The sequence below is a fragment of the Pinus tabuliformis genome, chromosome 5_2, assembly GCF_031772625.1.
Source record: "Pinus tabuliformis cultivar Carrire ecotype Pingquan chromosome 5_2, CPIR1, whole genome shotgun sequence".
In the NCBI taxonomy this organism is placed as follows: domain Eukaryota; kingdom Viridiplantae; phylum Streptophyta; class Pinopsida; order Pinales; family Pinaceae; genus Pinus; species Pinus tabuliformis.
Window position 1 is genome coordinate 44,416,276 of NC_142306.1, and position 72,089 is coordinate 44,488,364.

The window sequence follows — 72,089 nt, forward strand, 5'->3', positions numbered from 1 at the left end:
AAATAATTGCACACCCTTATGGAAGAAAATTTCTCTTAGCCAAGGGCTCAAGAAATTTGTATTTCACTCTCAGATTTGAAATCTTTCTTTCTTGGATAATTATGAAAATATTTAACAGTCTAGGGCTTAGAATTTTCATAGGTTAATTATAAAAGTTTAATTAAATTTTTTGAACCTATCTTCTCTAAAATGTTGTGAATTTTCATAGGTGATATTTCATTTTCTGAGGGGGTCGTAAGATTTATCTAAAGGACAAGACTAAGTCTCCTTGGTTTCCATTTGCAAAAAAAATAAAAGTTAAAAAAAATCGTGTATTTCCTTCTCACCTGAGCATAAGGCAACTTGAACATATTCCTTTGAAGCATATTTGAAATCAAGAGAGCAGTCATTGAAAACCATTAATCAAATTTTTGAAGGGGAGATGTCTACATTTCTAAGCTATTTCCTTTTCTGCCACATTCACAAGTGAAATCCCTCCTTTTTCCATGAGCGAAGACCCCTCCTGCAAAGAAAACGAATAAACTTTTATGAGGGAGAATTGATAAAGGTCAGTAATTATATTCCTCATAAAGACTCTTATTTCATATATTCCTCTTTCAATTTATATTATGAACAAATTAAACTTTTGTGATTTGTGTGTGACAAATTTTATTATTTTTATGCCTATGATTATAAAGCTTCAATGTGATTAGCCTATGTATGCAACAATCTAGATATGATATGTTAGGATAGTTTGCAATATGTGACATTTAGAGAAGAATTAAGGACACAAGGCCTTGCAGCCTCACTCCAAGGATTTGTATGCATAGTTAAGTGCTCAAAAGACAATTTTTTACCTTCAAACAATAAATGTAACCCTTCCACTAGACAATGTTGGCCTGCAATCAACCACAATTATCCTATTAACTAAATAAAAATCCTTTCAATGAAGTGTTGGAAAGTTTCCATGTTAAAACAATGATAAACACTTGCAATAATTTTGATTGAGCCTGCAAAAAAAGTGGATTAGCATGAGTATTAAATGCCACAAGTTTGTGAGGCCTCCAAATCCTGTGGCTAAGGCTAGAGGCACCCTCCAAATGATATAGTCCAATACCAAAGAAAGAAACACCTATGATGATGGATGGAGACCTGCGAAAACCACAAAATGAGCTCTTAAAGCACCTACAATAATAGAAAACCCCTCACTTGGTCTGTGACCAAGGAAGAGAGGCTTATTTAGGCCTATGAATAAGTCAAACAAGGTTGTACAAAAGCCTTTAAAGACTTGTGGTTAGGGATCCAATGGATTAGACCCTGCAACTTGGTGCAAGGCTATAAAGAGACAACCTTAAGCTAATGGAAGATGTTAAGTATTACAAAAAAAAGTGTAGATAATCTCAATAACCAAGGATTATAGTACAAAGGGTCTAAGAACAATCTCTTGGAGATTGTTAGCTTCACTTGTGAGTAAGAAGAGAAACGTATTCCTAACCTCAAGTATTTCCTACACACCCCTTTATCCATGTAAGGAGTTTGCAACCATTATCTTAGAGGTCAACCAATAGTCAGAATAGTGAGTAGCATAAATAGGGAAGAAGAGGAAAAATTTAGATTAATTCATTAAAGGGAAAGAATAGTCCAAAACCCCCCTCGACAATTTCCATCCATTATATTAAGTGAAATAAATTGGAATTTAGCAAGCATCTGGCACATTAGTGACATTAGTCTAAAACCCTCCCCAAAAATTTCCATCCATTATATTCAAGTGAAATAAATTGAAATTTAGCAAGCATATGCCAAAGTTTTTTAAAGGGACTCGTATGATTGGCATTATAAATATATGGTTTGAAATCTAGAACCTTTTACATCTTGTGCCACAAAATCTCCATTTGTCCAAAATTCCTGCCCCTTTACATAATATATTTTTAAATTACAATGTAGTACTATTCTGAAAAATGCTTCTCCCATATACCCTCCAAAAAATTCCATTATAAGCTATATATTGGTAGTACATATGTCGATACTAAAATTAGATATAAATATTACGGCTCCTCCTTGGTTGGAGCTACCTGAAGTTCCTCGAATCCCACTACAAGATACTCTTGACTCTCGTCGATGTTGTTCATATTGTCATTGTGACTCTCAATGATATTCCCATTCATTGTGTCCTCCATATCATTGATGAAATCTTGATTGTGCATAGTTCCACCTTCATCCCCTATTATTATGATATGATTAACTCTAAACTCTAGCATATCAACAGCTAATTGCAGATGCTCCATTCTAATCTCTAACGACTCCAACCATCATGAAAGTAGTTCCTTACAGGCATGTTTATCTGCCAATTCCATCTTAGTAGTACTAGATATAAATTCAATCATGAATTCCACCATTCTTGCAAGCCTATGGCATTGAGCTCCTCACTAAATTCCCCCTCATTGTGATCCATTTCCACCTAAATTCTCTGAATTTGCTGGCTCAACACCCATAAAATTTGAATTTCCTTTGTAATCAGTCCTTCGCTACCCTACACTATATATATAATGACAACATTCCCTTCTTGCCCAAATGTCGAAGTCCTGCTACATTGAAAGTTGATGCTTTCACGAGAACCACTTGCATCAAATCCATTAAAATTTCATCTCTAAACCTTTAGTTTTCCAAACACTTCCTACGACTAAACTGATACTCTAGATTAGAAGATATGGGCTTGCACATTTTATACACCTTTCTATTCAATTCACATCTTGTCCATTTGTCCTTTGTTGATTTCATACTTGCGTCGATACTCCAGGTAGCCAAGAGGGCCTGATTCTCTACAATAATGGAATGCCTCCCATGCATGTACCTTATTTAATAAGGTTCTTAACTCAAAGGTGTCTGGCATGATTATTATAATAAAGCACCTATTCCCAATCTTAATAATCCTTGAGGCTTGAGAAATTCCCATCTGACTATTGTACATTATGGTGGAGGTTTGATGATTATATCCTCATTCTTTATCCTTGATTCCCCACACTTTAATTATACACCTTGATTTTCCATAGGATCATCTTGAACATTTAGATTTCATTTTATATGGTAAAAAACTATAATAACAAAATTCTTAATCAACAAATTAATTCGATGTGAGAAGGGAGGAAGCCAAGGATCATCATTCTCAGATATATATTTCTAATGAGGTATTGTGTGCATCAAATGAAGATCGTATGCCAAAGTTATGACCTTAGGAAGTTGATGTACCAATTTACCCAAATGGGGCCCATAGTTTTGGTGCTTCATCTCCTAGGGTTAGGTTTTTGGATGTTTAGGGTTTTCCATTGTTTCTCAATAATAAATACTGTAGGAAAAATTTAAGGGCTAATATTCGTAGGTGGGCTAATTTTCCATGATTTTTCCAAAAAAAAGATTTGCTAATTTCCATTTTTTATAAAAATGATTTGCCCAATTTTTATAGTATAAAATTATTTAACCTTAAAAATCACCAAAATTTTATATCTAGACTATATAAAATTATTATAAATTTGAATATTTTTACAAAACTATTGTCAAACATTTTATAAATTGTAGATGATGGACTACGAGATTTGCCAAGGTTTCTAAACTTCAAGATAAATTTCCATCCTTAAATTTTTCCCTAATAAATAGGCCTTTGAGCCTCATTATAACATAGTTCAGAGGCATGTAGCTGCCACATCTCTTCTCAGAGATAAGCTACCATCACCTAAGCTAGTTTATTTCCATTCTATTTGTAAGCATATTTAAGTACTTTGATATTAATGAAATGAAGTGTTATTTATGTTGTATCCCTGCATTTGTGGTTATATCTGTATTTTTTTTCATTCCTATCTAAGTGTGGATCAGTGGTATCAGAGTGGTCTGCTCTTTCTCTATTTCTCGCTCTTTCTCTATTTTTCTTTGCATATCCCCAACGAGGTCTGGGTATAAGGATTTAAGGATTGAACTGGTTGAACCCTTGCAATACGAACCTTGCAAACCCCAATGATCTCCCATGGTGGAACAAAATGAAGATGAGGGAGCAGGAGATCATTTCAAAATATTGATCGAAGAAGTCCTTGAGTGATAGAGGAACGCGATGATGGACAACTTTCCCCAATTCCTTCAACGACTACCCACATTTAGTGCATCTTCCTTTGAAAGCAACTCTTAGAGTGCCACTCCCTTTAAGTTACAAGTTAAATTTGAAATCCTAGTATTTGAAGGTCAAATAGATGTGTATGCCATAGATAAATGGTTAAATCTAATAGAAGGATATTTCTCAGTTTTGAATTTTCCAACTAGGAAAATATTACTTTTTAATTCCTTAAATTCACCCCCCATGACAAGAACTGGTGGGAAACCTACTACAAGAAGAGGGACAAGAGTGAACCCTTACTAATCTCAGTCACACCCACTTGGAATTATTTCCTAGATACCATCAAGGAGCAGTATTACCCTGTCAGGAGCTATGAAGATGAATACATAAAGTGGACCATGCTATGACAGGGAAGGGGCCATGATGTGTCAGAGTTCACAAATATTTTTCATACCTTTCGCATGAAGTTTGGTATCAAGGATTCTGAGCAGAATTTGGTACTCAAGTTTCATGGCTGTCTACATAAGTACATCTAGGACAAGATTGAAATTCTGGACATATCCTTGCTCGATGTTTCCTATCGATACATTGTCAAGATCGAGTAGAAATTTAAACAGAAGAAGGAAGACTTTGGATCTATGAATCTGAAGCAAGGCAAAGGTGCACCCAAGTGGAAGAACAAAGGAAAAGGATAAGGTGGGGCAACCCAAGACAACCTTCCAAATCTACAAGAAAAGAAAAACACAATGAATACAAAGAAGGACATGGGGAAATGGTGTTAGTACCATAAGCACTCCACTCACAACAAAAATGAGTGTCAGGCCAAGAAATCACTAGTGGCCGAGCTGAAGGCTTCCTAATCAGATGGATGTTCCAACTCTGAGTTATAACCTGACAAGAGGAATGACAAAGGGAAGAAGATTATTGATGCAGAGCTCAGTGCCACTGTTTCCACCACCAAGATCCAAAATAATGAGCCCGAAGATCTAGAGGACGGGGAGCACCTCTTCCACTCCCAGATGTGTATGAAGGGTTCTCCACTGCAGTTCATTTTCAACAATGAGATCCAAAAGAATCTCATTTCAGTAGAGGTCGTGAAGCGACTAGGCATACCAACTAAAACACACCCACAACCATACACCATCGGGTGGCTCCACCAAGGGCAAGATCTCTGCATCATCCAGTAGTGTCGTCTTCCCTACAACATCTATCCATTTGCGAATGAGGTATTGTGATGTTGCTCCTCTTGAATTTTGTGATGTATTATTAAGACAACCATACTTGTGGAAGTGACATGTTGCGTATGTGTCTAGACCCCGCACTGTTATTATTACTTTGGGTAATAAGTTGTACAGGATACCAAAGGTAGCGCCGCCTACCACAATTTCTTTAATCATTGTGAATAAATGTAGTATGATCATTTCCTATACTGGAAAATATTTTTTCCTTATGATTCTCCCTCAAGGTAAGAAGAATATTGTGGCCACAGCCTCCAAACAGGAGCATATGGAAAATTTCGTGGAGGAGTACATGGAAATATTCACCTCACCCATAGGGGTACCTCTATACTAGTAGGTCAAGCACTCCATTGATCTGACCCCAAGTGTGCCTCTACCCAATCCACCAATCTATCGATGCTCTTTTCTGGAGAACAATGAAATCAAGAGGTGGATTCAAGAGTTGTTGTAGAAAGGGAACATCAAACCAAGCTCATTACCTTGTGGGAGCTCAACTGTGTTGGTACAGAAGAAGGATGGGACATGGAGACTTTGTATTGACTATCGAGCATTGAACAAGATCACATTTTGGAACAGGTATCCAATCCCATGGATTGATGACCTTTTGGACCAGCTCAAGGGGGCCAAATATTTCTTCAAGATTGAATTTAAGTCTTAGTATCACATGGTACCAATTGAACCCTCTAATGTGTGGAAGACTACCTTCAAATCCAAGGAGGGCCTTTTGGAATGGATGGTCATGCCTTTCGGGTTGACAAATGCCCCCACAACCTTCATGAGGCTGATGGATGACATCTTGCGACCCTTCACCAGCACATTCATGGTGGTGTATTTGGATGACATCCTGATCTTCACCCAGAGTTGGGAAGAGAACCTACCCCATATTCAACAGGTCCTCCAAACTATACAACAACACAAGTTGTGTGCCAATTTGGAGAAATTCACTTTTGGTATGACCCAAGTTCAATATCTGGAGTACCTCATTGATGAATGGGGTGTGCATGTAGAGCCAACCAAGATATAATTTGTTCGAGATTGGCTAGTCCCAACCACTCTAATGGATCTTTGGAGTTTTCTGGGTCTTACCAATTTCTACTATAGGTTCGTGTTGGGGTTCTCTCATATCACTTTGCCTTTGAGTCAAGTCACCAAGGGTGGAGTGAAATCAACATTCTTATGGTGTGAATCCCAACAAAAGTCATTTTCTGAGTTGAAGCACCACCTCATCCCTGCACCAGTTCTCACATTACCATACCTACAACAACCATTTGAGATTGAGACACATGCCTCTGACTATGCTATTGGTGCAGTTCTTACTCAACAGGGGCATCCAATGGCATATCACAGTTTGAAAGTATCCCACCTATGACAAAGAGATGTATTCCATTGTGCAAGCCTTCTGACAATGGAAGCATTACATTCTGGGGAAGGAAATGGCCATCCACACATACCATTGACCCCCATAGTTCATACAAACACAAGGGAAGTTGCATAATGATCACCATCAGAAATGGCCCACGTACCTACAACATTTCCATTTGAACATTAAGCACAAAGAAGGGAAGAATCAATAATGTTGCAGAATGCCTCAGCCGACCACCGTTCATGATGTTGAGCACTGTGCTCAAATTTTGTGGCCACAAGAATTTGAGGTGGCTGCATCTGTACAAGAGCGATCCAGAATTCGGTAACACATACTAGTCGCTCCTGGAAGGAAATAAAGTTCCAAATTTTACCTCCAGGATACACTGTTATTTCACCGGGGACACCTCTGTGTTCCTTCAAGCGAGTGTGCCAAGATGATTTGGGAGATGCACTACAGTCAGGCCGTGGGACACTTTGGAGTAGAGAAAATAATGGCAGTGTTTCAGAAGTATTTTTATTGGCCGAACCTTTGACAGGATGTTGGGAAGTACATCAGGTCCTGCACTACCTGTGACATTTCTAAACCAACCATCAAGAAGTAAGGGTTATATACTCCTTTTCCTACTACTAGTCGACCTTTGGAATACATCGCCATGGATTACATGTCGGTCCTCCCTTCTACTAAGCATGGTAGTGACTGTGTTTTTGTGGTCGTTGACAGATTCTCTAAGATTGCCATTCTGGTAGCCTACAAGAGTATCACAGCAGAATCCATTGCTAAGCGCTTCTTTGAATGAGTATGGGTACACTTTGGGATACCACAATTCATTATCTCATATCAGGAAAATAGGCTCCTAAGTACATTTTGGTCAAGTCTCTGGTCAATGGTAGATACCAAGCTCACTAAGTCCATGACTTTCCACCCAAAAAATGATGACCAAATGGAGGTTGTCAACACGATGATCGTACACATTCTGTGCATGTACAACATGAAGCATCCATGCACATGGGATGAAAGCCTCACATATGTCCAGCACAACTACAATAGAACTCTCCATATCTCAACTAGACACAACCCCTTTTAGGTGGGGTTGGTATTCTAGCCACTATATCCCATTAATGTGACCATACCATTTGTAGTTACTCAAGAAGCTTTAGCCCATGTCCAGTCTGAAGCTAATAGAGCTAGAAACTTCATTGAGTGCATCTAGCACATCCTCCAGAAGGTCCATGACATATTTGACAAAGCCAAATCTAAGTACAAGCAGTGTCATGATCAACATCGGGTGCCACACAAGTTCCAGGTGGGCGACAAAGTTTGGCTACATTTGTAGAATGAGAACCTCACTAGGCCCCACCGCAAGCTTCACCTACTCTGATATGGGTGTTACATCATTAATAAGGTTTTAGGGGACAATTCTTTTGAGGTCAACATTCCACCATTCATGGGCCTGCACCCAGTGTTCAATGTGGACCATATTCGACAATACTTTCCACCGTTATTGGACACATCATACATTGCAAAATAGCTCAAACCAACAGATTTAAACCCATACTACATGAAACAGACCACAACTGATCAGATCATGGAAACACAGATCAAGAACTCTCACTAGCAGAAGATCCAACTATATCGGGTTTTAAAAGTTGGCCAACTCCTGCACTAAGGCAAGTGGCTCACCAGGGACCAACTTCAGCAAAAGTTTTTCCATCTCATGGAGGCACTCAACACAATGGGGACCATTGCTTCATAAGGGGAGAGGACTTATCTAGGTGGATATTGGTGACCACCCACCTATTCCACTTGCACCCCCACCACTGTTTCTTTTAGTTTTTCAGTTTCCATAATTATAACATAGTTTACTATTTTTGGTAGTTTTTCGGGTCTTGAACTTCCATAGCCATTTTGAGGACTTAAATGACATTTTTTTTGGGAAAAACCTGAGTCTTTGGCTCATGTTTGTAATCAAAAGTAGTAGTCCTCAGATAGATATTTCTAACAAGGTATTGTACGCATCAAGCAGAGATCGTATGCCAAAGTTACGACCCTGGAAAGTTGATGTACCAATTTACCCAAATGGGGCCCACACTTTTGGTGCTTCATCTCCTAGGGTTAGGTTTTTGATGTTTACAATTTTACATTATTTATTAATAATAAATAGCCCTTTCAGCCTCATTGTAACATATTTTAGAGGCATGTAGCTGCCACATCTCTTCTCAGAGATAAGCCACCATCGCCCAAGCTAGTTTATTTCCATTATGTTTGTAAGCATATTTTGATGTTTTGATATTAATTAAATGAAGTGTGATTTCCACTTCATCTCTAAATTTGTGTTTATATTTGTATTTTTTTGCATTCCCTTTTAAGTTTGGATCATCCTAGGGGAAAATGACTTATTTTCCTCTCTAAAATAGTCAACACACCTCTACCCATCCTCTTTATGCAAAACCACCAATTGAATCTTGGAATATCACTTGGAGATGAGACACCCCACATAGAAGAGATGACGTGACATGGTTGTAACTTGTAGGCCTTTTTCATAGTGCTTAAGGCCTAGAAGGTTAATTTTATTCCATAAGGCCCTTGTTTTTATTTTCAACCATGATCAAAGCCTCAAAACCCATTATTATTTCCTAAAACCAATAAATGGTGGCCATATTTCATTTAGAGGCCAAGAATCCCATATAAAGGTCCTATGTGGTGTTTTAATGCATATTTCAAAATGATTCAACTAGGAAGCTTTATTAAATTCCCAAGGTCTTTTTTATCCTTCCTTGATCATTGTTAAGACCAAAAGGCCCATTAGTGTTATTGATAATGTCATAATGTCCCCTAGTAAACCACTCATAATTGAAAGTTACTAAAGGGAGGGAATTTTTTGTGGATTGGATGTGTTTTTAATGGTGATTGAACCTAAGAAGCAACATTTAGGGCATAATTCCCTTAGTGCCTTCCCCTAACCTGGGTTAGAATTTGAGGCCCATTCTTGGAAAAAGTTATCTCATTCATGGCACCCACAGAATTATTGAAGGTGATCGATAACCAACAAAGCTTTAATGAACTTATTCCTTGTTATTTCTAGGGATTCTCCCTTTTTAGATGGGCTCTTCTATTCTCCTTGGACCTTCACATGGCTTCCCATAGGCATCATTAATGATTCTCCACCTCTCCTCCTTGGCTGTAAAAACATAAAACCCTTAGGTGACAGGTCCAAACACAAAATGGTGATGATTTTTATGCCACCTCATGCATTCATCATGATCCACTTAACTTTGGTCTTCATTGTTCCTTCCTGACAACCCATTTGACTGGTTAAAGTCATTAAAATACATGGCTTTTATTTTGGTAGCGCCACCTATTGAAACAAAATGTATTGTGAGGTGTCTGTTTATTTGGTAGTGCTTCTATTTTAATCATGGGTACCATTCAATGCATTTTGATATGGTATAACCCTCTTCTTATATCATTAAAATGAGCGTTTCCAAATTAAAAGGCAGTGTCAACTTCTTATATCATTAAAACAAGTGCTACCAAATTAAAAGGCAATGTTGGCTTAAATTAGCAGAATGTTGTTATTTAAGGAGCCCAATCTTGCTATCAACATGGCAAAAGCTAATTGGAAAGGGTAGTTACATGTGCTAACACCTTTATTAGTTAAATAACAAAGCTAACCACTTCTAATGGACCATCTCATCTCCCATGTAAGTAAAACCTAAAAATTAATAATAAAAAATTAATGTTTTTCCTTGGGTGATTTACCCTACTATATTATGCTTTGTTGATGATCTCTTCACATATTAGCTTGGTATTAGAGCTAATATTCAAGTTTCTATTATTCTGCTGATGATTTCCTCAAACATTAGCTTGGTATTAGAGCCAAGGATCAAATTCCCATTTGAGGCCTTGAAAGCCAAAAACGATATTTCTTAGACACGCTTACTGCTTGAGAAAATCGAGGGGTACAAATGTGTCTCTGAACGATATTTTTGCAAGTTTCAAATCCCCTATTTGCATATATTTATGGGTTTTTAGAAGTATTTTTTTATAGATAGCCACAACAAAATCATCAATTTCGTGGCAGCCATTTCTAGAAAACATTTTAGACAATTTGTGGATTGATTGAGGCGTATTTTGTAACATTTTCTATTGTAATTTTTTCACTCATTGCAGACATTTCCTTGAAACTCACTTGTAACTCATTGTAAATTCCTTGTAACTCACTTGTACTATTATAATGTTCTTGTGGTTTTTTCAAGGCATTTCTCAACATCCCTTATGACACTCATTAACAGTTTTTCCCATTTGATGGAGTGTTATAAGACTTTCAACCAAACAGATATTTGTCAGATCGATCTTCATCGAGTGACAAAAGTTCAAGTAGGATAGAATAATTGACCAAACATATGTTACATCGTCTAGTAGGAAAGGATCAATTAGAGGTGAAAAGATTAGAAGAAATTCCCATAGACAAATGGAATTTTTTCTGACTAAAGGGGGGTCGTGTTCTTATGATAATGAGAGCATAGATGACATGGAGGTTCCATTGAGGTACAAACATCTAGTGAAACAATGGGTAACAAAGTATATTCATGAAATAAACACTAATTTTTATATCAATGAAAGGATATACCACATTTACCCATTGTCATTACATGGTTTGGGGTTATTTCCATGGATGGCGTAAAGGTATGTTACGACAGATCAACTAAATTGATGGAGTATGTTGGACCCTGTTACATCTACAATGATTGGGTATGGATAGTCCAATATAAAAAAAGTATTCGAAGATATGGCCTAGCTACAAATTATATACAACTAAAATCCTATGATCAAAATAAAGGCGCAACTATGTATATTGATGGAACGCCAAAAGCAGTAGGGAATATTACATGGTTTATAAATAGTACACAACATGTGACCACAAATAAGAAACCCAATTACATATTCGAGGGGCGTGAAGGAATTTGCATGTGTCATAAAATCAATAACTGTAGGGGAAGAGTTACTCATTGATTACTATTTAAATCAAATAGATACAAATGTTGTTATTATGGGGACGATATATATTCTATTTTACCCAAATTGTGAGCAATGTATATTATATGTTATCATTTCCATTTACTACAATTTATTGTCACACATCCTGTAGGTTAAGGAAACATTTTAATATGTCATGATCAAAGGGCATCAACCTCACAATAGATAAACATCAATGTAATTGTATATAAAATTATGTAACCACGAGGTTTATTCTAGCGAGAAAGTATTAGCATGTTATCGATTCTAGGGTAAGTCAAATTTTTAGGAATAATATAACTAAATGAAATATCCACTATGCATATGACCAACCTTCCTTACAGGATTATATGAATCCTATTTTACAAAGGTTACTTTAAACATGCATTCTTAATCTTTCACACAATCATCTAATTATTTGTATCCTACAATGAGCTTTCAACTTCACTGAATGCAATCCTCTAACATAATGTTAGATAATATATGGATGAATATTTATGCAAAATGGTCCCCATGATTTTTATTCTTAAAAGATAAGATGATTTCAAGCAACTCAACCAAGTAGAATTTTAAACATGCTATTATCATATGATTCTATCCATGATGCCATAATAAATCAAGATGTTTCATGCTCTTTGGGTCTCTTCTAACCTTTCATCCTTTCTAAGACAACCAGAAACAATTACTATAATTTCGAACCTGAGGTAACCCTATAATTCCATATAAAAATATTTTTTCTTTCTTTGATACAAGTGCCCAAGGTATAACGTGAAGTTTCTGCATAAATTTAGATATATGTCAGTAGTGTTTTTCTTATTAATATAATGATGAATAATTGTGGATGAATTGCTTGATTGTTTTTTAAATGAGTCATAATGAAATTTCAAGATATCATAATATTACAAGCAAGTATTTAACTCGCCAAACATCCCCTCTTATGTAAAAAAATGGAAATTATTATTTATCTAAAAAATTTCATCACATTTAAATCTTTGAATATTTGTAGCTGAGGATGGTGGAACAAAATTACAATTTACACATATTTGATAAATAGGGTGGCAAGGGGAAGGCACCAACCTTAGAGAAGTCCACACATGATCCTAAAGAAGTTCTTAGTGAAGAAGAATATTTTTTTCCACCGATCCAATCCAAACAATAAAGGATCTTCAAATGATTAAACAAGAAACTTAGTTCTTTAATTTTTATTAAGCCACAGACAAAAAAAATAAGAGACCGAATCAAAACTGTGATGGGCCAAATTTGTCACTATGGGGTGAACAAATCATTTAATTATACTATTTATTTATTTATGATTTTAATTGTCTCGTCCTATATAATAATAATAAAAACTCGTTATTTTACAGCGGTTTTTTAGTGAGTACAATAGTCACGTTGTGACTATGGCAGCCGATGTTAGTAGTAGCGTCGATGCTCCGCGTATGAGTGATGCACCAGTCATTGAGATTAATACACTCGCTGAAACACACACACCAAGATCTGCACCCCCTAAACAACACATGCCAAAATTTGCACATGATGTTGTGGATGTAGAGAATGATCCCATCGCACAATTTGAAGTGAGATTTCCTAGATATTCGTATGTTACTAGCACGAGAACACTACCGATTATGTTTTTTGTAGATGATGACCATGTCCCCATGAAATTAGAGAAAAATCTAGGTATTTAAGGAGTGTTTTAAATATTAAGTACAATCTAATTGAAATTAACATATAGTCTTTGATTATTTTCAACTAATAATAATATATTTTTGCAAGAAACGATGTATTCTATATGCGATTATATGACCTAACCTTGGAAACATTTGGGCCCACCATTCGCAGAAACTAGAAATACCAAAGTTCCAAGTTGAAGGGTGAACTTATGAACAGGATGTTTGGCATTTTCAGTGAGCATACCTTCAACAAAATTAGAGTTATCTTGAAGGAAGGATTACATTTAAAACATCTATAGGACCAGTATAGGTGTCATTTGGAAAGGACGAGTTCCTATGAGCACCCTCCAGTATGATGATTTATCATCATTACGACATCTAATTAATTTTTTCAATATTTTCAATATAGGCTCTTGGATACATCCAAAGAAATAAAGGCTAGAATAACTAAACATGAAGGCTAGAATTATTGAAATAACCTAAGGTGAGATTGATTATTTTTTTAAATAATCGAAAAAACTTTTATTTTGTTGAAATATGTAGTTTGGGGGACATGACGACAATGATCCCGATTGGTTTGATGATGATGAGTTGTTCATTTCTCCCAACCTAATCGTAACAGTTAATAAGCTTATGGTTAGAACAAAAAAAGAACTTGTTTGCTTGATTCACATTAGAAATAAAAGTCCTGAGATTAAAGATAGGATCAACATGTTCAACCAAGATCTTCAGAGATATCAGGTAATAACCATATTTTAAAATGATTTTTTTAATATCATAATTTCAATTATGAATGTTTTTTTTTACTTTTACATTATCTAATCGAAAAAGCATTTTCATTCTTATCTAGGATTTTTTGGTAGAGATCACAACATATATATAGACACAATGAGCTAGCTTTGAATGGAAAAGAGTGTCATACATGAGGATCCTATAGCAGAAGAGGAGCACAGGGAAACCATTACAATAGTGTCGACTAGTGCACAAGGTAAAGAAAACTCTAATTCTCTTTTTATAAATGAAATACTTGTAATAATATTAACAAAAAATATCAATTTAACATTTCTTTCGTGTTACAGTCAATGATCCACCCCTCTTATGACAACCTCGACAATGTAATGAGTACACGACTAGGCCATCGGAAATAAAGAAAAAGGAAAAGAAATGATTTTACTAGTTATATCATTAGAAACATCACCTACCATATTATGAAAACATATTTTTTATGATAAAATTTATTGAAATGAAGTATTTTGTGTCTATGATTAATGAATGAATGTTATGTGTTAATGAATAATTGCTATATGTTTCTTTATGTACACAACCTTGTTTCATATTATGTCAACATATTTTTTATGATAAAATTTATTGAGATGAAATATTTTGTGGATCTACGAATGAATGAATGATTGAATGAATGTTTGCTATTTGTTTTTTAATGTATCTTAATTTCTTTAGCTATTTCATATATAGTAGATAGATTGGGTATTAAGGAATTGAGAGTGATGTGGGGGGGGAGGGGGCATGAGAGATTCCACCTTCAAGTGGTTGGCCATGCTTAGTAGAGAATAAATTAGGATTTGGATAATCTTGGAGGAAAAAATCCTTGATGTAACAAAGCAACAACAAAATCAATGTTGATTCCATTGCTACTTCATTAAGTGGAGGGAGGTTTTCTCCAAGATTAAACTAATCCAATAATTTATTATTGAAACCAAGAGGAGCTCATTCAAGTATTCATGCACTCAAGTCCTTTTAATTGTTATTTATTCATGCAATTAAATTTAATATTTGGTCAAATTTAATCCAATTTTTCCTCATTGTTCTCATGAATATGTGTAGGAAAACTAGTATCAATTTAGATGTTGAAGTGGAACAACTATCAAAAGAAAATAGCTAAAAATGGTAACATTACATTTAGCATTCAAGGTAAGTTACTTTCATGTTGATTCTTTTTTTCTTCTACATAATGCACTACACTACTTACTATATTTGTAGTCATATGAGTGGTATATATTTGAGTTGGCTTGACATTTATTCTTTATTTTAAAGGGAGTTGTGTACAACCTGGTAATCCCAATTTACAAATTTCTTCAGATTGGAAATAAACTAGCATTTGCACCAAATGTTGCAAAGGAAATGCCATAAGGCATAAATTGAGGAGCAATGGCAACATAGGAATAGGAAAATCTAAATAAGATGCAGAATTATGCATAAATTGAGGAGCAATAGTGACATAGAAATATGCAAATCTAAATAAGATGTAGAAATGTGCATAAATTAAAGAGCAATGGCGACATAGGGATAGGCAAATCTAAAAAAGATGCAGAAATGTAACAATCAACATCTGTGGACATTTGTCCCCACGTCACACCTCCTTTAATAAAAGCTCTGTCACGATGGTGCACATGCAAGCCTATACAACTTGTACCAAATTTTAGTTTAAGATTGCGTTGACAACAAAGAGCAACCTAGAAAATTTCTTTGGTCTTGTTAAACTGTTTTCATGGTGTACACCCAGTTTGGATACCAACTGTCCAGAAGAGCATGTTTCATTGTATTTTCCTTCATTTCCGGTATAACCAGAATCACCATTGGAATTCACATGGAAAAGCAATTCAGTCTCTATCAACGCCATTAAATGCAATACACATATTAGATATAGGTGCACAGTCTCTATCATCTCATGTTGGCAGAAGCAGTAAAAATGATTTCAACTATTGAGAAGTAAATCAGTCATCTAATCCAATCTAGCACAAAATTAACACTCATGCCATCCATCAACATCATGGATTGGTTAAATTTGCAGGTATGGATCCTCCCATATTTTGCGATTTCTTGCTATTTCATGACCCTTCACAGTTTAAAAAATTGATAGCTTCTGGAAGTTGTAATATTAGAATCCAATCAAATTTGAAATGAATTAATACAATCAAACAGAATATGTAACCCACATTCTATCCAAATACGATTTGCAGGCTCTGGATTCATAAACCAAAGAAATTTGTAGGTCCAAAGGAGGCTCTTTGAAAATGCTTCGATTGACTTTGTAAGAGTGTTGATATTCATTTGTTATTATATTAAAAATGGCTGATTCGAACATGTGAATCCTCACTTTGGGGTCATCATGTGTCTTACATATGCAAATGGCAACTGATCCCGAGGATAAAAGATTTCTAATTCATTGAATAACAGGCAAAAAAATAGCTTCATTGGAAGGGTGTGCTTTCTCAATATTAGTGCAGTGTCAGCCACATCTGTAATGTCAACAACAACACACAAAATCAAAAAATTAGTTATAGAGAGAACCAACCTCAAAAAAAATCTCAGATGCTATCACACTAAAACTTCACCATAATTGAGAAAAGCTCAGTTCTCATACCACTACTTGAGGGAAGATTTTCAGAGCTCCAAGGTTGCAAGCCGTCGGCACAGTAACTATCCATTTGATACCTCACAGCTTCTTTGCTCCACTTTCTCCATATGACTGTAAAAACAGCTTCCTCCATGTTATGAGTATTGTAAGGATGCTTCGAGACAATAATATCAACATTGGGAGTTACAAGGAGATTTTCCAAAATTAACAAAGGATCAAGAACAAGCTGTAGCTTGGCATCCATCCAAATGTTTTAAACACAGTTTGGGAAAAGCCAGTGGGAAAGATACTTGGGAATGAGGCCATTCATTACAGATTCCTTGTATGGCAACTCCCTGACCAAAACAATGTGCCAAATTCCAATTCTATGACACTCATTGGGCTTGATCTAGTATCTGGCAGGAAGTGTGAGAGTTGCATTGTCCATAAACACGAAGAAACAAATGTTCTGTTGTGATTTTCCTAACATACTTGGGTTTTTAATCTTTCTTAGGCTCCAAATATAGTTGAAATTACCACACCCCCCTTGCACTGTTCCATGACCTTCCTGTCTTCTTCAGACACAAGGAACCCTCGGGTACGGTAATTGGAAAAACCACAAGGCAAATCAGTCCCTTCAGAATAATTGAAATACCTTTTTCTTTCCTTCACATCCAGAGTTCCACCGAAGGTCACTGGACCTGCTGCTGAATAGGGGTATTCAGGTCCGTTCATGTACTGTAGCCGAGATTTACCAAATAAGTCTTCTTTCTAAATCTGATGAACAATAGCCGAGACTACCAACAACAACGAAACATACTTTTAGCCTGATTTCTTTAACATACATGCATTCCATAAGGTAATGTTTCTTGATAGATCTCTCAAATTGTTAAATATGAGGATCTCTGATTACCTGAAAACTCAGAATATAAGTGGCAAGACCGATTTGGCATGGCTGTAGCTTTCCTAAGAAAATACTTCTCCGCTTCATAATCTGAAGGGTATTCGAGCAACTGCATTGCAGAAGACAATAGAAATTGTAAATTAATACCCATCATGATTGAACCTTTCAGTACTCATATAAGCACAAGTGCCCACAAAGGAATTGCACGGGGGAAAAGTGTGAGCCAACACAGTTCTGACACCGAAATCAGGAATCTTGACTTCTCTTATTGATCAGTAAATTGGAGGGCTTTATATCGTGGTGAACAATTTTGTTCTGGTGCAAGTAATGCAAGCCCTTGAGCACCTGCCTGGCAACCTCAGCCAAATAGTGTTCTGGGATTTTCTTATGGGTTTGAAGAACCTACACAAGGGTTCCACTGTCCATGTAGTCCAACACAAAAGAGACTCATATATTTGTACCGTCTCAAATCAACATCTGTCCCCACATTACACCTCCTTCAATAAAAACTCTGTCACGATGGTGCACATGCAAGCCTATACAACTTGTACCAAATTTCAGTTCAAGATTGTGTTGACAATGAAGAGCCACCTGGAAAAATTCTTTGTTTCCGTTTGAGTTAAAAATGTTTTCATGGCATACACCGAGTTTGGATACCAACTGTCCAGAAGAGCATGTTTCATTCTATTTTCCTTCATTCTCGGTATAACCAGAATCACCACTAGAATTTACAATGGAAAACAATTCAGTCCTATCAACTCCATTAAATGCAATACACATATTAGATATAGGTGCACAGTCTCTATCATCTCATGTTGGCAGAGGCAGTAAAAATGACTACAATTATTGAGAAGTAAATCAGTCATCTAATCCAATATAGCACAAAATTAACACCCATGGCATCCATCAACATCATGTATTGGTTAAATTTGCAGTTATGGATCCCCCCATATTCTTCTCTTTCATGACCCTTCACATTTCAAAAAATTGATAGCTTTTGCAAGCTATAACCTTAGCATCCAATCAAATTTGAAATGAATTAATACAATCAAAAAGAATATGCAACCCACATTCTGTCCAAATACGATTTGCAAGCGCTGGATTCATAACCCAAAGAAATTTGCAGGTCCAAAGGAGGCTCTTTGAAAATGCTTCAATTGACTTTGTAAGAGTGTCAATATTCATTTGTTATTGTATTAAAAATGGCTGATTCGAACATGTGAATCCTCACTTTGGGTGTCATCATGTCTCTTACATATGCAAATGGCAACTGATCCTGAGGATTGAAGATTTCTAATTCATTGAATAACATGCAAGAAAATAGCTTCATTGGAAGGGTGTGATTTCTCAATATCAGTGCAGTATCAGGCACATCTGTAATCCCAACAACACACAAAATCAAAAAATCAGTTAAAGAGAGAACCAACCTCAAAACAAATCTCAGATGCTATCACACTAAAACTTCACTATAATTGAGCAAAGTTGAGTTCTCATACCACTGCTGTAGGAAGCTTTTCAGAGCTCCAAGGTTGCAAGGCATTGGCACAGTAATTGTCCATTTGATATCTCACAGCTATTTTGCTCCCCCCACTTTCTCCATCTGACTATAAAAATGGCTTCCTCCATGGTATGCGTATCACAGGGAAACGATAAAGAATACCAAATGTAACCAATTACCTGAAAAAAGCAATAAAGGCCTTGTGCGTTGGGGCGCTGAAGGAGAATTGTCAATATGTCAACTACAAAATATATCCATCCCATGTTATTAATTTATTTTTGCACACAACTTAGAAACTAATTAGAAGCATATGTTAACAATAACATAGACAAACTTTAATATACATTTTGCTGAATTTAACAATAGTATTGGCTTATTAGATTCTGTTTGGAACAACTTAGCAAATGAAACTAAAAATTTTGGGAGTTTTATATGCCATTTATGCTTTTTCTTTACCTTTGTTCTGCTTGTCCATTTCAAGTATTAGATCAAACTCTTTAAAGTCTATAGGTGATATAGACCTTGATATAGAAGTTATCTCTATTCCACGTTTCTTCGCTGCATTCTTCATCTTGGGATCTGCAAGGCTGCCCTTCAAATAATTTCAACATATTAATACATGATACCTATTTATTGCATTATAATAGACAAAAATACCGATTCAATTAGTCTTGACCCATGATAAGCTAGAACCTACCTCATGGTAGTCAATAGTTCCAGCGGAGTCAATTTTGAATGCTGATGTCAATCCCCTTTTCTACATAGCATCATGAAATACAGCCTCTGCAGTGGGACTCCGACAAATGTTGCCTTCCAAGAACAAGAATAAAAAGAGATTATTTTCCTGGAGAGATTAACTTTGAGATATCAACGGTAACTAGTTACTAGAATTTCTGCTTTGTAAAGGACTGAAGTAATGCATAACTCTACATGAAATATTTAGTTACCTTGAATTGGTAATTATTCTACAATGTTTTTATGAAGAAGTTTATAGTGGATATTCTCTCATGTGATTGTTCTTTTTGTTCCATTTTCCACTGGCAAGTTAAACTCATGATTAAATATTAAAAAATGTGTATCATTATAAACTCAACAACTTATGTAAACATGAAGCGGGCTCACGTATTTAAATGAAACTGAAATGCATCACTCAGCACTAAAAACAGAAAGATGGAAACCAAATCCTTGGCCCTGGATTCCACTGAAATGTTTCAGCTAGATTTAATGACTAAAGACAAACATTGAGTGCAGAGAGCATAATAAGCCACACTCCTTGGTGACCGGCTCTGTTTTGACATGAAACTGACAACCAGAAACACACAAAAATAATCTAGAAAATACATACTATGGAGAGACCTTATGGAAGCAGTAAATTGACCGTTGAACTTAGAAAGTTCAGGCAATTGGAAGTAGCAAACAAAGTGATCATGTCAAGAGTCGGACCCTTGTTTCAATGGCCCTCTACACACCACAGCCTTTGATTTTATTTCTTCCTTAGAAGCAGAAGGGCTTATTTGTTAAAGGATAAGCCCTAGTCCATTAAGATTGATCATTAAAGCATCTGCTTTCAGGGGTTGTATGATGGGGAAAATAGTTGAGACAAAGCCAAGGCCTTTCTGAGGTGAGATTTCCCTTCCTCTCTCTTACATATCCAAGGCTGGACCTTGATGTAATGCTCTGAGTTACCAGAAATAACTAGAGAAATACTAAAATACTAAAATACTAAATACACCAAATATAGAAAGGCAGTGTGGCTCAAAAGTATAATAATGATGAGACACATCTACATCTCTTAGAAACAGGAAAATATCTCTTAATAACCTGTTGTGCCCTACAACAACCGCCCATTTCATATCATGTTTATTTACAAAATTATCATATGAAATGGGTCCCTTTAGAGTTTAATTGGTATCAATATTGTATTGTTCAAAAAGGTCCGATAACCAAATGAAAACATTATTAAAAAGCCTTTTAAAAAACCCATTTGATCAAATAAAACAATCCTTTATCATTGCGATAAAGCGATTGCAAGATCGCATATCGCAATGACATAAGGTACATAAATAAGTGGCACATTGGTCTACGCCGATGCGATATCGCTATCGGCTATCGGCAATACTATATGCACATTTTAAAGCACCCCCATGCCATTAGCCCCGATGCGATGCGCAATCGGCGATCGGCGATCGGCGATACTCTATACACAGTCTTAAATTGCCCCAAGCCATTCACCTCGATGCGATGCGATATCGGCGATCGGCGATCGGCGACATATAATGCATGTCTTATATAATTCCTATGCTCCCAACGCGATGCGATATCGGCTATCGGCGATCGGGGGTTTTAAATGGTGCCAATACAAGAGGTTAAGCTCTCCCCGATCGCCTATTGCGATATAGCGCGGATTTCAAAAAGCCGTTAAGTGGAGGAATATTACGATTCATTCATATTTAAAGCTTGATCTGTTAAGCAATCATTCACCTGCGCTCAACCGCCAAAACATCCACAGCACGCTTAAACGGGTCATTCGGCCAAATAATGGTATAATGGGCATTTAAGGGGTGGCAGGTTTTAAACGGCCATTTAATGTAATTGTAAGATCTTCCCATGGATTGTATCCGTGGCCACTATTAAGAGTTAATCTCTTAGCACGCTTTGGTCAATATATCTTTCCCATATTGGATTTTCATTGGCATATCTCTATGTTACGTTTATTTTTGCCTCTGTGCAGAATTCATCCAAAGGAGAAAGCTCAAGCAAAATGGGGAAGAAATCCAAGAAGACCACAGGCGCTTCCGCTACACCAGCTGCAGGACAAGCTGTCGTGGACAAAAAGAATGGATTGATATCTAATACTACATGTACAGGTCTCGTTAGAGTTACTTGGCAAGGTACCTACAACCTGATTGAAGCCGAAGAACCAGCAGTGACAACAGTAGAAGCTACTGTGGATTTAACTCGAAAATCTGAGGGTACTCTCAAGGACTTAGCAGACTCTTTCCTTCACAGGATAGCAGCCAGGGAGCAAATTCTCCCATACACAGACGTAGTGCGATGGGCGATTGAAGAAATCCCAATCCTGGATAGAACCTTCAGCACCAGAGACGGGAGAATTTTCGGGTCATTCAGGGCGGATGATCTAAGGCCAATGTATCAGTTGCCCGAGCCAGAGAAGATATATAATAAGGCGTTCCTGGAGAAATTCGCAAAGGAAAATGAAGTTGAATCCGAATCCATCCGGGATTGGAGACAAAATCCGGCCAAGCACAAACATGAGTCATCTAGTAAGTACTCAGTTGATTCCCTGTCCTCTCCTTATTTCTATGCTGGGATAATGATGTGTAGATTGTGGGGATTGCATGACTCTGCTAATTTTACCATAGAAATGGTTCCCCTAATGGAAGCAACACGCAACAGTGTAATTATGGATTGGGCCACTATCCTCTCAGACAAATTAGCAACAGCTGTGCTTGAGTTTAGAAGCAAGACCCGTATTTCTGAAAGGGTGATTCCCCCATTCTACTACAGTGCCTATATTCTAGATACCTTGTGTTTTAACTCTGAATTCCCTGTACTCGGCTGGAGGTGGACTGCACAAGACCCCACGCCTATTCATATATATCATCAGAAATTGTGGAAATCCTCTTATAAACATCATCTATACCAAGTCTGTAATGGCTTTATGTTGCCTATTTATTATTCCATTTTCGATAAACCTACTCCCAAGATTTCTTATCAAGCCGAATTTGATTTAACCGCAATAGGTAGATGGTTTGGAGAGGAGAGATTTACCTACATAAGAGTTTTCGGTAGCCAAGTCGACCCCCATGTCCTCCCTTTATACATACCTGATAAACTGCTGGCAAGGGAAATCGCTTACCAGATTATGACTGAGAGTGTTACACAGACTCTAAAGAAGGAAAAGAAGAAGGGCTGGCCCTCTTTTCCCTTGAGGTGTGGTGTCTACAATCTGCATGATCTCAAACATGTAGAAAAGGAAGCCACAAAGATTCAATCCTTAACTCTGGCGACTATCCCAAATAGGCCATTTGATCCAAACAAAGTTGTCTATAATGCACTAGAACAGGCCAAATTGACAAGATTTGACCATAAGGAAGATATGTTTGATGACCTCTTCTCTTCAGCTGAGTCAATAAATCAGGTTAAAGAATTCACCAAAGTGAAATATAATGATGAAGGGTTGACTGAATTTAATAAACTTAGAGAATAGAGGTTGCAAACTCTGCCTCTAGATTTACTAGCAACAACCCCAGCGACATCATCAAGCGAGCCTGGTCGGCAACAGTCAAAGGAACCTCCGGTTATAACAAAGGATCATAAGAAAGAACAGGAGGAAAAGCAGAAGAGAGAACAAGAGGAAAGGTAGAGAAAAGAAAAAGAAGAAAAGAAGAAGAGAGCGCAGGAGGAAAAACAGAGAAGAGAGAAAGAGGAAAAGCAAAAGAAAGAGCATGAGGAAAGGCAAAAGAAAGAACAAGAGGAACAGCAGAAGAGAGAACAGGAAAAAGTGCGGAAGGAGTCCCAAGCCGAAAAGCAAAAACAAACCACCATTGATGTCAATATAGATACTCGTATTGACCCTAAATTGCTCCAGGAATGGAAGCAATTTGATTCCATCATCAGTGGGTTGGAATGTTCAAAAGATACAGACACTTCCAAGACAACAGACACACCGGAAATCACTTCACCTCAGGTTCTAAGTGGAACCAGCGGCCCACCCATTTCTAAAGACGTTGAGATAATACCAAAGGACCCCTCCGACCAAATCATTTTGCAGGTAGAAGATATTCCTCCCCTGGATGTCTTCTACAGCCCAAGGCATAAAGCAGTGGTTAAGCGACAAAGGAAAAGAAGAAGGACTGATCAACCTTCCCTTTTCCCAGAACAAACTGTTATGGGAAATGTGGTCTGGAAGGAGGAATTTGACCCCTCCGATGACCTGACAGAACTGTCGCAGTATGCGGGAGCCTATTCAGCAGCGACAATTGATAAGGCATCAGAGGTAAGTCTTCTACTGAAAACCAAGGATCAAGAGATTTTCTCATTACAGGCAGAGTTAGCTGAGACAAAGCAGAAGGCAGAGCAGGCAGAGCAGCAATTGTTGACACAACAGCAAGCGAACAGTCAACTAACTCAACAATTGCAGGCAGAAAAGCAAAGGGTCGACCAAAGCGCGATCCAGAAACAGAAGGAATTATCAGAGGCATTGGCACAATTAAAGGCCGTGAATGAATTAATGCTGAAAACAAAGGATGAGCAAATCGCTCAATTATTAGCACAGGTTGAAAAGACAAAGGGCATTCCACAAGTGGCTGAATTTAGAGCAGAAGCATTACAAATAAACACTGCATTAATATCTCAAATTAGGCTTCTGTGTCAACAAATTGCCCAGGCAGAGCCACTGTGTGAACTAACGGCATCCATAAATAAGCAAGTAGAAAAGGCCAGAACTGAATTGGATCAAGCCGAGGAAACCATAGCTGCATTTCTTGACTGGAAAGATTCCAATCAAGGACAAGCGGCGAATTTGCCCAGGATCCTAGAACCACATAAAGATATACTCTTCACAGAATGACAGTCCCAGTTAATGAAAGCAGAGAGAGCAGCTTCAAGATGTAAATCAACTTCTAGCAATTTAGTTGAGTTAGTTAATAACACTCTCTACTTATCAAACATGATCTCCCAATCCACACCAGGACAGTTGACAACAACGAACACATTGGAGCAATCATGTTATCCTGATTTAGAGGAAAAAGGGAGATTAATCGCTGGGATTAAAAGTTTAACCTGGGACACATATTGGTTCTTCCTGGTAAAGCCGCATACACAAAGATCCGCCCTTAAGTGCCTAACAGATGCGATCGGGTATATGATTCCCGATATTCAGGATGCCACCTATGCCGCCCAGCTCAGTTCGCACCTCAACAAACCTCCTGAAGTAGAGCCAATGCTTGCGATAAGTCAGCTCAGATTTAAAGGCAAGCAACCTACTTGATGAATCATGCCGCCGATTTCCAGATCGCTGAAGAAAATAAGATCAAAATTTATTGATACCGATTTAGTAGGATTTCAGTTTAGTAGATATTTAAATTAATTTAGTATTTATAGACCCTTTCATTGTTTTGGAAAGGGTCGTAAAGTTTTGTACCAGACTTAAAGGCTGAAGTTTGCACTATTGTGCTTCAGTCAATATTCTTTTATGAAACTTGACCAGTTGTTCTTAATTCAACAAGGAAGTTTTGATGCAATTGTGCACTATTGTCTTTGTTGAGAATGTTTCTGCGTTGAAGGAAGAATTACAAGTAGCGATTGATATTGGGAGTGTCAAGTAGCTCATATGGTATTTCTATCTATGTCTGAATTCATTCCTTTCATATGAATTGTTATGTGATTATTCTTGCTATTATTGATTATATGCATGCGCTGTAACAACAGATCTACATTCATTCCACTATTGGATGTTTTATGATGTGCATTTGTTTTTAATCATGCATATGTCAATGATATAAATGATAAGTGTGGTAATATCGCTTCAATCGCTTTGCTTAACTATTTAAGCATAGTAATCATGAATGAAATAATGTCTATGTCTGTTAAATAGAGTCATCTATATGCCTGTTTATAGACACAGATCATCAAGCGCTGCACTTTAAAGTTCAATAAGTTCCCGGGATAGATCATAGTTATTGTATTCTTGTTAATAGTTTTAGTTATTTTCTCATCGCTAGTTTAGTTTATAAATCATCCATTCATCCCGTTTATCCATTTTTGGGAAATTGGTCCCATTATCCCCAGTCGGAGCCACTATTCCAAATGAAAAAGGAGCTGTACTAAGGTCTGGACTGGGTGGTTATCCCCAATGTTGTTGCACCGATTTTCGAGGCATCAACATTTTTGGCGCTAGAAGGAGGGCTTGAACCTTCAAATCCCCTCGAACTTCTCATTCGCATGCTGGTTCTCTAGTATCCAAACAAGAAGAAGAAGAATCATCTACCACTGCTCAAACCCCTCATACTCTAGAACAATTAAGTCTTGAATCACCTGAAGTCCAGTCTCTTATCCACAAACTTCAGAGCTTCTTGATTTCACCACAGAAATCTGAGGTATCACAAAGCAGTGCGACTTCGCAGTTTAATTTATCTCATCCTCTCACCAGACTTTAGAGCGAAAAGCTCGGTATTGAACCCACTGAGTTCCCTTTACCCAAAAGGAAAAAGGCGAAGAAATATACCGAAGAATTTGACAGCGGAGAGCTTTCATCCACATCCTCCATTTCAACTTCCCATCTGCAAAGTCAACCATCCACTCCCCCATTACATATTGTTGTTCACCAGGGATTAGAAGCTTCAACATCCCAGCCTGCTCACTCCTCAACATTATTTCCTTCCCAGACATCTGGAGTTGCAGCAGTAGTATCAACCACTACTGCTATTATAATGGCAGATCCATGGACCAGACCTAGTGCAGTCAATATGCCTGCACCATTGCATCCATTACCAGATTATCCTGAAAAATGGCTACCCAAGTTTAATCCAGATGATGGAACCCAGGCTGAGGAACACATTAATAATTTCATGTTAGCAGTCAACTTGAAAGGAGTAACAGAACAAGATGTTGTTGTTAGAATTTTCCCTTACACCTTGCAAGGATCAGCAGGATCCTGGTATTTCTCTTTACCCTCTGGTTCCATTACCAGTTGGAACACTTACCAAGAGCAGTTTCTTACCAAATATGGAGATGATAGGTCTTTGGCTACCCTAATAAACGATCTCTCCAATCTGAGAATAGAGCATAGGGAACCAATTAAGGAATTTAATGCTTGCTTCAATAAACTCCTCAATAAAATCCCTACAGCTTCCAAACCAAGTGAACAAATTCGAAGTGAATGGTATATCACCGCCCTACCTGCCAATATAGCCATTTTTGTAGACAGGGCTAGGAAACCTACCTTAACTGAAAACATGAGAGAAGCACTTGCTGTGGAAAAACACATCAATGCTCTAGAGAAGAAAGATGCTCTGGAAGACAGAAAATCCAAGAGAGTCAAGGGATCTCTACTTGAATGGTTCATGAGGCACAATACTTGCTAAGGTTTTGCAAATGGGGTAGCAAGCTAAGTGGGCTTGATTGTGGGGAAAAACTCCACAGTTAAGCGCGCTTGAGCCAGAGGAGTTCTGGGATGGGTGACCTCCTGGGAAGTCCTGGTTACCGGGTGCAAGCCCCGGAAGTGATGATTGATGCTATGTGATTCGTTCTCCACATTTCACTAGTTTCAATCCCACTTCTTCACCCCTGTGAGCATCACCCGATGCAATGAGTGCTAAGTGAACTATTCAAAAATAATGAGAAATTAGTCAGTTACGACTACCTCTCATGGAAATGGTCATACGTTTGAATGACTTACTTAACGCAGTTGAATCCCAAAAATGATATCTAAGAAAGTCTCTTTTAAAGATGACTCAAGAAAGAAGACCCCAAAAGACCCATATGACATGGAAGGTTTGCAAAAAGTCCTAAAAACTTTATCGAATGAAATGGTTGAGATAAAGAAACAGGTAGCCGAAACCTCAACCAAAAGACCCTTTAGGACTTATAAAAGAAATGAATCAAAGCCACCAAATGTCATATCTAACGCAGATTCAAAGCAAGAAGAAGAAGAGGAAGAGGAAACGATTTTACCAACTGATGATGAAGAAGAAGTAGTGGAATGTCATGGAATGTGGGATTTTATACTCCCCAACTCTGATACCGATAATGAAGAGGAAGCGTTCCCGGTCACTACTAGGAGTAAAAGTACTCCCGAACCTGTTCAGGCAACATCAAAGAAAAGGAGTACTGGTGCCGCTACAACCAAAGAAAAAACACCTGCAAAGAAATCACCTGCAGCAGTTCCCCAAAACCAGCCTTCAACTTCCAAAACTCCTTCAACATCTAAAACATTAGTGGTATCCGATACAATGGAGTATAACATTGTTGATGACATGAAGAAGACTAAAGCAAACATTACTATGTTTGAACTTAGTAAATTAAAGCATCAGCAGAAATTACTTCTTAAAGAACTGAATGATGTTCCTTCTACACCTCTTCCCAGTGCTAAAGCTGCTAATGATTCAGGCCAACCTCCTCCAGGTATGGTTGAAGCTACCGATTCAGTTCTGATTGGAGATAGATCAAATTCTCATACTCCACCCTTCCTGCTAACCTATGAGATCTATAACAAAAACCTGCACAACTGTTTAATTGACTCAGGGGCATCGTCTAACATAATGCCAGCTTTAGTTTGTTCTAAACTGAACATTGAACCCCAGAAGTCTGCTATCAATATTGTACAGTTGGACAGGACCAAAGTGCAGGTTGTGGGAGAAATTAATTCCGTAACTATCAGGTTGTCTGCTGATCCCAGAGTAGTACAAAGGATTGACATCCTAATAGCTGATATACCTGAATTTTACGGTTTAATTTTGAGTAGGGATTGGTTCGAAAAATTGCATGGGTATATTTCCACTGATTGGTCACATATGTGGCTTCCCTATAAGGGTAAGCCAAATCAAATAAGGATCGATCGAGAGAAACATATGACCCATACAGTTACTGAATTTGAGCAAGAAAACCAACCCGTAGCGTTCAACAACAACATTCTGGGGAATTATTCATCAGAGTCATTCTTTGGCAACTTTGTTGCCCAACCATCTCCTTTCTCAGTCAATCATTTTACATCTCAGATTGAGAATTTTTCACAAACTAATAGGTCTAGATGTTTCAATGATGCTGAGAAAACTGTAAATACATTTGTTAATACCTCTTTATTTTGGTCTTTATATTTCGATGGGTCCAAGTCTAGCGAGGGCTTAGGAGCAGGATGTATTTTGGTTAGCCCACAAGGGGAAAAGACAATGCTGTCTTGTAGGCTATAATTTGAATGCACTAACAATACAGCCGAATATGAAGCCTTAGTTCAGGGATTATATAAAGCAATCGGCCTTAAAGTGCAATATCTAAAAGTATTTGGCGATTCTGAAATTATTGTTAAACAGGTGAGGAATGCAATTCATTGTCTTTCAAATCACCTCAAGCATTATCAATCGCTAGTACAAGAACTTACCTCGCACTTTTCCGCATTCAACATTTCCTCCATTCCCAGGTCTCAAAACTCGGCAGCCGATCTCCTGGCTAATGTAGCTTCCAAGCTCCTACCTTCTGAAGGCTACAGCCCAGATAGATTTTCCGTAGAATTTCTTTTTAGACATTTAGTTCCTAACAATGTCACTAATTGGAGAGTATTCAACCATGATGAGGATATTTTACAATTCTTAACTTATGAAAAGTCCTATGATAATCAAATCATTGAGGAAGATGAGCATGACTCCCAAATGAGAGAAACACCTCAGGAAAATGCAATTCCTAAGCCTGTGGTAAAGCTGGAAGATCTTTATGATATTAAAGACAGGTTTAAACTTGTAACTAATGCAAAACTCCAAAGCTCTACCCTAAGGTTTGAATTAATAAATCTAGGTACTGAGCAAGCTCCTCAAAATATTAATTTAGGATTAGGACTTTCCTTTGAAGAGAAAGAGGCATTCATTAAACTGTTAAGGAAAAATAAACAGGTTTTTGCTTGGAAATATGATGATTTGAAGACATATGATACATCTATTATCCAGCATACCATTCCAGTACTTCCCGATCAGAAACCGATTCAGCAGAAGTTAAGGAAAATACACCCAAACTTAGAGAGCTAGATAAAATCGGAACTTAACAAACTCTTGAAAGCCAAGATTATTTTTCCTGTCCGACACTCGAACTGGGTCTCTAATATTGTGCCAGTCAGAAAGAAAAATGGCGACATTCGAATTTGTATTGATTTCAGAAATTTGAACAAAGAAAGCTTGAAAGACAATTTCCCATTACCTACTATGGAGCAAATACTTCAATCAGTAGCAGGCTCTGAATTGATGTCCTTTCTAGATGGTTTCTCAGGATATAACCAAGTCCTGGTTCATCCTGATGATCAGCTTAAAACTACATTCAGAACAAAATGGGGAACATATGCATATCAGAAAATGCCTTTCAGACTTATAAATGCAGGAGCGACATTCCAAAGAGCTATGGATATAGCTTTTAGAGGGTTGATTAATAGAACAATAGTCGTCTATCTAGACGATATTACTGTATTCTCTAAGGAGAAGTATAATCATTTGCATGATCTAAATCAAATTTTTCAACGTTGCAAAAGATATGGTATTTCTCTTAACCCTAAAAAGTCTTTCTTTGCTCTTGATCAAGGGAATCTCTTGGATTTTATTGTGTCCAAAGATGGCATTTATATTGATCCTGATTGGATCAAAGAAATCTCTGAAATTCCTTTCCCACACAATAAAAAATCGATGCAGTCATTTTTAGGCCAGATCAATTTTGTTAAGAGATTTGTTCCAGATTTTTCTCAAATTATTTTGCCACTTCAAACAATGATTAAGAAAAATTCAGTTTTTAAGTGGGGATTAGCAGAAAAAGAAGCTTTTGATCTAATCAAGCAATCAATAATCAATGCCCCAACCTTAAATACTCCAAATTTTTCTAATCATTTTACATTGTATACCATCGCATCCAACTCGTCGTATGCTGCAGTACTCACGCAACTAAATGATCACAATTTGGAAGCACCCATTTCATTTTTTAGCTCAAATCTTCAGGGTGCTGAATTGAATTACTCCTTTTTAGAAAAACAAGCCTTTGCTGTATTTAAAGCAGTCAAGAATTATAGACCCTTCCTTTTGAAAACCCACACAAAAGTTATAGTTCATTTCCCTGCAGTTAGGCAACTATTAATCCAAAAAGAACTGGGTGAAAAAAGGGCAAATTGGGTCACAGCGCTTCAAGAGTATGACTTAGAAATTAGGCCAGCAAAGATTGTTAGGGGCCAAGGTTTTTGCAAGATATTGGCAGGAGCATCCAACATTCCAGAATCAAGCGATACAGATCAAACTGAAGAAATCAATCAGATAAGTGTTACTGATTCTGAATCCCAATATGTGGATTTAATCTTTTATTTAAAGAATGGTTATGCCCCTCCAAACCTATCTTACAAGAACAAAAGGTCCATTAGGTTGAAAGCAAAGAATTTTACAATTATTGATGATGTGCTTTTTAAGCAGAATTATGATTCTATCTTATTAAGATTCCTTGAGAAACCTGAAGCACAAAAGGTTTTGCAGGAGTTACATGATGGACTAGCAGGAGGACATTTTGGAGCTGACACAACAGCTCACAAAATTATTCATGCTGGATATTATTGGCCCACTCTGTTTAAAGATGCCCACGAGTATGTAAGGAAATGCCTCAATTGCCAAACTTCTAGTGGAAGATAACGTAAACCAGCTTTCCCTCTGCAACCAGTCAACATTGAACAACCATTTGAGCAATGGGGATTGGATATCATTGGGGAAATTACTCCACCGTCTTCCAAACAGCATAAGTATATCCTTACTGCTACCGATTATTTTACTAAGTGGGTTGAGGCCATTCCTTTGAAGACAGCAAATTCTGAAGCAATCATTGAATTCATAGATCAATTCATCATTACCAGGTTTGGTGTCCCAAATGCTCTTGTTTTTTATAATGCATCTTATTTCTAAGGCAATGCTATGTTTGATTTCGCTACTAAAAGAGGATTTAACTTAAATTATTCTGCTAATTACTATCCCCAGGGTAATGGTTTAGCAGAATCTACTAATAAGAATCTGATCAAAATCATTAAGCGAACTATCGAACAGAATCATAAAAACTGGCATAAATCCTTAATGTTTGCTTTATGGGCTGATAGGATAACACAGAAAGCTTCTATAGGATCTTCCCCATTCAATCTCGTGTATGGAAAAGAAGCAGTACTACCCACAAATCTTGTTCTTCCTTCTCTAGCCCTAGTTCAGTTCATTGAGGAAACTCCTTCTTCTTCTATTCAATTTAGACATGATCAAATTCTAAAATTAGAAGAGGAAAGAGAAAAAGCCAGGGTCATTCATGCCAAACATCAGCAAATCATCAAGGTAGCTTTTGATTCAGTATCATCCGGTTCAAAACAATTTCAAGTCGGTGATTTAGTTCTGAAATGGGACAAAGCCCATGAGGACAAGGGAAAACACACCAAGTTCCAGAAGATGTGGCTTGGACCATTTCAGATCTGTGAAAAGATAGGCCATTCGACCTTTATATTGCAAGACTTATCAGGGTTGAGAGATTCTCTCCCTGTTAATGGCCTTATCTTGAAGAAATTATTTAATTGAGGAGGTAACCCCTTCTCCTTTTAGTTTGATAGATTTTTGTAGTTTGTAGGATTCTATTTGGAAAATAATGTTGTAAGGTATCTTCTATTGACCTTTGCTGTGTTTGAAAATTTGATCTACAGAAGTAGTGTGATATTTGCTTTTAAAATAATAGAACTCTTAACCAAAAGGGATAATTTCTAGGAAATTAGGTATCATTGTATTTTGAAACCACATTTCAAGTTTTGTGAACTCCTCTCAAAGTTTAGAACTATTGTAAATCATTTTCTGTTTTCGAATTGGTCTCAAAAGGTTATCAATATCAAGATAGAAGCTAATCCAATTTCAGCATCTTCAACTCTTACCCTGTCATCCATTTACTCTTAAGGAGAAGATTGTTCATCCCATTCACTAAAGTTTATGATTACTCAGAGTGTAATTCTAAAATATCTGATATTAAAGATAAGAGGTCTTATTACAAGCCTGCTTACCATGTTCATAGGGAAATAGTTTAATCGACATTACCAATACTGCATACCAAAACAGGGTAATGGCTTAAAATTATAAGACAAGGGGTCTCATCACGAGCCAGCTTGTTCGGTTAGATTACTACCAGTGAATGGCATTGTCAATAGCTGGCCACCAAACCAGGACAATGGCTTTTTATCTTGTCAATGACAGAAAAAAGAAGAAATACAAAATATGAAAACATGTTTTGAATTCATTCTGTTAATCACACTCTTAATTGGATGGGACAATGGACAATAACATGGTTAAAAGGTATCCCTGTCGAAACTATGAACGTTTGCCGGCAGCAGAGGCTCTACCTATGACAGATGAGTTTACTATAAAAGCTGATTTGGAAAGGTTTTCTGTTTTATCATTATAAACCAATAAAGGCCTATTTAAAACTTAGAATGTATTTATTTTCTTAAAAAAGAAAGGAAGTTAGCAAAATAGTTTCATTTTACTCGGAATGCATATATACCTAGTTATATTAGAATTTTCCCCTTTGATTAGAACTCTATTTTGAAAAAGTTTAAGTATTTCTATGCTTTCCAGAGATAACTGGTTCTTCCAGCGAATCGCCAATTGTTGTGCCCTACAACAACCCCCCATTTCATATCATGTTTATTTACAAAATTATCATATGAAATGGGTCCCTTTAGAGTTTAATTGGTATCAATATTGTATTGTTCAAAAAGGTCCGATAACCAAATGAAAACATTATTAAAAAGCCTTTTGAAAAACCCATTTGATCAAATAAAACAATCCTTTATCATTGCGATAAAGCGATCGCAAGATCGCATATCGCAATGACATAAGGTACATAAATAAGTGGCACATTGGTCTCCGCCGATGCGATATCACTATCGGCTATTGGCAATACTATATGCACATTTTAAAGCGCCCCCATGCCATTAGCCCCGATGCGATGCGCAATCGGCGATCGGCGATACTCTATACACAGTCTTAAATTGCCCGAAGCCATTCACCCCGATGCGATGCGATATCGGTGATCGACGATCGGCGATATATAATGCATGTCTTATATAATTCCTATGCTCCCAACGCGATGCGATATCAGCTATCGACGATCGGGGGTTTTAAATGGTGCCAATACAAGAGGTTAAGCTCTCCCCGATCGCCTATTGCGATATAGCGCGGATTTCAAAAAGCCGTTAAGTGGAGGAATATTACGATTCATTCATATTTAAAGCTTGATCTGTTAAGCAATCATTCACCTGCGCTCAACCGCCAAAACATCCACAGCACGCTTAAATGGGTCATTCGGCCAAATGATGGTATAATGGGCATTTAAGGGGTGGCAGGTTTTAAATGGCCATTTAATGTAATTGTAAGATCTTCCCATGGATTGTATCCGCGACCACTGTTAAGAGTTAATCTCTCAGCACGCTTTGGTCAATATATCTTTCCCATATTGGATTTTCATTGGCATATCTCTGTGTTACGTTTATTTTTTCCTCTGTGCAGAATTCATCCAAAGGAGAAAGCTCAAGCAAAATCGGGAAGAAATCCAAGAAGACCACAGGCGCTTCCGCTACACCAGTTGCAGGACAAGCTGTCGTGGACAAAAAGAAGGGATTGATATCTGATACTACATGTACGGGTCTCGTTAGAGTTACTTGGCAAGGTACCTACAACCTGATTGAAGCCGAAGAACCAGCAGTGACAACAGTAGAGGCTACTGTGGATTTAACTCGAAAATCTGAGGGTACTCTCAAGGACTTATCAGACTCTTTCCTTCACAGGATAGCAGCCAGGGAGCAAATTCTCCCATACACAGACATAGTGCGATGGGCAATTGAAGAAATCCCAATCCTGGATAGAACCTTCAGCACCAGAGATGGGAGAATTTTCGGGTCATTCAGGGCGGATGATCTAAGGAAAATGTATCATTTGCCCGAGCCAGAGAAGATATATAATAAGGCGTTCCTGGAGAAATTCGCGAACGAAAATGAAGTTGAATCCGAACCCATCCGGGATTGGAGACAAAATCCGGCCAAGCACAAACATGAGTCGTCTGGTAAGTACTCAGTTGATTCCCTGTCCTCTCCTTATTGCTATGCTGGGATAATGATGTGTAGATTGTGGGGATTGCATGACTCTGCTAATTTTACCATAGAAATGGTTCCCCTAATGGAAGCAGCATGCAACAGTGTAATTATGGATTGGGCCACTATCCTCTCAGACAAATTAGCAACAGCTGTGCTTGAGTTTAGAAGCAAGACCCGTATTTCTGAAAGGGTGATTCCCCCATTCTACTACAGTGCCTATATTCTAGATACCCTGTGTTTTAACTCTGAATTCCCCGTACTCGGCTGGAGGTGGACTGCACAAGACCCCACGCCTATTCATATATATCATCAGAAATTGTGGAAATCCTCTTATAAACATCATCTATACCAAGTCTGTAATGGCTTTATGTTGCCTATTTATTATTCCATTTTCGATAAACCTGCTCCCAAGATTTCTTATCAAGCCGAATTTGATTTAACCGCAATAGGTATATGGTTTGGAGAGGAGAGATTTACCTACATAAGAGTTTTCGGTAGCCAAGCCGACCCCCATGTCCTCCCTTTATACATACCTGATAAACTGCTGGCAAGGGAAATCGCTTACCAGATTATGGCTGAGAATGTTACACAGACTCTCAAGAAGGAAAAGAAGAAGGGCTGGCCCTCTTTTCCCTTGAGGTGTGGTGTCTACACTCTGCATGATCTCAAACATGAAGAAAAGGAAGCCACAAAGATTCAATCCTTAACTCTGGCGACTATCCCAAATAGGCCATTTGATCCAAACAAAGTTGTCTTTAATGCACTAGAACAGGCCAAATTGACAAGATTTGACCATAAGAAAGATATGTTTGATGACCTGTTCTCTTCAGTTGAGTCAATAAATCAGGTTAAAGAATTCGCCAAAGCGAAATATAATGATGAAGGGTTGACTGAATTTAATAAACTTAGAGAACAGAGGTTGCAAACTCTGCCTCTAGATTTACTAGCAACAACCCTAGCGACATCATCAAGCGAGCCTGGTCGACAACAGTCAAAGGAACCTCCGGTTATAACAAAGGATCATAAGAAAGAACAGGAGGAAAAGCAGAGGAGAGAACAAGAGGAAAGGCAGAGAAAAGAAAAAGAAGAAAAGTAGAAGAGAGCGCAGGAGGAAAAACAGAGAAGAGAGAAAGAGGAAAAGCAAAAGAAAGAGCATGAAGAAAGGCAAAAGAAAGAACAAGAGGAACAACAGAAAAGAGAATAGGAAAAAGTGCGGAAGGAGTCCCAAGCCGAAAAGCAAAAACAAACCACCATTGATGTCAATATAGATACTCGTATTGACCCTAAATTGCTCTAGGAATGGAAGCAATTTGATTCCATCATCAGTGGGTTGGAATGCTCAAAAGATACAGACACTTCCAATACAACAGACACACCGGAAATCACTTCACCTCAGGTTCTAAGTGGAACCAGCGGCCCACCCATTTCTAAAGACGTTGAAATAATACCAAAGGACCCCTCCGACCAAATCATTTTGCAGGTAGAAGATATTCCTCCCCTGGATGTCTTCTACAGCCCAAGGCATAAAGCAGTGGTTAAGCGACAAAGGAAAAGAAGAAGGACTGATCAACCTTCCCTTTTCCCAGAACAAACTGTTACGGGCAATGTGGTTTGGAAGGAGGAATTTGACCCCTCCGATGACCTGACAAAACTGTCGCAGTATGCGGGAGCCTATTCAGCAGCGACAATTGATAAGGCATCAGAGGTAAGTCTTCTACTGAAAACCAAGGATCAAGAGATTTTCTCATTACAGGGAGAGTTAGCTGAGACAAAGCAGAAGGCAGAGCAGCAATTGTTGACACAACAGTAAGCGAACAGTCAACTAACTCAACAATTGCAGGCAGAAAAGCAAAGGGTCGACCAAAGCGTGATCCAGAAATAGAAGGAATTATCAGAGGCATTGGCACAATTAAAGGTCGCGAATGAATTAATGCTGAAAACAAAGGATGAGCAAATCGCTCAATTATCAGCACAGGTTGAAAAGACAAAGGGAATTCCACAAGTGGCTGAATTTAGAGTAGAAGCATTACAAATAAACACTGCATTAATATCTCAAATTAGGCTTCTATGTCAACAAATTGCCCAGGCAGAGCCACTGTGTGAACTAACGGCATCCATAAATAAGCAAGTAGAAAAGGTCAGAACTGAATTGGATCAAGCCAAGGAAACCATAGCTGCATTTCTTGACTGGCAAGATTCCGATCAAGGACAAGCGGCGAATTTGCCCAAGATCCTAGAACCACATAAAGATATACTCTTCACAGAATGGCAGTCCAAGTTAATGAAAGCAGAGAGAGCAACTTCAAGATGTAAATCAACTTCTAGCAATTTAGTTGAGTTAGTTAATAACACTCTCTACTTATCAAACATGATCTCCCAATGCACACCAGGACAGTTGACAACAAAGAACACATTGGAGCAATCATGTTATCCTGATTTAGAGGAAAAAGGGAGATTAATCGCTGGGATTAACAGTTTAACCTGGGACACATATTGGTTCTTCCTGGTAAAGCCGCATACACAAAGAGCCACCCTTAAGTGCCTAACAGATGCGATCAGGTATATGATTCCCGATATTCAGGATGCCACCTATGCCGCCCAGCTCAGTTCGCGCCTCAACAAACCTCCTGAAGTAGAGGCAATGCTTGCGATAAGTCAGCTCAGATTTAAAGGCAAGCAGCCTACTTGATGAATCATGCCGCCGATTGCTAGATCGCTGAAGAAAATAGGATCAAAATTTATTGATACCGATTTAGTAGGATTTCAGTTTAGTAGATATTTAAATTAATTTAGTATTTATAGACCCTTTCATTGTTTTGGAAAGGGTCGTAAAGTTTTGTACCAGACTTAAAGGCTGAAGTTTGCACTATTGTGCTTCAGTCAATATTCTTTTATGAAACTGGACCAGTTGTTCTTAATTCAACAAGGAAGTTTTGATGCAATTGTGCACTATTGTCTTTGTTGAGAATGTTTCTGCGTTGAAGGAAGAATTACAAGTAGCGATTGATATTGGGAGTGTCAAGCAGATCATATGGTATTTCTATCTATGTCTAAATTCATTCCTTTCATATGAATTATTATGTGATTATTCTTTCTATTATTGATTATATGCATGCGCTGTAACAACAGATCTACATTCATTCCACTATTGGATGTTTTATGATGTGCATTTCTTTTTAATCATGTATATGTCAATGATATAAATGATAAGTGTGGTAATATCACTTCAATCGCTTTGCTTAACTATTTAAGCATAGTAATCATGAATGAAATAATGTCTATGTCTGTTAAATAGAGTCATCTATATGCCTATTTATAGACACAGATCATCAAGCGCTGCACTTTAAAGTTCAATAAGTTCCCGGGATAGATCATAGTTATTGTATTCTTGTTAATAGTTTTAGTTATTTGCTCATCGCTAGTTTAGTTTATAAATCATCCATTCATCCCGTTTATCCATTTTTGGGAAACTGGTCCCATTATCCCCAGTCGGAGCCACTATTCCAAACGGAAAAGGAGCTGTACTAAGGTCCAGACCGGGTGGTTATCCCCAATGTTGTTGCAGCGATTTTCGAGGCATCAACATAACCAAAATATTGAAAAATCATACACAACTATGTGAGAATGGCTATAATAATCTCTTGTATATAGTAATTAGGCCCTCCTTATTCATGAGGACCCAGTTCCCCATTAATGTACCATTTCTTTATCTTGTGTCATCATGGCAAAGTTGTACCCTAACTAACAACCCCAGCTACCCCGCAGCTTCCACCCAATTAAGAGTTGGCATTTAGCCCCTATACTCCATACTAATTTCTCTAGCAATTTTACTCAGATCTAGTTTTATCGTAAAAACTGCCAGGATTTTGTCAACAGTTGGTCCTTAAACAGCAATGAAAATATTTAATGGTATTTTAGTGCTCGGTATAAATATTTAAGGCTGTTAAAAATATATTATCGTAGAGTTATTTTCTGTATAACTATTACTTACCTTGATGGGACTTTGAGAATCTGAAAATGTGTAGAGAACCGCAAACCGAAAGCTCTTGGATAAACCAAAAACATGTCATAGATGGAATGGCAATGGGCATGATAAGCAGTGTACCTATTGTGGCAATCAAAGCTATTCTACCTATTAGTTCCAAAATAAATCTAAGCATTGTTGTTTGATAAAGCTAACACCACTAATAGTCCCTGGGCAGCTCAATTGGTGGTGGATGTCCTATAAAGTCTTATGTAAAGTTTGTGGTCCAAAATCCTTAATTAACTTTGTGGACAGTGTGTGGGAGCGTGCATAAATTTGCCTAAAAGTTATAGTGGTAGTAGTCACAATTGACTCCATATCATGCGAATTCAAACCTGTACCTTTCTTAGTTGTTGATTCTTTTATTTATATATATATATATATATATATATATATATATATATATATATATATATATATATATATATATATATATATATATATATATATATATATATATATATAAGCAGCTGCTCAAACACTCTAATGATTTATCAGGGATCTAACAATGATAGGACAAGGGATAGCCATGCGGGTCTCTGCGTTGCAGACCTTCAATAGAATTTAGACAACGAGGCACATAAGGATAGTGCACAGCCTTTAGTGTATATGTCCTTTTGTATTTTTGACATTTGGTTGTCCGTAACTAGCTTAACAGGTTGTAAAGTTGTTCAGTGATATCCACTAATTCTGTAAGCTTCACAATAGCAAGGCAAGGATGACAGAATCCCCTTGCGGGCACCTTAGGATAGTTTGAAACTCGTCAGAGAGATGGTTGTCCAATTTTGGACAAACGATGATAAATATGTAGTCTATCGTAGTAGTATCATTTTGTACAAAAGTAGCCCAATGAGCTATCTTAATTTTGTTGCAGTTCCATAACGTTGGTTGTTACCCTGCATTAGACCAGTTTAGCCTAATTGGTGGATTCCATATATTTTTGTAGTAACCATGTACTAAATCTCATCGGATGTTCAGGAAACTGTACATCCTAAGTTTTAATAATCCTTAAATTAGAGGTATATATTGTAGTCATTTTTTTCATGTTTGAGTTCGACGGCTTTCAGCTCAAACTTAACTCTTTGATTATCAGGCACCCACCCTGGCTTGAGAGGTCACACCCATAGCATTAATAGCCTAAGGGGATATTGATTCACTAGTGAGGTTGGCGAAGTGTTAAGCTGTCCCCCAAGCTTTCTCACTGTGGGCTACCCCATCCATATGGCACCAAGGAATGAGGCTAGGTGTAGATCTCAGAGGATTTTAACAGAATAGTTATCCCTTAGACCCAGCACCTCAGTCAAAGGATGCAGTCCCTCACATCATGTTTCTTCTTGAAACGCTCAAAAGGGTAGAAGAAAATTTCTATGTCCTAACCGGACGTTCACTGGTATTTAGGCATTACTAAAATTTGCTCTCTCCAATCATTGGGTGGATTGTATGACTGTAAAAATCTCTAGTGCCAGTTTATTATGATTTGTTATAATAGAAACATAGATGAGAGATTGGGTCAGGGTTTTTAAGAATATAGAAGCTACGAAGAACCTAGCTCCTTTAGTTGAATTGAATAGAACTACAAAAATTTAGTTCGCTCAAGTCAGGCATGATACAGAGAATTGTGCTTGGCTTTAGGTTTTGGATCTATAGTGTACAATATACTATAATCTTCTACAATTGAATGGCTGACAATAATGGTAGACGCTATGGAAGCATCATCGCGAACAATGACTGATACCGAACGAACTCGTTGAATCATTGGATGGACGGTACTCACCAAGGCAAACAAAGAGAACTCCAAAAGGCTTAGAGGTTGCAGATGAATCAGACGCCATGGACCTCAATGCTTCTCTTCGTCCTCCTGGTGCTCCTCTTCGTCCTCCTGGTCTGCTGCATGTTCGGATTAAACCTGCAAACTTTTGGCCTGAAATGAGATGATAAGTTGTGCTAAAAATGGGTGAAGGTGCAACAATTTGGGAGGGAGAAGCTTTCAGAGAAAAGAATGAACTGCGAAAGAATGGGAAATGAATGAGGCTGCACACCATCAACTTCATCTACCACCCACAGATTGATAAATCCACGCAATTCTTGGAGCGAGAGTATTCCTTTGTCAATGTAGACCAGTATTTCGATTGCGCTGATTGGTCATTTTCATCAATAAATTGATTACAAGGAAGAACTATACTAGATTTCTCAGCGAACCCATATCTTCCATATACATTGCATTCAAATTCATGACGTTTATCATCATTTGCAATATCAAGATTCACATTAGAGCCTTGGGATTTGTAGTCCTTACCTCTTCCCGTATGTTCTTCCACACAATCCGAAGGTGTTAACTGTAGATTCTCCTTGCAAAACTCCTCCTGAGAAGCCCTCAATTCCTTGGAAGCCACACAAGCACATTTTCTAGATATATCTCCATCCGCTTTCCTTTCACTGTGTTTGCATTCAGCGGGTTCCTTCTCGGGCTGATCATGCCCCTTTGGAACAAGGAATTTGCGGGGTTGAGCCTTGACCGAACCTCTTCCTGACTTCTTCTTCCTATTGCGAGGACTCTTGAAATGAGCGCAGGAACTCCGCTGATTTGGGTTTCCGAGGAGGGGAATTGAGCAAGAAAGTTTCCTTCAGCACGGAAAGATTTCTCAGTAAACCCATATCTTCCATTTACATTGCATTCAAATTCATGAAGTTCATCAGCATTTGAAATCTCAAGATTCACATTAGAGCCATGGGTTTTGCAGTCCTTACCTCTTTCTATATGTTCTTCTTCTTCCGTACAATCTGAAGGTGTTAACTGTAGATTCTCCTTGCAAAACTCCTCCTGAGAAACCCTCATTTCCTTGGAAGCAACACAAACACATTTTCTAGATATATCTCCATCTGCTTTCCTTTCACTACATTTGCATTCAATGGGTTCCTTCTCAGGCCAATCATGCCTCTTTGCAACAAGGAATTTGCGGGGTTGAGCCTTGAAATTGACCAAACCCCAATCTGGGTAGTTAGCAGCACATCTCATAGATTTACATGAATGAATCCCAGAGGCATTAGCCAACGCAGGTGTTTATGAAATATTGGATTTCAGAGACCCACCAGAGATTTTCACACACCCATTAGATGTTTTCGCACTAAAATTACGATCACAGTTCTCTCCCACAGTGGCAACACAAGTAGGCTTGAGCCCATTGTTAATATCCTCTTCTTGAGACTTTTTCTTTCCTGTTGCGAGGACTCTTGAAACAAGGGCTGGTACTCCGTTGATTTGGGTTTCCGAGCAGGGCCATTGAGCAAGAATGTTTCCTTCAGCAGGGAAAGCACTGGGTTCCAAAGAAGGGCATCGAGCAGGGGAATCCATTGATTTCGGTTTTCCAGGAGTGCCATTGATTTGGGTTTCCAAAGAGTGGCATTTCAAGTCAGTATCGCTTCAATTATAACCATATGTTTAATCCAACGATGGCAATTGTTTGAATCGTCTAACATTTCAATCAAAGGGATTATAGCAAGACAGGCCACCAGAGCTTTTCACACAACCCATTAGATGTTTTTGCACTAAAATTACGATCACGGTTCTCTCCCGCAATGGCAGCACAAGCAGGCTTGAGCCCATTGTTAATATCCTCTTCTTGAGACTTTTTCTTTCTTGTTGCGAGGACTCTTGAAACAAGGGCTGGTACTCCACTGATTTGGGTTTCCAAGAAGGGGCATTGAGCAAGAATGTTTCCTTCAGCAGGGAAAGCGCTGGGTTCCAAATAAGGGCAACGAGCAGGGGAATCCACTGATTTCGGTTTTCCAGGAGTGCCATTGATTGGGGTTTCCAAAGAGTGGCATTTCAAGTCAGTATCGCTTCAGTTATAACCATATGTTTAATCCAGCAATGGCAATTGTTTGAATCATCTAACATTTCAATCAAAGGGATTATAGCAAGACAGACCACCAGAGCTTTTCACACAACCCATTAGATGTTTTTGCACTAAAATTATAATCACGGTTCTCTCCCGCAATGGCAGCACAAGCAGGTTTGAGCCCATTGTTAATATCCTCTTCTTGAGACTTTTTCTTTCCTGTTGCGAGGACTCTTGAAACAAGGGCTGGTACTCCGCTGATTTGGGTTTCCGAGCAGGGGCATTGAGCAAGAATGTTTCCCTCAGCAAGGAAAGCGCTAGGTTCCAAAGAAGGGCATCGAGCAGGGGAATCCATTGATTTCGGTTTTCCAGGAGTGCCATTGATTTGGGTTTCCAAAGAGTGGCATTTCAAGTCAGTATCGCTTTATTTATAACCATATGTTTAATCCAATGATGGAAATTGTTTGAATCATCTAACATTTCAATCAAAGGGAGTATAGCAAGACAGGCCACCAGAGCTTTTCACACAACCCATTAGATGTTTTCGCACTAAAATTACGATCACGGTTCTCTCCCACAATGGCAGTACAAGCAGGCTTGAGCCCATTGTTAATATCCTCTTCTTGAGACTTTTTCTTTCCTGTTGCGAGGACTCTTGAAACAAGGGCAGGTACTCCGCTGATTTGGGTTTCCGAGCAGGGGCATTGAGCAAGAATGTTTCCTTCAGTAGGGAAAGCGTTGGGTTCCAAAGAAGGGCATCGAGCAGGGGAATCCACTGATTTTAGTTTTCCAGGAGTGCCATTGATTTGGGTTTCCAAAGAGTGGCATTTCAAGTCAGTATCACTTCAGTTATAACCATATGTTTAATCGAACGATGGCAATTGTTTGAATCATATAACATTTCAATCAAAGGGATTATAGCAAGATAGATATGATAAGAGGGGAGTTAATTTCATAGGGAACGCCTTACGGCGTAAATATTGCTACGGATGGAAGAAGGTATGAGAAATGATAATTCAAAGGTGTATTATTTGTCTTCATTTGTCACTATCTAGTTAGAACATGGAATAGGGTTGATATCATGAGTAGCAAGATGAGGGATACATGTAGTTGTGACCTTGTGGTGTTGCCCATTGCTTACATGTTAAAATTCTACTTAGTTAATGCTTTCAACAGAAATACTACAAGCATTAAAATCATTTACAATTTTATATTACGCAACAAAGAACTTTTGTATCTAATACATTGGAAGCTTTTTGAACTTGCGCTAGGAAGAAATTTAACCTGTACATTCGAGTACCTGCTAATTCTACATTTTACAATACCTAAATTGAAATGGCACTTTTGAGTGAATTACAATATTTTGACCTTTTGCAGATATTAATTTAACAAGAAGACAAGGGAGTCCAGTTGGGAGAAGCGTTTAGAATTGACCACACCAATGTACGTGAGATAACACTATATTTTTGGATTATTTATATTAATATATGTAACTAAGGTAAAAAGATGTTTCATTTGTGAGATTTGGAACATTTATTTATTGTGATTTGCTGTTTACAAAAACAAACATTATTGGTTTCACTGACCTTAGCTAGCATTATAAAGAGCCTCGCATACCCCTCACCCCTTTTGACAGTTTTGCCTTTCCACATCCATAGGACATGAATTGTTCATGACTTATACCCATTTCTTCACCATACTATATCTCACCTTTGGACAATTGTATGTCCCTTCACTTGAAGAAATAGAGGAAATAAGTTTTCTTTAGACCGAACATAGACATATTTCTTCTTACAGGAAAATAATAATCAACGTGTTATCTTGGTGGGCCTATGGCAATTACTCACACCATTGTCCTAAGCTCCCTCAATTTAGAGATTCCCTCATGGCTTATCATGCAAACCCAATTACACCACCTGTCACACCTACATTAATACCTAGACCTACCTTCACCCTATAGCACTTTATCAAGGATGGTGGGAAGGAGAAAAGGAAAAATTCCATGTCATCGTCGGTCAAATATTACTATGTTTTCACTGAATAATTTGAAGAAGTAGATGAAAAAAATACATACATTTTGTTTAACAAGTCTATCTGTGAGGCACAATGCCTTTTTATCCATCTGCATACTGTTGCCAGTTTCAAGAAGTACATAGATTGGTTTACATTGATTCTTTAAAAAACCATTCCCTTTAGAGGTGATATCTTAGATGTAAATTATATCCCTGTGGCAGGTATACCATGTTTGGATGAGAATAAAAATCAGGTTTATGACTAGTAGAGAGCTTCTAATACATACTTATGGCACTAGATTTATATATGAAGATTTGACTTCACGATGCGTAAAAAATGTATTTGAAAGAAAACAATTAAGAAATCATATTTTAGAGGCATGCCTCTTTCTCATTCAATTTCATCTTTTCTATAATGGTTATGTAGTCAAAGGAATGCTTCTTGTTAATAGAATATTGTCATGTAAAATGATCCACTTTCGAGAGTTGATGATCAAAGTGGAAAGAGATGAAAATTATGTTTATTACCCAAGTATCAACTCCTTGGAAATCTTTGGAACTAGCTATAAGCCTAGCACAACATCCCTTTCAAGATGTCTGATCGGATTGCTTACTTATGGAGGGGTTCCAAAATATTTCTTCATTGAGCTTGTAATCAATGTTATAGAAAAAAATTTAGAATGAACTTAAAGATGAAACATAAGCTTGGAAAGTTGTAAAGAAATATAGATATTTAGAAGATGACCACATATGTCTTAGAATGTTATCATGTGGAATTATTTTGCATGAATGAATGCTTATTGGATTGGATGGAACCACCCCTATGGTACCAAGAGTGAAATGTGAAGAAATGACCTAAAAAAGGTATCTATCATAAGCACATGCTCCTAGGGGTGATGCGGGGGAAAATCTATGGCTAGATATAGACAGAGAACTGATTGGATTTTACCCAGAAATAGGTCGTTGGTTAGTCCCTTGATGTTGATAGGAAAGAGAGAGGAAAGGTGTATAAGCTCACCAACTACCAAAATATTCCCATGTTAATGGTAAGAATAATGGATACAGTAGGCACCTGTTGGGTCCCTATAATACTAGTGATTACCCCATTACTATTGTAGTTATACCCCTATTTATATTGTTGTGCCCCTATTACCCCCATATTGTTATTTCTGTGCCCCATAGAATCCCTCTATTGTTATTTTTGTGGCTTTATATTATTATTGTTAGGTCGGCTGGATTATATTGTGACTCCTTAGACTCCTATATATAGAAAGGAGGTTTTGTCATTTGTATCATCCAAGAATTGTTCATTTATGTAATGTAAAGGAGGTTGCCCCCTCGAAGAGGCTGAATTCTAAGGCGTGGATCTCTCTTTTCTATCTTTTTGTGAGCTGGTTTCATAACATTTGGTATCAGAGCTTTGGATTCTAGGGTTTCGCTGCTCCAAACAGGTCATCGTGGAATTTTCGCTATAACGTTTTTTCTGTGACGTTTAAGAAGTCGCAAAAAAAAACCCATTTGAGAAGAATTGGCGTTAAACCTTGGGTCTGAATTTCAGAGCTTTTCGCGTGATATTTTCGGAGATATGATCTGAGGAAGTTGGCCTTTTTGCAGACTCCTGAATTACATTCAAAACAGGTGACCTAGGGAAAATCGTCATAACTCTCTCTCTGAGGATCGGATTGAAATTTCGTAAAAAGGTATAGAAAGAAGACGAACTGTAGTTTCTTGTATGTGTGTTTCAGATTCAAAAGTTGAAACAGTGACTCGTGGCACGTCGTACAAATTCGCTCTACTGAACTAGTCTAAAAGCAAGTCACTGTGGGAGATTTCACATAACTCTTCCTTGGAGAATCCAATTTGGCTCAGACTTGTGGCATTGGAAAGAGGACGCATAATGCTACTGCAGGTAGCAATTTCAGAATTGGATGATCCGAAATTACAGAGATACATCAGATTCAGTATCAAGCTTCTACAAAGTAAAAAAAAAAAGGTGTGTAGTTTTTATTTTTTATTTTTGCATAAGCTTGGTTTGAAGGAATTCAAAGGGCATAGTAAAGCATTATTATCGGTAACTGATGCCCCGAGGAAAGAAAATGCAAACACCTAGTAAGGAACCTGAAAGCTCTAGCATGACTCATGAAGAAGAGGAAGAAATGCAACATGATATATCAAAATTACAAGACCAAGTGAAACAACTGTCCCTTGCACAAAAGGGAACAGAATCTAAGATGGATGGTCTAAAGAAAGATGTAGAAGCTAAGATGGATGGTTTAAAGAAAGGTGTGGAAGCTAAGATGGATGACTTGAAGATAGATTTGAAGACAGACATGGACGAATTGAAGATAAATATGAATAAGTTGCTACAAGAAATCGTCCCTAAGGGTGAAAGGGTACTAAATGAAACTCATGATGAGAATAAAAGAAATGTTAATCATAATTCCATAGACTCTAATGTTGGATCGAAGACTCACTGTGTTCCAAAAATCGATGTGAGGAAGTTTGATGGCAAGGATCCCGCCACATGGATATTACAGATGGAGCAATTCTTCGATCTCAATAATGTGCAAAACACACAAAAGGTACGTATGGCAACTTTATATTTGGAACCAAATCAGTTTGTATGGTATCAATGGCTTTGTTCTCGTAAACAATTTATCACTTGGGCAATTTTTACGGAAGAATTGGTCGCACATTATGAGGATACAAAAAGCAACACTTTTTTTAGCCAATTGATAAGTCTCAAACAAAAGGGTTCAATAATGGAGCACATTGATGAGTTCCAAAAGTTGAACATAAGGGTAAAAGATATTCCAGAGGAGCATAGGATTGATTTGTTCATAGGGTCTTTAAAGGATAATATCCAACATGATGTGCGCCTTTGGGAACCTGATTCATTAGAGAAGGCATTCAGGTTAGCAAGAAAAATGGAAAGCAAAATTATGGCAACTAGGAAGCATACCGTTCACAACTATAAAGACGAAAGTTTTGTTGCCCATAGTCTTCCACAACCTACAAGGTTGACACCACAACAATTGGAAGAAAAGAGAGCAAAAGGGCTTTGTTACAATTGTGATAGCAAATACACAAAAGGTCATAAGTGTGCTGAGAAGAAATTATTCTACATAGATTGTGAAGACGAAGAAGAAAAGGAGCAAGAAAGGTCAAAAGAAGAGGATATATTCCAGGAACAAAGCCTAGATGAAGAACAAATAAATCCGACCATATCTTATAATGCATTGGCAGGAATTACCACTCCTCAAACCATCAAGATAGTAGGACAAATGAAGAAGAAAAAGGTAATAGTGTTGATTGATTCAGGAAGCACCCACAATTTTATTCATTGTAGGGTAGCAAAAGAATTGAATTGCTTCCTATATCCAGCACCAGAGTGTCAAGTGATGATTGCAAATGGAGGAACAATAAATTGTTCTAGAAAGTGCCATAATATCAAGCTATCCATGGGAGAATATGTAATGACTAGCCCAATGCGTTCCATTCCAATGGGAGGTGCTGATGTTGTACTAGGAGTCCAATGGCTACAATCCTTGGGTACAATAGCTTTTAATTTTCAAGAACTTTTCATGAAATTTTCTGTGGAAGGAAAGGAAGTTGAATTAAGGGGTATTGCAGGGAAACCAGGAAAGATAATCAGCTCTAATGGCATGACAAAGCTTCTAAAAAAGGAGCAAAGAGGTGTAATTGCACAATTATGTTCGCTAGATGTTTCCACATTGGAATCATCTATTTCTCCAGATCTCCAAAAAGTCCTGGACAATCATTCCAAGGTATTTGAGACTCCCAAAGGTCTCCCACCTATGCGTGATCATGATCATGCTATTCATCTTATTCCAGGAAGTGTTCCGCCAAACATCAGGCCGTACAGATATCCATATGTCCAAAAAAGTGAAATTGAACGTATGGTTGCAGAAATGCTAGAGGCTGGTATAATTCAACCGAGTCAAAGTTCTTTCTCAGCTCCAGTAGTATTGGTGCACAAGAAGGATGGATCATGGCGCATGTGTCCAGATTATAGGGAGCTCAACAAGCTCACTATTAAAGATAAGTTCCCCATTCCTGTTATTGATGAATTACTGGATGAATTGCATGGATCAATTTACTTCACCAAGTTGGATCTTCGTTCGGGATATCATCAAATTAGAATGAAGATTGAAGACATTCCGAAAACAACATTTAGAACTCATGAGGGTCATTATGAATTTTTGGTCATGCCTTTTGGCCTTACCAATGCACCTTCAACATTTCAAGGTTTGATGAATTCAATTTTCAAACCATTCCTTAGAAAATTTGTGTTAGTATTTTTTGATGATATACTAATCTACAGCAAGTCTTGGAAGGATCATGTTGAACATGTTGACAGGGTGTTACAACTATTGGAGGAGAAGCAATTATATGCAAAAAGATCCAAATGTTTCTTTGGAGTCCAGGAGGTGGAATATTTTGGTCATATTGTATCTCATGAAGGAGTTAAGGTAGACCCTAGCAAAATTAAAGCCATTAAGGAATGGAAAATCCCCACATCCATAAAGCATCTGCGAGGATTTCTTGGGTTGACAGGGTATTATCGCAAGTTTGTTAAGAATTATGGGAGAATAGCAGCACCTCTAACAACATTATTGAAGAAAGATTCATTTTCATGGACTTCGGAAGCAACAAAGGCCTTTGAACATCTTAAAGAGGCAATGTGCCAAGCACCGGTCTTAGCTACGCCGGACTTCACAAAAACCTTTATTGTGGAATGTGATGCTTCAGGAAATGGAATTGGTGCTGTTCTAATGCAAGATGAAAGACCCATTGCTTTTGAAAGTCGTCCAATCAAGGGAAAGTTTTTAAACAAAGCTATTTATGAGAAGGAAATGTTGGCAATACTCCATGCACTTAATAAATGGCGACCCTACCTAATGGGAAGACACTTCAAGGTAAAAACGGATCATGATAGCCTTAAATACTTTTTAGAACAAAGATTATCCTCTGAAGAGCAACAAAAGTGGGTCACAAAGATGTTGGGTTATGACTTTGAAATCATCTACAAAAAAGGGAAGAAAAATGTGGTGGTAGATGCACTCTCAAGAAAGGATGAGGATGTGGAAGCATTGTTGTGTGCCATTTCTATTATCCAGCCAGATTGGATAAACGAAGCAAGGGAGGAATGGAAGAACGACGAAGAAGTGTGGGCACTTATTCAAAAGCTACAACAAGATTCCAGTACTTCTGATACATTTAGCTGGCAAAATTATTCGTTATGGTACAAAGATCGCTTATACCTCTGTAAGAATTCCAAGCTAAAACAAAAGATTCTTATGGAATTGCACACTTCTCCCTTAGGAGGGCACTCACGATTTTTAAAAACTTACCACAGGGTTAAGAAGGAATTTTTTTGGGATGGCCTTAAATCAGATATTCAAAAGTTTGTGGCGGAATGTTTGGTTTGCCAGCAAAATAAAGTTGAAACAATTAAGGCACCAGGTCTATTACAACCTTTATCCATTCCAAGCCAACGTTGGGAGGAGGTTTCAATGGATTTTATCACAGGTTTACCCAAGTCTGAGGGAAAGAGTGTCATCATGGTGGTAGTTGACAGAATTACCAAGTATGCACACTTTTGTGCATTATCACATCCATTTAAAGCTAGTGCAGTTTCTACTGCATTTATGGAAACAGTTCAAAAGCTACATGGAAACCCAAAGATTATTGTAAGTGACAGAGATCCCATTTTCACTGGAAATTTTTGGACAGAATTATTTTCTTGTCTTGGTACTCAGTTAGCTCATAGCTCATCTTATCATCCTCAATCTGATGGGCAAACTGAGATAGTAAACAAATGTTTGGAAGGATATCTTCGTTGCTTTGTATCTGATAAACAGACACAATGGGTCAAATGGTTGCCTCTAGCTGAATGGTGGTATAACACTTCCTTCCATACAGCAACAAAAATGACCCCATTTATGGCACTTTATGGGTATCAACCACCATCCATCACATCATATTTAAGAGAAAATTCTAAGGTTCAGGCAGTGGAACATCACATCGAACATCAACAACAAGTCCTCCAACTCTTAAAGGATAACCTCGTGTTGGCACAAAATAGAATGAAACAACAGGCAGATCAACATCGCAGTGAAAGAAGTTTTGATGTAGGTGATTGGGTATTCCTACGGCTACAACCATATAAGCAAATGTCCCTAAAGCAAGCTGAGAAGGATAACAAATTATCACCAAAGTATTATGGTCCGTACAAGGTGTTGGAAAAGATTGGTACTATGGCATACAAATTGGAGCTTCCTGCAGCTTCTCGATTGCACCCAGTTTTCCATGTTTCATGTTTAAAGAACGTTATAGGTGACAAGCTCCCAATTCAAACAATATTGCCAGAACTTGACGAGGAAGGAAAAATTATATTGGAACCGGAAGCAATCACAGAAACAAGAACTCGACAGCTACGAAATCGATCAATTTCAGAGTATCTTATCAAGTGGAAGAACTTATCCACTGAAGATTCCACATGGGAGGATGAGAATTTTATGCAGAAGTATCCAGAACTGCTCAAGCGTTGAGGACAACACTTTTTTGAAGGAGAGGGGCATGTTGGGTCCCTATAATACTAGTGATTACCCCATTACTATTGTAGTTATACCCCCTATTTATATTGTTGTGCCCCTATTACCCCCATATTGTTATTTCTGTGCCCCATAGAATCCCTCTATTGTTATTTTTGTGGCTTTATATTATTATTGTTAGGTCGGCTGGATTATATTGTGACTCCTTAGACTCCTATATATAGAAAGGAGGTTTTGTCATTTGTATCATCCAAGAATTGTTCATTTATGTAATGTAAAGGAGGTTGCCCCCTCGAAGAGGCTGAATTCTAAGGCGTGGATCTCTCTTTTCTATCTTTTTGTGAGCTGGTTTCATAACAGCACCAATGTCTCAAATATTTCCTAAAAGTTGAAAAATGTCCTAAGTTTAAAAGAGATCTAAAATATCGGGCTTTAGGGGTGCATCTTCTATTTATTCAAGGAACCAAAGATAATATTTCTAGGATCCTTAGGAAGCATAAGGTTCAGTAAACCTTTAGGGCCCTGAACACGATTCATAGTTTGCTTAGATCATTAAAAGACTGTGGACTCTAAGAATATGAAAGGTGTTTACGTAATCCCATGCTCTTGTGGGACACCCTACGTTGGTGAAATTGGCCACTCAATAAATAAAAGGATACATGAGCATGCAACTGACATAAAAAATGGGAGGATCCGCTCCTCAACATTGACAGAGCATGCAAAGAAGACAAAACACCACATCTACGTTGAAGAAGCTCAGGTCATTGATAGGATTGATAATTTTCATCACCACAAGTTTAGGGAAGCGATAGAGATTGAGAGGAGGCCAAATAATCTAAATAGAGATGATGGGTGGAAAATTAGTAGTTGTTGGGTCCCTACCCTTTCTTCCTAAGAAGTTTTTATTTCTCTTACTCCCCTTTGCGTTTTATTTTTATTTTTATTAATTTATTTATCTATTTATTCTAATTCATTACTTTTGTTTTTAATTTATTACTTTTATTTCCTCTCATTATTTTCTTATTTATTATTTATATTTTTTAGGTTATATATTTATATTTATGTGTTCAAGTTATCATCTATATTTCCTTTCTATTCTTTATTCATAATTTTTAAATTAGTGAAAAATATATATTATTATTATTAAAATTAACGAATTAATTTCTTATTCCCTTATTTATCAATTTTAACTTGGCTTTTGATTATTTCCAGATTATTGATTTGTTCATTAATTTTGACTTTAATTTATTTTTATTTGATTTTTCCATTTTTTCTAGATTTGTTTTTGTTAAATCTTGACCTACTTTATTCTTTTAATTTGTCCTCTCTTTATTATCCTTTAATTGGTTGGTCCTTCCTTTCCTATTTTAGTTTATTTTTTAGAATATAAAAATATATTAATACATTAAATAAATATATAAATAGATAATATAATAGGAATAATAATAATAGTTCTTTCCAAAAGAATTTTCCTTATTAATAAATATTCTTGGTCGAAAGTAACCATTCTAATAAAGTACTTAGAATTAATCTTCTTTGCATCATACTCTCATTTAATTTGATGCCATGATCTGATCTCCATCTCGTTCTGAAGGTGAACCACACTGGATGGTTCGAAATGCATCAACCAAACATTCCTGATGTGATTTCTACTAAAAATGTTTCTAAATATTCAAGACATGGATTAAGAAGCTTGAATTTGAATAATTAAATATAATATTAATCTATGTGTTTCATTTGTGGTGCCTTTATGTGCCACATTTGGAATCAAAGGTGAGGAAATTGTTTTTAAAATAAAACAAGGTTGCTTCCCTTGAATCTATCATGGCGATAGATAAAATTAAAGGAAGAGCTGTTCATTCCAGGAAAACCCTCAAATTTAACCATGTCACTCTATTATTCTTGACCATCAAATAAACTTCCCTTTGTATACTTGTAACTTTACCTCTCATGGTATTGTAAGGTAATGTGAATGCATCTTTATTTCTTTGACACCACAATTCATGGTTTTCCATAAATCTGTCATGGTGATTTCTTATGCAATAAATGGTCAAGTCAAGGTTCTTTTTTAATTCTATAGTTTCTTATTTATCATTTCTTTTTCATATTCAAATAAAGAGTTGGAAATAATAGCAGTAGCATCATCTTCTTCAAAAGTGAATCTAGGATCTTCTCCCTTCAAATCTAGGTCTGAAACTACTTCAATGTTATGCAACCAGCTCACAATAAGTTAGATCAATGACTTAAAAATTATCCTCTTCGAGGGGGAAACCTCCTTTACATTACAAAAATGAAAAATTCTTGGATGACACAAATGAAAATACCTCCTTTCCATATATAGGAGTCTAAGGGGTCACAATATAATCAGAGCCTACATAACAATAATAATGTAAGGGCATTGTTAGAGTCCTATAGTGATAGGATTCATAATTTTGAATGGGTGAGGATCAGTCTGGTAATATTCTACATCTTTTTTCCCTTCTGCAAAATGTTTTCCCATATTAGAAATAAAAAATGTAAAGAAGGGTGGGTAGAAAGAAGGTTCTACAAGGCATGGAAAAGCATCAAATTTGGTCAGTTTATGGCACTAATATTCTAAATCATTTTCCATTAAAAAAAAAACTCCTTCCCTATTTTTCCCTTATCCCAACTATTCTCCCTTGCTAAAATATTTTCCCCTTATGCTAAACCCTTTCCTTTTCCTATTACCATTTCCCGCGCTAACTCACCCCTTAAACCTTCCCCTTCATAGACCTTTTAAATATTGGGTATAAATATTATCCCCACTTCATGTTTTAACTTCCCCGCTATTATATAAACCTCTCCTATTTTATTAACACCATATTATTAAATCTCCCATCATATATTATATTAACTCTCTCATAACCATTGTTAAAACCTACTTTTTATTATAAGATACCCGAGTCCCACCCCAGCGAATCACTCCACAACTTCAACACCTTATAGCCCTTTGATCCAACTCTCCCACATCCAACGCCCATCACAGTTTTATATCTGATCTTTAACATTTCAAATTCACGTGAAATTGGTGGTTTTACCCAACCCACTCCCTGCTACGTGGCAACCACATTGTGTCACGTTCTTTCAAAATGCGCGATAAACTACTTACCTTGGAGTTTACCTACCCTAAATTTCCTTGTGATTTTCACCTATCCAAAAGTTTCTCCATTATATATTTAATATCCTAAGGTATGGTGGATAAGAAAATTATAAAATGTATGTTACAGGAATTGGGGTTAATTAAGTGAAATATCAGAGATATGAGAAAGCAGTAAATTACATTGCTACAGGAAAAACCACACTTGAGAGAAAATAATACAGGGATATAAGGTTAAGTTTGTGAAATGGAATTCAAATGTAAAATGTTTTTACATTTAAAAGCAGGTGTAAAATCATGTTGCAGGTAAAAGTAAAAAAGAAAGTGAAAACATTCTTCCAATCACACAAATCAACACATGGTTTTGCAAAAAACACATGATTTTTTGTTAATATATATATATATATATATATATATATATATATATATATATATATATATCCAAAATATTTTGTGACACTAATGGACATAAAATAGAGGAAGCGTAGTCACAGGATCAACCAGCAGTTAGGGAAATATCAGAGTTTTAGTTAGAGGATAAACAAGTAGTTTTGAGTCAGTTATTAGAAAAAGAGAGATACATTTGCATCTGTTAGTTTATTTGACAACACAACCACAAATTTGGGTCCATATCCTAAATGTTCCCACTTCTACAACAACAACATTTGTAGATCACTTCACCAAGTTTATAATTTTGCAGCAGTTAGAGTTTTTTTTAGTTTAGCTATAGTCTAAAAATGTCCTATCTGTTAGAGACAACATTTACGTAAATAATTTATAAATTTTTGTATAAATACTTCACATTTTGAAATACTCTAAGGGATGATTTTCTAAACAGTTTGATATTTGTAATTTTCTGGAACTTGAGGGTGATTGTACCAGTTTCAAGTTAACAGATTTGATTGAGAAATAAAGCATCATATTATAGGATTCTTGTGTTGAGCTACTTCAGTGAAGTATTTTCCAATGTTCAGTTATTTTCTGAAGTTTTCACTATCATATGTTTTCTAAATATGAATGGTATAACAAGAAGCATATTTCGGAACATGTCTAAAAGAACTATGTCTTAAACTGTTTTCCATTTTTATGTTTTCCTCTGATATCTAGATTAGGGAATTCTTAATTGCTCCTTGATTCTAATTTTTCATCATTCAACCTAAAGATCTGAAATGGCTCAGTTATTTGCCCTGTAAACATTTCCATTGGAAACTTGATTCTGCTCAGTTGCTTGACTTTTGACTCCATAGCCCAATGGTAAATAGATCGGCATTTGTCCATCTGAAGCAATAACCTCCCCACCAAACCAAAATCAATCAAAACCAATCAGTCCCACATAGCTAGCCTAAAACTTTTCAAACAAAGTTAAATCTGAAAGAGAGAGCCCTCTCTAAAGCTGGCAGGGCTAGATCCCAGCTTCCAAAGTAGGTTTTTAGTTACCTCGGTGATTTCTTTCTTCAACCTTGGGAAATTTCTGAGTGATGACATGCACAACAATAACAATAGTGGGTTTCTATGGGGCACAGTAATAAAAATATGGGGACTACATGAGCACAACAACAACATTAAGGGGGTTTCACTAGTATTATAGGGACCTAACATGCCCCTCTCCTTCAAAAGAGTTTAGTCCTCAATGCTTGATTATTTCTAGATGCTTCTATATAGAATTCTCATTTTCCCATTTCAAATCTTCAGCGGGTAAGTTCTTCCACTTGATGAGATACTCTAAAATTGATTGATTTCGTAGTTGTGGGGTTCTTGATTTCGTGACTACTTTAGGTTCCAATATGTTTTTTCCTTCTTAGTCAAGTTCTATCAATATTATTTGAACTACAAGCTTGTCTCCTATGTATATTTGTACTCATAGATTCAATAGCTTATGTGATATGCTAAAACACAGGACAAGGATCTACTCTACACTTCAGCAGAAACCAAAATTGATCGATGAAAACAATAAGTAGAAAAGGAATAATACCAATGGCACATAACATAATATTTCTCAGGGCAAAGAAAATTCTAAAAACTCCAACTATCTATATTTCATTAACCACAAGATCTGAGAAGAAAATACAATGTTTATTCGCCCTGAACAATTCCTACACTAGTACAATCTATCTCTCTACCTCACAAGATAACACTTAGCCAATTCAGCTACCTACCAAGTCCCTAATTCCTTACGCAATTCCTGAGAGAATTATGTCACATTTGATTGGGAAATCCACTCTCTGTAACTACGCAATCCATTCACAGGCCCTTAACTAATTGCATGCACCATCTATACAATTCGGAAAATTATACATTTGATAGTACATTGTCCTTGAACTCTAATCTCAATTGTGTCTTCCTTTGAACTGACATGCATGAGTTATTTATGAGTGAATATTCAGTTAAATTTGTGGTAATGAGGATGCACTCATGCACTTCCCCACTACTAGACTCCTACTAGTTCCTCCAACAGTTAGAACTAGTTTAACTGACTATAACTTAGTTAGACTGAGTTATCGAATTACTACTCAAAATAACTCAACCTGAGCCCCTAAAATTTAGGGATCACACTACATGAATCTAGATAGACTTCCAACTTGAATTTCCTAAGTCAATTAAGTTAATTTAGCTTAATTAACTATTACAAGTTACTATGAGAATAGAATTTCTGATTTATTTCACAATTTAATTCAAGGATAAATTAAATTGGAATTTCTTGTTGCCATTTTTAACACTCCCTCTCAACAAGAAAGGTATTATCAGCTAAGTTGATCCTTCCTATGAAACTCAAGTTTTCATCTTGACAATGCCTTTGTCAAAATATCTGTATCTTGCTTATGTGTGGGAATGTACTCCAACAACATAATTCTCCTCTACACACAATATTGAAGATGATGATACTAGATAACAATATGCTTGGACTGATCATGAAAAACTAGATTTTCAGAGAGTTAGATACAACTCTAATTATCACATAAATCACAACTGTATCAATCTGCTGACCAAACAAACCAACAAGAACCTTCCTCATCTAGATAGCCTCACAAGATGCTTGACTAACATCCATGTACTCTACTTCTGCTAAACTGAGTGCAATTGATCTTTGTTTCTTATCGTACCAATAAATAGTTGCTGGCCCAATGCTGAAGACCCCACCTAATGTGCTCTTCCTGTGGGATGGACTCCCTACCCAATTTGCATCGGTGAAGCCTTGAAGCTTCACTCCCTCTGTCTGTTTGTACCATACACCATAATGAGTAGTACCTCTAAGGTATCTCGACACATGTTTGGCCACCTTCCAATACATCTTAGTCGACTTAACCATCACTTTACTAAGATGGTTAACTACATAATGCATGTCTAGTTGTATGTTCACCAAATACATTAGTGAACCCATAAGCTGCCTGTAAATAGTAGCTTCCACTACTTCACTGGAAGTAGCATCCTCCTTCCTCTAGTTATATGTTAGAGGAGTTTCCATGGTTTTAATTCTCTCCATGTGAAACCTTTTGAGTATCTTGTTGGCATACTTTCCTTGAGAGACAAAAATTTCCTCATCACCTTACCATACTTCCATACCCAAAAAGTAGTGCATGAGCCCCAATTCCTTCATTTTGAACTCTCTTTCAATATCCTCTTTGCAAGACTTGATCAGCTTATCATCACCTATCATAATCAAATCGTCGACATATAAAACAATAATCAACAATTTACCTTTAACCACAATATGGTAAGAGTTCGCATATGCTTCACTTTTGGTGAATCCCAACCTAGTGATGTAGTTATCGATCCTGGTGTGCCAAGCATGGGGTGCTTGTTTCAGCCCATATAATGCTCACTTGATTTAGTGCACATGTGACTATCTGTTGGAGGTCTCAAATCCTTTAGGATGCTCAATATACACCTCTTCCTCAATCATACAATTAAGGAAGGTTGTCTTTACATCCATTTGATGTATCTTTCATCCCATCCACATTAACAATGCTATAATGGATTTGATTGATGAGTACCTTACAATAGGAAAAAGTATCATCGTAATCAATCCCCTCCACCTGAGAAAATCATCAAGCCATGAACCTAGCCTTATCTTTCTCCACACTACTATTTCTTGCTTGCTTCACCTTGTAAAGCCATTGGGAGCTAACCACTGAGTTGTCTTCCAGTCTTGGGATCACATCCCAAAAACTATTCCTGACAATGGAGTCATACTCCTCAACCATGACATCAACCCAAATGGGTTGCTTCACTTCTTCCTCAAAATAGAATGGCTTAGTCTCTACACATCCACTCATTAGATCCATGTAGCTAGTTTATCTCTCTGGTGACCTTCTCTGCTTCCGTGTGATGTGGGTGCTCCCACATTCTCTCTAGCATCATGCAATAACTTGTCAGCCTCTTTGGTGTGCTTTCTCCCATCGTTGGAAGACTCTACATGAGTGGGTGTCTCCAATCCCTCATCCTTTGAATGTGGCTACTCCACATCATTCTAAGGTTCCTCCTTTGGAACTAAAAGCTCCTCAATTGCATGTAGCTAAAGCTCCCTCTCAAGGGAACATCTATTGGCCTTCGCTTCATAAAATTTTACATCTCTAGAAACCACTATCATCCTGTTGGTTGGCAGGTACAACCAATAGTTGTGAGTTGTATTAGTGTACACCAAAAATATCCCCAACTCTCTTGTCATCTCAAAATTCTTCTATGCATCTTTGGTTACATGGTAGTATATTTATGAACCATAAATCTTGAAGTGTCCCACATGTCGTTTCTTCCTCGAAAAAACCTCTTCCCATGTACTCATCCCAACAATTCGATGAGGGCTTATGTTGTGCAAATAAGTAGTTGTGTTGCATTCCTTAGCCCACAATTGTAATGGTAGGCCCTGATCATGTAACAACGCTGGTGCTTCCCCTAAAATGCTTCTATTATTCCTTTCATCAGCCACCCCATTCTTATGTGGGTTATGAAGAGCTATCAACTCCCATTGAATGCCTTCTGATGTATATAAATATTTAAACGCATTCAACACATACTATCCATTGTTATCACTCCTGAGAGTTTTAACCTTCCTATTTGTATCTTTCTCAACCAGTGCTTTAAATTCACAAAAAATTGCAAAAGTCTAATCTTTATTCTACGTGAAGAATATTCAACACTTACGAGAAAAATCATCAACAAATATAACATAATACCTTTGCTTTGTCATGGATGTTGTTGATATGTCCACACACATATAAGAGGACCTGATTGAGGATCACTTATGCTAGACTGTCTTTGTCATAAAAGGAAGCCTTGGTGCACTTTCCCAATGTACACCCTTTGCATGTGTCTACCTGCTCAAGTATACCCTTGGGAAGACCGGTAGAAATTTGTTGCATGATCTACAAAGCACCATGATACAAGTGATCCAATCTCCTGTGCCACGACTGACCGATGTCTTGGATTTGCACCTTCTTTGCTTTCATGCTCAAGGAAGAACAATATTCTACCTCCAACTTGTAAAGATTCTTCACCCAAACCCCTATCCTATTCACCTATCCCATGGCTATGTGATGAAGGAACGCATTTTCCTTACTAAAGATCACATCATAGCCTCTATCATCCAACATGGCAACAAATACCAAGTTCTTCTTCAAACTAGGAACATACATAACATCTCACAAAGTGAGGGGAGAACCTGACTCCCTCTAAATGGTAATTGTACATAGCCCAGTAGCGCTATACCTCCTATCATCACCCATCTCGAGTATGCATATGGAGATCCTTCTCCTCCAATTTATTGAAGAGATATTTATTACCGGTCATTTGGAAGGAAGCTACATTGTCCAGGTACCATACACTACCCATCATCGATGAAACCATACATGAGATGAGGCTAAAGTCCAGTTTGAATTGTGAGGCAAGAGCCTCACCTTCCACTCCTCCTCAGGGCTTCTTACTGACCTTCTTAAGTGGATACTTTGTGGAAAACTTTCCCTACTCGTGACAGTGAAAGCACTTGACTTTCGACATGTCCTTCTTCTTGCTACCTTGACAAGAATCTGATTTGGAATGGGATGACTTCCCCTTCCATTTCTTTTCATTACCTACTAAGGTACAATTCTCATCATCATTAGGCTTTGATGAGGATCTATCTCTGGTGTTCCTCCAAATCTCCTCTTGTACCAAATCCAACCACAGTCGCTCTGAATCTGGTAGCTTCTCCTTACCATTAACTGAGTCCTGGTAATTGTGCTACTTCTTGGGAGTCCTAGAAGAGCTAGGCTCACCATATCGTCTTCGAAAAAAGTAATCCCGACACTTCCAAGCTCACCTTAACAATGGGTAAACTTGGTCAAGTACTTCAAAATTAACTTTCCCTTCTCCATATTGATCTTTCTGAGTTTGTCCTTCAGTGCCAACTTCCTATGGTCACTGCTATTTTGAAATAGGTATGTCAATGCCTTCCACATTGCGTATGGAGTGTCCTTTTTGTGGAGACTTGAGACAATGTGGTCTCAAACTCCTTCCAGGATAATCCTTCTTGATTTTTCCACACACTTTCTCCATTTAGATAGATCTTTAGCATCTGATGTTGGAGGCTTAGGAATGTCATGCTCTATGAATTCCTTGAGGCCATTTTCTTCCAACACTACCTCCATCCTGTCCTTCCAAGCTATGTAATTCAATCTACCCTCCAAGGGATACTCAAGTCACAAATTGTGGAATGACCTATTGCTGACTCTAAAGTATGAACTTGCAAATTTGATTTCACCCACACACCAAACTCGAATTATCATCTTATATATTGTCTTCATCTTTGATACCATGTATATTTTTACTTGTAGATTCAACAGTTTATGTGATATGCTAAAACACAAGACATGAATATAATCTACTCTTTAGTGAAAACCAAAATTGATCGATGAAAACAATAAGGACAAAAGTAAGAATATCAATAGCACATAATAAAATATTTCTCTAGGGAAAGAAACTATTGAAAACCCCAACTATCTATAATGCATTAACCAGACAATCTAAGAAGAAAATACAATGCTTGTTTGCCCTAAACAATTCCTGCAATAGTACAATCTATGTCTCTACTGTAGGTTTTAACCCCGTACAGAAATTACCTACATACGAATTCTAACAACAGAAAACAAACAATGTGAGAGCATAACACATAAAACACATATACACAGATATTTTCCACTGGATCCCAAAACTGGGACTTCCAACTTGATTTTTCATTATGTTCCTTTCAATGTTACAATACATATTTATACATGCGAAAGCATCCAATACCATGGATCTAAAATCGTTGCATACAAAACCATGAACCGAAAACCATCACGTCCAAAACCAAGGACTGAAAACCGTCTCGTCCAAAACCAAGGACCGAAAACCATCGCGTACAAAACCAAGGACCGAAAACCATCGCGTCCAGAACCATGTGCGAAAACCATGCACAAAACCATAGGTAGGTCCACCAAACTTAATATAGGGTCCAAAAACAATTTTCCTGGGGCACTACCCCAAACATCATAGAGGGGGGCTACCAACTCCCCTTAAACCCCTTGGACAGGGGGGTTTCCACCCCCCTGTGACCCCCCCGCTATGTAATCGATGCAATGAAGAGGGGGCTCCGCCCTCCCTCTAACCCCCCAGTTAGAATATAACACAACCCAACATCTACCTCACAGGCAAGCTCAAGCCAACACTTGGCTAATTTTGTTGCCTATCAAGACCCTACTTCCTTGCGTAATTCTAAGAGAATCAACCCATATTTAATTGGGAATCTACGTAACTATGAAATCCATCCATATGCCCTCATCTAGTTGCATGTGCCATCTGTACAACTAGAAAAATTATACAACTGATAGAACATTGTCCCTAAACTCTAATCTCAACTGGGTCTTCCTCTGAAATAACATGCATTATTTATTTATGAGTGAATCTTTAGTTAACTGGTGTGGTACTGAGGATGCACTGGCGCACCTCCCCAATACTACACTCCTACTAGTTCCTCTAACAATTAGAACTAGTTTATTTGTCTATAGCTCAATTAGACTGAGTAATCTAATTACAACTCAAAAAAACTCAACCTGCCCCCCCTAAAATTTAGGGATCACTCTACATGACTCTAGATAGACTTCTAAATCGAATTTCCTAAGTCAATTAAGTCAATTAAGTCAATTTAACTTCATTAACTATTACAAGTTTCTATGAGAATAGAATGTTGATTTAATTCACAATTTAATTCAAGGAAAAATTAAATTGGAATTTCTTGTTTCTATTTTTAACACTCCCTCTCAACAAGAAAACGATTATCACCTACCACAATCTTGCCTCTATGAAACATGAATTTTCATATTGTGAATGCCTTTGTCAAAATATCTACAACCTGCTCCTCTATGGGAATGTACTCCAACAACATAATTCTCCTTTGTACGCAATCTTGAAGATGATGATATCGGATATCAATATGCTTGGAACGATCATGAAAAACTGGATTTTCATATATTTTGATACAACTCTAATCGTCATAGTAAATCAAAGTTGGATCCATATGCTAACCAAATAAACCAACAAGAATCTTCCTCATCAAGATATCTTCACAAGCTCCTTGACTAGTAGCCATGTACTATGCTTCTGCTAAACTGAGTGAAACTGGCCTTTGTTTCTTGTTGTACCAAGAAACAACTGATGACCCAATACTAAAGATCCCACTTGATGAGCTCTTTCTGTCAGATGGAATCCCTACCCAATTTTCATCGGTGAAGCCTTGAAACTGCACTCCCTCTGTCTGTTTGTACCATAAACCATATTGAGTAGTACCTCTAAGGTATCTCGACACACGTTTGGCCACCTTCCAATAAATCTTGGTCGACTTAACCATCACTTGAATAAGATGGTTAACTACATAACACATGTCTTGTCGTACATTCACCAAATACATTAGTGAACCCACAGGCTGCCTGTAAATAGTAGCTTCCACTACTTCACCAGAAGCAGCATCCTCCTTCCTTGAGTTATATGCTAGAGGAGTCTCCATGGTTTTAATTCTCTCCATGTGAAACCTTTTGAGTATCTCATTGGCATACCTTCCTTGAGATACAGAAATTTCCTCATCACCTTACCGTACTTCGATACCCAAAAAGTAGTGCATGATCCCCAATTCCTTCATTTTGAACTCTCTTTCAATATCCTCTTTGAAAGACTTAATCAACTTATCATCACCTGTTAGAATCAAATCATCTACATATAAAACAATAATCAACAATTTACCTTCAACCACAATATGGTAAAGGTTTGCATCTTCTTCACTTTTCGTGAAGCCCAACCCAGTGAAGTAGTTATCAATCCTAGTGTACCAAGCATAGGGTGCTTGTTTCAGCCCATATAATTCTCGCTTGAGTTGTCACACATGTGACTTTCTATTGAAGGTCTGAAATCCTTCAAGATGCTCAATATACACCTCTTCCTCAATCATGTTGTTGAGGAAGGTTTTCTTTACATCCATTTGATGTATCTTCTATCCCATATGTGCTAACAGAGCCAGAATGGATATGACTCTTCAGCACCTTGCAACAATGTTATAGACATTTTTGTGCCTAACAACATAGAGCATGAAATGTCAATAATCTAAGGGATCCAAAGTCCCTAAACATGTTGTTCCTACCCCTAGAGGAACAAGGTCAGCAAACCATAGCACTACAGTTCAGTTCTCCACTAAAAACACTCAAAAACAGGTCAGTTTTGGATCATTGCAGCTGCTCCACTAGGCATCTGCGCTGCATAGCAGGTACAACAAAGGCTACCTGCGTTGCAGAGCAAGTAGGACAAAGGCTACCTGCGCTGAGCGTACTTGGACATGTGGAGGAATCTTTTCTCAATGTGCTAGTGCCCAGGAAGCTTCTAAATTGACACTTGGATCAGAAGATTCGCCTAATGATGAGTTAAGAGGTTCTAAAACTCCAAGTGGAAGGCAGAAACTCTGAGTGAAGGATTGAAGAACAACTGGAGTTGAAGAGGACAACAAGTCACACATCAAGCTGACTTATCTTCACTCCAAAACTCTATATAAGGATCTCATCCCATGGGATCTAGAGGCCGGAATTTTGTGCAAAGAATTGCTGTTGGTTTACAGTGAAGAGTATTGGGTGATTGCTTGAGGGAGGTGAAGAAGAGATTTTCTCTCCGTCAGGAAGGTGATGCTGGATTGGACCTCTCATGGTTGTATCACCGCCTGAACCTTACTTCCATATATTAATAAAGCATTTGAGGTTTCTTCTATTCGCATGTGTTTCAATGATGGTTTGTTTCATTTGCGTCTTTGATTTATGCTAATCCTTGAATCGATTATACATGCATGCTTCTTGTAGTTTCCTTTTCTCGTCTTATTTGCAGGATCTCATGTAGCTGGGCCCGTGAAAAGACTTGTATCTGGGAGCAAGCGGCAAACAAAGGAGATTGGATCGACCATTTGCGCAAGACATCGGTAAGTGGATCTCTTCCTTTTATCTCTTGCATGCTATAAAGAAGAAACTTTAGATTGCTTTGCTTTCAGCTGTTGCTAAGGAAACTGTCACCCTTAGAGTGGGTTAGGGTCATTCCGAGTTGGATACTTTTCCCCACAACAAACAAGAGAAAAAATCTCATCGTAATCAATCCCCTCTGCCTGAGAAAATCCTCAGGTCACAAACTTGGCCTTGTGTTTCTCCACATTGCCATATGTTTCTTGCTTCACCTTGTAAATCCTTTGGGAACTCACCACTGACTTTTCCGTCGGTCTTGGGACCACATCGCAAACACTATTCTTGGCAATGGAGTCATACTCTTCAACCATGGCATCAAACCAAACTAGTTACTACACTGCTTCCACAAAAGAGGATGGATTAATATCTACACAGTTGCTGATTAGAGTCGTGTAGCCAATGTATCTCTCCTATGACCTCCTCTGCCTACGTTGTGATGTGGGTGCTCCCACATTCTCTCTAGTATCATACAATAACCTGTTGGCCTCTTTGGTGCGATTTCTCCCATGCCTAGAAGACTTTACATGAGTTTGTGTCTCCACTCCCTGATCATTTGCATGTTGTTTCTCCACATCATCCTGAGGTTCCTCCTTTGGAGATAAAAGCTCCTTAACCACATGTATTTGAAGCTCCCTCTCAAGAGATCATTTCATGGCCCTCTCTTCATCAAACTTTACATCACTGCAAACCACTATCATCCTATTGGTTGGTAGGTAAACCCAATATTTATGAGGTGCATCATTGTACCCCACAAATATCCCCAACTCTACTGTTGGCTCAAGCTTCTTCTGTGCATATTTGGTTACATGGCAGTAGACTGATGAACCAAAAATCCTGAAGTATCCTACAATTGGTTTTTTCCTTGAAAAATCCTCTTCTCGTGTACTCATCCCAAGAATTCGATGAGGGATTATGTTATGCAAATAAATAGTTTTGTTGCATGCCTCAACCCACAAGTGTAATGGTAGGCCCTGATCATGCAAAATCACCCATGCTACCCCTACAATGCTTCTATTCTTCCTTTCAGCTACCGCATTCTACGATGGGTTATGAGGTGTTATCAATTCCCTTCGAATGCCTTTTGATGCACATAAGTTTTTAAAATCATTCAATACATACTCTCCACCATTATTACTCCTGAGAGGTTTAACCTTCCTACTAGTGTCTTTCTCGACCAGTGCTTTAAATTCAAAAGACTTTACAAAAGTCTAATATTTATTCTGCATTAAGAATATCCAACACATATGAGAAAAATCATCAACACATATAAAATAATACGTGTGCTTGATCATGGTTGTTGTTTAGAATGGTTGACACACATCTGAGTGGACTCGAATGAGGATCACCTATGATCGATTGTATTTGTCATGAAAGGAATCCTTGGTGTACTTTCCCAATGTACACCCTTTGCATGTGTCTACCTGCTAAGTGTACCCTTGGGAATATTGGTAGAAATTTGTTGCACGATCTTCAAAGCGCCATGATGCAAGTGACCCAATATCATATGCCACAACTCACTTATGTCTCAGATATGCACCTTCTCTTCTTTTGTGCTCAAGGCAGCACAATCTTCTATCTCCAACTTGTAGAGTTTCATCACTCAAACCGATATCCTCTTCACTTGTCCCATGGCTATGTGATGAAGGAACACCTTTCCCTTACTAAATATCGCATCATAGCCTCTATCCTCCAACATGCCGATAGATACCAATTTATATTTCAAACCAGGAACATACATAACATCTCACAAAGTGAGGGGAGAACCCGACTCCCTTTGAAAGGTAACTATACCCAGCTCGGGATTTCTATACCTCCCATTATCATCCATCTTGATATGCATCTGGAGATCCTTCTCCTCCAAGTTACTGAAGATCTCTTTGTTACAGTTCATGTGGAAAGAATATCCACTATCCAGGTACCATACACTACCCATCATCGGTGATACCATATATGCGATGAGGGTAAATTCTAGTTCAAATTTTGAGGCAAGAGCGTCACCTGCCACTCCTCCTAAGGGCTTCTTACTAACCTTCTTGAGAAAAAACTTTGTGGCAAAATCTCCCATCTCATGATAGTGAAAGCATTTGAATTTCGACATGTCCTCCTTCTTGTTGCCCTAACAAGAATATTATTTGGAATGGGATGACTTCCCCTTCCCTTTTTTTCCTTACTCACTAAGGCATAATTTTCCTCATCATCAACCTTTGACGAGGATCCATGTTTGGTGTTCCTATGAATCTCCTCTTGTACCAAATCCAACCACAATCACTCCCAATATGGTAGCTTATCCCTCCCATTAACTGAGTCCTAGTAACTGTGCTAGCACTGGGGAAGTCTAAGAAGAGCTAGGCTCACCATATCATCTTCGGAAATAGTAATCCTGACACTTCCAATCTCATCCTGACAATGGGTGAACTTGGTCAAGTACTTGGGAATTGAGTTAGCCTTCTCCATCTTGATATTTCTGAGTGTGTCCTTCAGTACCACCTTCCTATGGTCATTGCTATTTTGAAATAGGTCCATCAATATATTCCACATTGCATATGGAGTGTCCTTTCCATGGAGACTCAAGACAACGTGGTCTCGAAATCCTTCTAGGAAAATCCTTCTCGCTTTTTCCACACACTTCATCCATTCAACTAAAGCTTTAGCATTTGATGCTGGAGGCTTAGGAATTTCATGATTTATGAATTCCTTGAGGACATTTTCTTCCAGCACTGCATCCATCCTAGCCTTCCAATCTATGTAATTTGAGTTTCCCTCGAAGGCATACTTAAGTCATAAACCATAGAATCACATATTGCTGACTTTGAAGTATGAACTTGCAAATTCGATTTCTCCTCCACAGCAAAGTTGAATTCTCCTCTTCTATATTATCTTCAACTCCTATACCATGTATATTTTTACTTGTAGGTTCGACAACTTATGTGATATGCTAAAACACAAGACAAGAATCTACTCTACTCTTCAATGGAAACCAAAATTGATTGATGAAAACAATAAGCAGAAAATGAAGAATATCAATCACACTTAACACAATATCTCTCCAGGAAAGAAACTTCTAAAAGCCATGACAATCTATATTGCATTAACTAGAATATCTGAGAAGAAAATACAATGCTTGTTCACCCTAAACAATTCCTACACTAGTACAATCTATCTCTCTACCTCACAAGCTAAAACTTAGCGAATTCTGCTACATGCCAATCCCTTACTTCCTTGCACAATTCCTAAGATAATTAGCTTGTATTTAGTTGGGGGAATCCACTATCCATAACTGCGCAATCCATCCATAGGCCCTCAACTAATTGCATGCACCATTTGTATAGCTCAGAAATTATACAACTGATGGTACATTATCCTTAAACTCTAATGTCAATTGGGTCTTCCTTTGAACTATCATGCATGAGTTATTTATGAGTGAATATTCTATTAACTAGTGTGGAATTGAGGATGAATTGGTGCACTTTCCCGCTACTACACTCCTACTAGTTCCTCCAACAGTTAGAACTAGTTTAACTAACTATAACTCAATTAGACTGAGTTATCTAATTACAACTCAAAAGAACTCAACCTAAGCCCCTAAAATTTAGGGATCACTCTACATGACTCTACATAGACTTCCAACTCGAATTTCCTATCTCAATTAAGTAAATTTACTTAATTAACTATTACAAGTTGCTATGAGAATAGAATTTCTTATTTAATTCACAATTTAATTCAAGGACAAATTAAATTGGAATTTATTGCTGTTATTTTTAACACTCCCTCTCAACAAGAAAGGGATTATCATCTACCCCGATCCTGCCTTTGTGAAACTATAATTTTCATATTGAAAATGATTTGTCAAAATATCTGCATCCTGCTCCTTTGTGGGAATGTACTCCAACAACATAATTATCCTCTGCATATAATCTTAAAGATGATGATATTAGATATCAAGATGCTTGGATCGATCGTGGAAAACTGGATTTTCAAAGAGTTTGATACAACTCTAATTATCACACTAAATCCCAGTTGGGTCCATCTACTTACCAAACAACCCAACAAGAATCTTCCTCATCTAGATAGCCTCACAAGTTGCTTGACTAGCAGCCATGTACTCTGCTTCTGCTGAACTGAGTGCAATTTATCTTTGTTTGCTATTGTACCAAGAAACAACTACTGACCCAATACTAAGGGTCTCACCTAATGTGCTCTTCCTCTCGGATGGACTCCCTATCTAGTCTACATCGGTGAAGCCTTGAAGCTTCACTTCCTCTGTCTATCTATACCATAAAACATACTGTGCACTGCCTCTGAGGTATCTCAACACATGTTTGGCCACCTTCAAATACAACTTGTTCGGTTTAACCATCGCTTGACTAAGATGGTTAACTGCATAACACATGTCTGGTCATATGTTCACAAAATACATGACTTAACCCGCAAGCTTCCTATAAATAGTGGCTTCCACTACTTCGCCAGAAGTAGGATCCTCCTTCCTCCAATTCCCTTCTAGAGGAGTCTCCATTGGTTTACTAATCTCCATGTGAAACCTTTTGAATATCTTGTTGGCATACTTACCTTGAGAGAAAAAAATTCCTCGTCACCTTGCCATACTTCCATACCCATAAAGTAGTGCACGAGCCCCAAGTCCTTCATTTTGAACTCTCTTGCAACATCCTCTTTGCAAGACTTGATTAGCTTATCATCATTTGTCACAATCAAATCATCAACATATAAACAAATAATCAACAACTAACCTTCAACCACAATATGCTAAAGGTTTTCATCTACTTCACATTTGGTGAATCCTAACTTGGTGAAGTAGCTATTGGTCCTAGTGTACCATGCATAGGGTGCTTGTTTCAACCCATACAATTCTCGCTTGAGTCGGCACACATGTGACTCTCTGTCAAAGGTATCAAATCCTTTAGGATTCTCAATATACACCTCTTCCTCAATCATATTGTTGAGGAAGGTTGTCCTTACATCCATCTAATGTATCTTCCATCCCATATGCACTGACAGTGCTAGAATGGATATGATTGATAAGTACCTTGCAATAGGATAAAAAGTCTCATTGTAATCAATCCCCTCCACTGAAGAAAATCCTCGAGCCACAAATATGTCATTGTGTTTCTCCAAACTACCATATGTTACTTGCTTCAACTTGTAAAACCATTGGGTACTCACCAATGACTTGCCCATTGGTTTTGTGATCACATCCCAAACATTGTTCCTAACAATGGAGTCATACTCCTCAACCATGGCATCAAACCAAACTAGTTGTTGCACTGCTTCCTCAAAAGAGGATGGCTCTATCTCTACACATCTGCTCTTTAGAGCCATGTAGTTAGTGTATCTCTCTGGTGACCTCCTCTACATGTGTTAGGATGTGGATTCTCCCACATTCTCCCTAGAATCATGCAATAACTTGTTAGCCTCTCTGGTGTGTTTTCTCCCATCTCTGGAAGACTCTACATGAGTGGGTGTATCCACTCGATGATCCTCTACATGTGGTTTCTCCACATCATCCTGAGGCTCATCCTTTGGAGCTAAAAGCTCCTAAACTACATGTAGCTTAAGCTCCCTCTCAAGGGAACATCTCAGGTCATTCTATTCATCGAATATTACATCCCTGCGAACCATAATCATCTTGTTGGTTGGTAAGTACACCCGATAGTTGTGAGGTGTATCAATGTACCCCAAAAAGATCCCCACCTCTGATGTTAGCTCAAGCTTATTCCATGCATATTTGGTTACATGGTAGTAGACTGATGAACCAAAAATACTAAAGTGTCCCACATTTGGTTTCTTCCCTAAAAAATCCTCTTTCGATGTACTCATCTCGAGAATTTGATGAGGGCTTCTATTCTGCAAATAAACACTGGGGTTGCATGCCTCATCCCACAAGTGTAATGGTAGGCCCTAACCATGCAACATTGCATGTGCTACCCCTACAATGATTCCATTCTTACTTTCATCCACCCCATTCTACTATGGGTTATGAGGTGTTATCAATTCCCTTCGAATGCCTTTTGATGCACATAAGTTTTTAAAATCATTCAACACATACTCTCCACTATTATCACTCCTAAGAGCTTTAACCTTCCTGCCAGTATCTTTCGTGATGAGTGCTTTAAATTCAAAAAAAAATTCAAAATTCTAATCTTTATTTTGCATGAAGAAGATCCAACAATTACGAGAAAAATCATTAACGATCCACACATGTGGAATCGATTGAGGATCACCTGTGCTTGACTGTATTTGTCATGAAAGGAAACCTTTGTGTACTTTCCCTATGTACACCCTTTTCATTTGTCTACCTACTCAAGTGTACCCTTTGGAACACCAGTAGAAATTTTTTGCATGATCTTCAAAGTGCCATGATGCAAGTGACCTAATCTCTTCTGCCATGACTCATTGATGTTTCGGCTCTGCACCTTCTTTGCTTTCATGCTCAAGGCAGCACAATCTTCTACCTCAAACTTATAGAGATTATTCAATCGAGCCCCTATCCTCTTCACCTGTCTCGTGGCTATGTGACAAAGGAAGACCTTTCCCTTACTAAAGATCACATCATATCCTCTATCCTTCAACATGGCAATAGATACCAAGTTCCTCTTCAAACTAGGAACATACATAACATCTCACAAACTAAGGGGAGAACCTGACTCCCTCTAAAAGGTAACTGTACCGAGCCCGGTAGCGTTTTACCTCCCATCATCACCCATCTCGATATGCATCTGGAGATCCTTCTCCTCCAAGTTAGTGAAGAGCTCTTTGTTACAAGTCATGTGGAAGGAACCTCCACTGTCTAGGTAACATACACTACCCATCATCGATGACATCATACATGCGATAAGGGTAAAGTCCTCAATGTGCTCTATTGAACCCTTATGTTTGAGATTTATCACTTGGCTAAAAAAGGTGTTTCTCTTTGTATCCTCATAATGTGTAATCATTTCCTCTATAAAAATTGACCAAGTCACAAATGGTTTATGAAAAAAAAGCATCGATACCATACAAATTGATTGGGTTGTAAATATAAAG

The 72,089-nt window shown here is 37.6% G+C and overlaps 1 pseudogene; it reads right to left on the reverse strand.

The window, feature by feature from the left end:
• Nucleotides 1–17,236: 17,236 nt before the first annotated feature.
• On the reverse strand, nt 17,237–41,059 carry LOC149157513 (uncharacterized; annotated as a pseudogene).
• Nucleotides 41,060–72,089: the final 31,030 nt, after the last annotated feature.